Below are 69593 nucleotides of genomic sequence, written 5' to 3' on the forward strand. Positions count from 1 at the left end.
GAAAGATAATGGGAAAATTGTGAAACAGTGGTTACAACATTCTGTCCCCGTGCTTGTGTGGGTTCTCTTCACTACTCCATGCATGTTAGTTGTCATTGTTGACAAGTCAAAAGCATACCCCTTTCTCCCAGTCAAAGTCAGCTGGGAAAGACTGTCTGGCTCAACCACCTGAGCCCCTAATGAACCACACTAGTCCTGCTAATGAGAAAGGATGGATGATGTGGACATCTTTGTAATTCAGCAGTAGACCAGTGTTGCCACAGTTACCTTGAAAAAGTAACTTAGTTACTTTACTGATTACTTGGTTTTAAAAGTAACTAAATTGCGTTACTGATTACTTGATTTTAAAAGTAACTAAGTTAGATTAAAAGTTACTTTTTTAGTTACTTTCAGCAGCTGCCGATAACACCATCTCAACATAAAAATAATGCAGTAGAAACGGAGTTCCAAATACTTTATTGAAAGTGCATTTTTAACATGAAAATAAAGGTTTTGTTTTTTTATGAAAAACAAAATAGGCAGTCTCTCTTGACTTCTTGTAACGTAAATACTTTTTATAAAACAAAAAATACAAATCTATCCAGGTTGAAAATGAAAATCCCCTAAATTCCTCTATTGTTTGTTTGTTCCGCTATTCCAGTGTGTACACATGTATCAGTTTAAATATTTATTAGTAGTTATTGACAGTTATAATTGTTTTTTGGTTTGTTTGTTTTTTCTCTTCAAAATAAGGATCAGGAAAACAAAAGGTTGATAATTTAATGTTAAATATATATATTTAACCTTTAGACAGACACCAACACAATTAAACAGAATATTTGCACATTGTGAAGTATTTCAGAAACATAAATTTAAGACATGAAATAAACCTACCGTCCAGCCAAAAGAAATATGAAGCCACCTTATGGAACAATAAATCTATCAAACACATTTTAACCACTTAATATATGCAAAAATATTTCCAAAAGTTCATTTCCCTTTTTAATCAACAATTTTTGTATTTAACAATTGTTTTTTCTTTTGTCATCACTTTCATTTTTGGTTAATGTATGACATCTTTTTTTGTTTTTTTAATCTGAGACACGATGATGACCACAGAATCCATCCATCCATCCATTTTCTTGACCGCTTATTCCTCACAAGGGTCGCGGGGGCTGCTGGCGCCTATCTCAGCTGGCTCTGGGCAGTAGGCGGGGGACACCCTGGACTGGTTGCCAACCAATCGCAGGGCACACGGAGACGAACAACCATCCACACTCACACGCACACCTAGGGACAATTCGGAGCGCCCAATTAACCTGCCATGCATGTCTTTGGAATGTGGGAGGAGACCGGAGTACCCGGAGAAGACCCACGCGGGCACGGGGAGAACATGCAAACTCCACCCAGGAAGGTCCGAGCCTGGACTCGAACCGGAGACCTCAGAACTGGGAAGCGGACGTGCTAACCACTCGACTACCGTGCCGCCGACCACAGAATCACTACTGTTTATATTTTGTTTTTTGGGCTGTCGTAATCGCGGGCACGTCTCAGTTCTCCTATCTGCTGCTCATGCTAGTTGTAGACATTGACAGGGAGCCACAAACTGAGAAATGAGATACTTGCAGTGTGCTTTTAGCTTAGCTGGTGTGTTGGCTGTGGGACATACCTGTGTCGTTTGAATCCATGCATTGGATCGTCACGGGAGTTATTCTTTTTGGCTCGCGCGCAGTACCAACGCCGGCCCGGGACATACAAGTGCACCGAGAGGACTCGATAGCCATGGGAAATACCGAGATGTACGGCACCGGCTTCTGCTAACTGTCTCCATTTGTATGTTGTCATCCGTTGCGCGCGCGCGCGCGCGCGCGCCGTGTCGCGAGCACGGAAACACGGAAGTAGCTTGAATGGTGATGCTACTGAAATGTAAACAAAACAAGTAGAGCACGGCGCAGAACTCTTGCTATTGTTATGAAAACCACAAAGCCTCACTCGCAACCGATACGGTCGTTTAGCTCCCCTTGACGAACGATGGTTCGGTCGAATCGTTTTTTTGTTCCACCCCTACTGAAAACGTAACTTGTCTGACGTCACTCCCCCTGGCGAGAGGGCGGAGACGACCTCATCCCATAATGCTTCACGGACCAGTTGAGGATGGAAATAAATTATTTTTTTTACCACTTTTATGGTCCATAATGCACACATTTTTTGTTGTGTTGTGTGCCTGTTGGTTAATAAAACTAGTAGTAAAAGTATCATCACTTTTGTTTTGAATGTGCAAACCATTCATGACCAGACCATGGCTGAATTCAGTGTGGTGATCAATGACTTCTGCCTCATCTTCGTAGTTAGCAGTAGTTGTTTGTGACTGTTACAACAGTGAGATAGTTTGCCTTCTTCATGAAAATGTGGAGTAACGCATTGATTCTCTGGACAGTAACTTTAATCAGACTACTTTGTAGAATAAAGTAACGCGTTAGACTATTAGTTACTTTAGAAAGCAACTTTTTTGAGTAACGCGTTACTAACGCGTTACCGGCAACACTGCAGTAGACAGCATTCACCCCCACCCCCCCCACCCCCCCAAAAAACAAAAACAAAATAGACATCAATTCCTAGTATTTATTTGCAAAATGTACACGCACAAAAAGAAACTTTAGACACAAGGCAGACTCATAAGAGTGAAAAATTCATCAAATGATTCAGCTGATTACTTCGTATTGCGAATATTTAACTGTATCCGCATACACTGCACCCTCAGTTGTCAGGGCTTTAAAAGGAGGGAAAGAAAACTTGTGCACTCAAATCATTCAATTCCAGATGTATGCCTTAATAATAAGGCACTCGTTGAAATTGAAAATGTCAACCATTACGTACAAGATTGATTTGCTTGTTCATGATTCTATTTCATGATACATGAACAGTAATATATTTGTTCACTGACTGGATGGAAGAAAATTTAATGGGGTTAATGCTAAATAAACAGTGTTAAATCAAACATCTTCCACGTTCTCCTGCCGCCATTCAACTTGCTGCACATGATCTGTTTGGAGTTTCATTAGCGGATCAGTTGTCCTTAAAACTGGCTTTTCTCTTCTCCACAAATGCAGTCATGCCCTCCTTGCGATCGTCCTAAAAATCAAGAGCACAAACATAAGGTAATGGAAAGCAAGTCTCCATGAATATGTGGATCTTGCAGGTGTGCCGGATTACCGTAGCAAACGTTGCGTGGAACAGGCGCTTTTCCAAACGATTCCCCTCAGCCAAAGTCAGCTCGAAGGCTGAAACGGCACGAGGAGGAAAATGACATGAATTTCAACTTGATTTGATTACGTGTGCTGCGAGTCTCCCTCAATGTGGCCTAACCTGCATTAACTGCCTCTTTGGCCATGGCGGACACCAGCTTGGAATTGGCAGCAATTTTCTCACCACATTTCACCGCTTCGGACACCACCTGGTCCACAGGACAAATTTTACTCACCAAACCTGCACACAGAAAACAATATCTTGAATTGTGGTTGTGAAAATATGTGTCTTGACACATTTTTTAGGTCTGAGGTTTGTAGAAATGTTTCTGTTTTAAACAGTATTAATTTAAAGTTGTGCAATGTTTTCGTACCTGACTGTTTGGCTTCTTGTGCAGTAATTTTATCACCCGTCAGCACCATCTCCATGGCCAATGACTTGCCCACCGCACGGGTCAGACGCTGGGTGCCGCCCGACCCTGCAGGGAGACATCAATGGTAAATGTGGCTCCAGTGGGTTTTATAAAAACTGAAACCGAGAAACATGTACAAGACCCCACAGTCATACCAGGTATGGTGCCCAGCAGGATCTCTGGTTGGCCAAACTGCGCCTTCTCTCCAGCGTAGACGATGTCACACATCAATGCCAACTCGCAGCCTCCTCCCAACTGAAAGCATCAACAAATATTAGGAGACACTGCAGACCAACATTAGATTTGAGTTATATTAGGCTTACAAAACAGAGACACTCACTGCAAAACCATTGACAGCAGCAATCACAGGCTTCTTCACAGTCGACACTCTGTTCCAGTGAGCCAGAAAGTTCCCACCATAACATTCCTGGAAAGTTCGATTCTGCATTTCTTTTATGTCCGCACCAGCTAAACAAGTGAGAAAAAAAATGAGTGAATGATGAGTCTTAATATTTGGGAACAACATTACATTTTCTTAATGTTCCCCTCACCTGCAAATGCTCTGTCACTGCCGGTGATGACGATGGCGCCCACGTCTCCGTCGCTCTCGAAGGTGTCCAAGGCTTGGCTCACCTCCTTCATCAAGTCGTCGCACAGCGCGTTGAGAGCTTTAGGTCGATTCAACTGGATGAAACCCACATTCTTCTGCTCTCCTCGCTTCTCTACCATAATATACTCATAGCGGACACCTGCAGAGCGCAAACGTTTATTTGTAAATCAAATTGTCTATCTATGCCAGTGGAATAAGGTAAAAGTTAATACATTCTTCCACTAGATGGCAGAATATACAATTAACCTGTACATCCACCTGTTGCCTTTCATAGTTCATACTACAGAATAGCTTTGCGCTAAACTAAAACAACATGCCCAGATTTCATACGGAACAAGTACATTTGTGAGTGAATTGAGACGAGATCATCATTAGTTGAATATACGTATACAATATTTGTTGTGACTTTTTGTTAGGTGTGCGTGCCTGTTGCCTCAAAAAGGTTTCAGAAACCTTAGATTATGCAAATGTTTTACATGTTTTATACTGTAGGGCCAGTGATGACACGACTCTATCTTCCAGATGCACAAATATAGAATAATAACAATAATGTTGCTAAATTATCATTCGTTAACGTACAATGACGGATTGTAACCTGTGCACTAATAACAACATTGTACTTCATAGCAGAGTGCAACGGAGAGAAGTTCGCAGAACTTGTGACGTAGCTTTACTTGGCATTGAAGAGCACGCGTGTCTTTTAAAACACTCACCCGAACTGCACATGCGAGAGGCGGCCGAGACCAAGGCGGGTGCTGCGCGGCTCGATTTCAGCAGTGCGCCAGCTTTTCTACAGACAAACGCCATGATCACTATTTTGGTTGTCAACTTGTGACGAGAACCAGACCTGCACAGTGCTTCCTGGTATGTTTCTTCTTCTTCGCCTAACAGCGGTTTACGTTCAAACGTAGCTTAGCTTTACCGCCAACTAGCGTAGTTACTACTCTTATTAGCTACGCAGCGAGCATGTGAAATCGCTTGACAGACGGTTTAACCAATTCGTTGTAGTTATCAACCTAGTGAGTTATGAGACATGTAGATATCTAGTGGATGATGTGATAAGCTATTCGAGACTACCATAGACTTCAATTCTGATACTGTGTTGTCAGGAAATCGTACGTCAACCTCGCTGCCATCTTGGAGTTGGCAAAATGGAGCAATGACTGAAGATGCCTCATTCAATCAAGCTTGGAGCTGTACCGGTAACAAGCGTTTTGCACTCAAGAAGCTTGAATTTGTGTAGCTTCGTTGTACTTGTGCAGTGATAATAAAGTCATTCTATTCTATTTATCATTACCTATCGTCACACATTTCTCTGGCTATATTGTTTGGGACACACATAAGGACAAACATTGATATAATCTAATAACTATAAATATTGTTTCCATGCGGAAAGGATATTACAGACGGTAAGCACAAAAAAAAAAAAAAAAAAAAAAACAGGCAATATTCTTAATATTTACGTGAGTCTTTACAGCTACTAATGCAAAAAGTTACTATAAAGCATATGACACATCCAATATGACGGACGCGTTGACATATCTCAGCAACGTGCTCAATGCAAATTGTAATCTATGATCGATTGTGGTACCACAGCTATCCGAACGCTTGAGCGCGCTGCTCGTTCCCGCGGCGCCATCCTCGTGAACGCGCACTAGCATCCTCCGTGACCATCTTGACCATCTTTCTTCTTCTTATGTGTTGAAGATAAACAAGGATCAAGGTACGCAGCAACCAGAGAGAGGCTCTGATTATTATGAGATGGGAACAGCTGTATTACTCTTTCAATCCATTTCATGAAGGCAATGAGCTAGTGGGCTAATTAGCACGGCTGGTTGCAGATGCAATATAAAATGGTTCATTTGAACATACGGCGTGCGTATTGTCCAATTCACCAAGCTTATATTGATTGCCATAGTTATGTGCAGTAATTCCAAACCTCTTCAGCTGTATTTTTGTATCTTTTGTAAACACCCCTGGCATATTTGTAATAATTTCTCAAGCATGCTTATTTGAAGGGAAAAAAGATAAATGCACAGTCAGTGAAGCTGTTTTCAACAGCATCAACATATTTGAAGAATGAGTCATTTTTTTTGTCTAACCACCTGTCATTTCCAAAATAACGCACTTGTTTTGTTTACATGTGAGGCAACAGCCAGAAAAGCAGTGATGTTGCAAGAATAAGAATTATGAATTAAAGTGGCAGCCCTTCATTTAAAAAAAAAACATTTTTTTCCACGTTTGCCCTCCTGCACAGATGAACCAGGTGCTGGCAACCTGCTGGATGTTCCTCCTGCTCTCCGCCTTCCTGTGTGAGCCTGCTCTGTGCAAAGGGGGCCGCGGGGGGTCCCGGGGCTCATCCAGAGGCTCCCCCGCCCGCAGCTCCACGGCGGGCTCGTACCGCGGGGCAGGTGGCTACGGCGGCCCGCGCTCCCGCTTCAGGGCGGCGGGCCGGACGTCCCCGGTGCGGGTGGCCGCCGCTGCGGCCGCGGGGGCTGCGGTGGCCCTGACGGCGGATAAATGGTACGCGTCCGCTTACCGCCGCAGCAACGCCGACTCCGATGAGGAGCTGGATTATTACAACAGGACCGGTTACTTTGACGCTCATATGTCTGGCTCCACAGCGGGAGCATCCTTCGGCCAAATGTTCACTATCACCATGGCAACGCTGTCCTCCAAATATACACTCTTGTGGGACTCCATGTTGTAATGAGCTTTTCAGGGGAAATGCGCTGGATCTGACTAAATCAGGATGGGTTGGAAGCAACCGGAAAGACTGATGGGAAGACATAATGACCACAAAGAAAACACTGCACTGTTACCTTCAATTTAAAATGCACCAACGAGTGCACTCCTCAAACACCAGCTTGTGTTATGTTGTTGTGGACCAAACAGGTCAAAAAAGTGCAAGATGGAATTATGCACAAAGCCAAAATGCACGTTAGTGACCAGTTTATTTACTCAACTGCAGATGGGAGAGGCATCTAAGATCATCTTTTAATATAATGCCCAGGGAAATCATTTTTTAAATTATGCAGGTGCTGCTCTTAACTGAATTCTGACCCATTTTCCTGATGGCTTTGTGTTTTGTGTTTGACCAATTGGGTCATGGTGTCATATTAGAAGATAGCCACTATTTGAGGAATATTTATGAGTCAGGTGAAAAAAAAATATGGTGCTGCTCAAACAGGTTGTGATGTATCCCCAGAGCTTCTTCCTTTTGTTTATCTATAGAGCACTTGTGTACTGTACATAAATTCCTTTGCTATCTGTCTCAATGCAAATAAACACAAGTTGGAATTGACCTCCAGAACAGCTGTTTTTTTTTCACTTGAAAAGCAAGAAACATTCAAATCACATCTTCTTGAATAGTTTTACTTACAATGTATAAAAATACAGATGCATCCATGAAAAAATGTGTCCTAGTCCAGAATCACTTGGCCCAGCTCTCCTTTCCTAAAAGCTCGAATGAAATCATACGCTGCTGCTGGGTAGTTGGGAACGATGATGTTAATATTGCCTAAAGGAGAGTAAACATTGTTATTATCCAGTGGATTATCTTAATATGTTAATGACACACATCTGCACTGTAAATAGCCTGCAACACTACAGTAGAGGTGAATAAAGCACCCACAAAGGCACGTTATCATGGTTTGTTTTGATTAGTTCAGTAATAATATTTAAGTGGTAAACTTCTATTTACCCCTGCACGACACTTGCAAATGTTTGAATGTTTATTAACATCTGCTTAAAATGTCTTGGTCTCATTACAATTGTTTTATGATAAACTGTACATCCTAAGAAAAGCCATTTGGCTAAATAAGGAAAATGGCAAACTATTCATTTATTCACTTAAACATTTGTTTTTCTTGTTTGCCAATACTTGCGTGTATTTGTATGCTGCATTCTCTCTCTTACCCACTCCAGTGAGGGCTTTGACGCACTGAGTCTTCCTGATCTTCACAGCGATGCGCTTGAGGACATGTTGGATGTCGTCGCTGGGCTCTTTCAGGTTGTACTTTTCAACGTAACTGCACACAAATGCAACGGACCAAAAGAAACGTAAAATGGCAACACTGATTACATAACATCGGATCACGCATAAAACTACTACCTGAACTTTTCAAGTCGGTTCAGAGAATAGAGCAAGTAGTCTGCGATGATATCCTCACCCACTAAATGGTCCAGAATAGTTCCTGGAGTGAGATGAGTGAAAAGTTTTCCCAACACATTTCAGTTAAAGCGCTGATTTAGCACTGTTTACAAACCTGTATTGAGGCTGATCATTTTATTTTAGAAAAATCTCAGAGTGCATGGAAGTGAAAATTTGAATTGCGTTGCCGAGCATTATTTGTAGTAAATACATAAACATTTTTGGGAAAATGAAATGGGAATAAAGTGATTGGATAATTTCCATTGGGAATCCCTACATTAGCTTGTTAAGCCTACTCACCACATAACGCCAACTTCATGCCAGTCTCGACACTCTCTATCTTCGGAGGCAAGACTCCTGGTGTGTCCAACAGGTGCATCAAGGGGCGTTCACACACCTGAGAATACATAATAAACAACAACAAAAATAAATAAATATTAAAAAAACAAAAAAAAACAAAAAAAAAAACAGATACTGACCTGAATCCTCGTGAGGACGGCTCGAGTGATACCAGGCTCTCCACCTACTGGAGACGCACGGCCTGAACGAGACATTTCATCCAACGTGTTACAAAAAAATAATAGCAGAGTTAAGTATCTACTTTACGGTACCTTTTTTCAAATGTGTTCTTCTTATGGAGTTGATAAGTGATGATTTTCCCACATTGGGCACTCCAATTACCATCAGACAATAATTATGAATCTGAAACAAATGTACATTTACACGTGATCATCAAAATAAGCGTCAAGGCGTGAATGTGCATCACAAAAAAATGTGAAACTTCATAATAGCATCCACATTGTGATGAAATTTTTAGCATCTCTTGCTGTTTGAACTCTACCTCTTCTCTTTGAAAGCGGCACACGTTTGCTATCATCTCCAGCACTGACGGCACCAACTGCAGAAAAATTAAAAAATATTAATGAAGGGAGGTAATCGAATTTATTGGCTATTCAGGGACAACAATGCATACCTTGGTGACGCTGTCGTCACTTTGCTTTAGACAGTTCGTGAACAAAACATTCTTCACGCCACTCCTATCAAGTTCCTTCAGGATCCTCTGCAGAAGAAAAATGACAAATGATATTTTAGGTCACAAGTTAAATTAAAACGTAAAAGTTATACACACTCATTAAAAACACAGAAACATATGTCTTGTCTTGGAAGGTCAATTTCCTACCCAAGTAGCCTGTTAAAGAATATTTATTATTTTCTAATGTCATAGTCAAATGTAGTGAGACGGTGAATTTGGGATTTCGTCTGTAAGATATACTCAACAAAATTATAACATAATAAAATCGCGACATAGTTCTCTGATGTGAATCCCTATAACATGAATTTTACTATGCTGTACTGCATACACTTATTTATACTTTTTTTTTTTTTAAAGCTTCCATGAAGGAAAACAGCACCTGTTTGTTAGCCAGGTCCACTTTGTTAATCTCCAAGGGCATTTCATTATACAACAGCAGATGGAATAAGGTGAGGGTGACTAAGATCATCTTCATAATAATTTACAACAAGTTGTAAGAGTCTACACTTTAATTCAAATTGTAAACTATTGTCCAGCACCTGTTTGTTTGATAGGTCAGCCAGGTCCATTTTATTAAGAACAAGCAAATGTGGTTTGACGTCCAAAGTCTCCTGAAACACAGGGTTTCTTCCAGAGAAGGGGATGTACTTCATGTTAAAGATGTTCTATAAGAGTAGTATGAGCACAAGCAAACCAGCAGCTTCATTAGGAAGGATATTCTAGCATCGTGTACTTCTATGACGCAGTCCACACTCTTCAGATTGGCTCTCATCTGCTTCAGCCCTGTCCAGTCAAAAAACAAACCAGCTCACTACAAATCCGTATTTAGGGATTTGTCATTTAATAGCAATAATTACTGTTGCAGTCACCTTTAGCCATGTGTCCAGGGAACCAGTGAGCCACTTCCCGTCCTCCAAAGTCGAACGTACTTCGAAATTTGGCGACATCGCAAAGTGACCTGTACAATTTCATGACCTTGATAAATATAAATGTGACTTTAATGTCACATCTGCAGTCAGTATTTGTATCACTCACGATTTAAATAAACTACCAAATTGACGTCCTGCACACTTCTATTTACACGCCGACTCAGAACTATAAACGTAACATTGGTTCCGCTTTTTTTTTTAAATTTATTTAAATTTGCTCGTTTGAACCGCGTCGTGTGTGCGACTATACTGTACGACAAATGAATTACATTTACAACTACTGTATTTTATTTAATTGAACATATATACTTTGGTCTGGTATAAATTAAATGATTATAATGGTAAAACTGAAGTCAAACAAACAAATAAACAAGCAAACAAACACAAACAAAAAGGCCCACTAACGTAGGCCTACTGAACAAAAATATAAACATAACACATTTGTTTTTGCGCTAATTTTCATATATGAACTGAATACAGTAAAAATAGGAATATATAAGAATATCGAAATGGGCCTTGTGTAAATAGAAAGTCTTTTGATTTTAGCTAATGAAAATGAGTGGGGAAACATTTATTTATTTATTTTTGTTGAGTGTATGTTTTAATACTTATGGGTTTGTTTATACAGCAGGATTTAAATGTTAGGGCTGCTGAAGTGAAGCTCATTTAAAATAGCTTAATGCAAACGAAAATATCCAGCTCTTTTGGTACAGCTGTGCTGCAGCTTGTTGAGGCAGTCAGTTGAAGCGAATATGCTAACCATTTGTACATCGTGCTGCTGCTGCTGAAGTTTTTATTTATTTAAGTGGAATAGTAACATGTGAAAAGGCTCAACACTCAACAAAACCCTGACAACAAAATAAAACATGACAGTTTTATTGGATTATAATACATTTATTACAGTAGTCAGAAATGTCATCGGAGATATTGCACATTATGGAAACAAGACTTCAAATACCATTTCAAGAGCTTATAGTGAGACTTGTATGAAATGCATAACAGTGTTTAGTGTTAATTTGATGAGTGGAGTGGGCAGGTATAAACATTTTTTTCCCCCATTTCCCATCCCTTTAACAGGTAATGTTTGTTGCGCTCCAAAACAACAACAATACCAATATCTTATAAAGTCAGACAAATCATAATCTGCTTTTAATTTTATGGTGCTTCTTAACATGGATAAAAGCTTTAATAAAGATTAAGAGCAAGTTACAGTTACACCTTTTAAAGCTTTGACTTGGTTGGCTGTGCAGGACGAACGGCGGCGTAGTGAGCAAGGAGCCTGTCTGCTTCCCTCCAGCCAGTGAGAAGAGCTCCGTGGACGGTGGAGAAGTAGCAAGGATGAGTCGCCTCTCCAGCAAACAACACCTGCAGCGGCTGAAAAGGACACCCCCAGATAGTTTGTGATTTGTCAGTTTGATACAAACATTTTTTTCAAATGTCTAAAATGTTATTACTTGCGTCGACGATCGGTTAGGTGGCAGAGGCTCCATCAAGTTCTCCAAGTCTTGCAATGAGCAGCCCCTTGCAGGGTAACTGTACGATCCGCATGTCCAGGGGTCGTGAAACCACTGAGACCTCAGGACTCTCCGTGGAGTGATTATAGGATTACCTACACACACACATGCAGATTTTTTTTCTAGGCTTTTTCAGTAAAGCCACAAAAGACTGTTACTCATTAACCTGTAAATCTGCGGACGAGTTGTGTGATGGCGTGCAGGACTTTCTGCTCAGACAAAGTCTCCATATAAATTGACTCATGTCCAGCGATCCAGCCACACAAAACATGGCCAAACCTGAGGGTTGAAAGAATGTTTTGTTTTGTTTTTTTAATTAATGATTTAAATAATTATTACTACACTGCAGTCATTTGATATATCCATCAGAAAGAAAAAATCATAATCATATGCCATTGTGTTGAAACATATACTCTTTTGAGCATTATCCAAAGTAGATATGCAGAAGTAACCTTTCCGTGGGTTTCAACACAGTGAAGCCGAACAATTTCTTTATCCAGGATCCTGGAAGGTCCTGCACCTGGTCCACCATGGTGTCCTGAACAACGTGACGACAAATAACAGGTTAAGTTTTAGGTTGTAAAGGTTAATCATCAAAGACACAGAGAAGCTACAAGATAAGCAAACAGTACACAATCACAATTCTGCCTTGACAAAGAGAATAACGTTCCCATTTGACACTGTCAAGAGACATTTCAACTGTACTAGAACAGGCTGAAGAAATAGTAAATCTCCAACTTCATTCATTCACTCACCTCATCTTCCCACACCAAGTAGATGACCTCACAGTCTTCATCCCACCAGGGCGAATCGAATTCCACAAATATTTTATTGTTGGTGCCAAAGCCTAATCTCTGGATGGAGTGAAGTTTGTGCAGAGGAAGAGGAGGGCAGAACAGAGACGTATGGTGCCTTTTTAAGTAGCCTGACCCAACACAAGCAAGAACAGTTTGATACAGTATTTACTTCAGGAGACGCAACTGAATGAAGTGCTAAAGTGTAATTATACCTAAAGGAACTGTGACAATTACGTGATCAGCAGCCACTATTTTACCGTCGTCGCACTCGACTTTCACGTGTGCGTCCCTCTTGTCGGAGATGTTCCAGTGGATACAGCGAATGGGCTGGTTGTAGCTCACCACACCAGCAGGCAACTCTGACATCAGGTTCCTTACTAGACCTTCATAACCTCTGAAATCAGACACAGATATGCAATATTGATAATTAATATTGTTACTTTCATTTCCTATACTTTTATTATTATTATTATTATTTAATACAGCTCTTGTATTTAATCCCATTATTGTCAGGACTGTATAGGTATGCCTAAAGAAGTGTTATTTTATACTGTAAATAGAGCTGCTTGATTATGAAGAAAATATTAATATACTGTAATTAATTTGGTAATAATTGAAATCACGATCACAATCTGCGATTGGCTGGCAACCGGTCCAGGGTGAACCCTGCCTACTGCCCAAATCCATTTGAGATAGGCTCCAGCACCCCCCGCGAACCTTGTGAGGAATAAGCGGTCAAGAAAATGGATGGCTGGATGGATTGTAAGAATTGAAATTGTAATTTAATTTTGCATAATTGCACAGCCCAAACTGTAAGTGCCATAAACAGGAATTGAGAGCTCTTGATCATTTCTCATGTATACTTATGTTGGAGTACAAACCCGGGGAAGGTGCAGTCAAGTCCCAGTGTTGTTTTATAGAGGCCATTAGCACCCAAGCCAAGGTCATCCAAGCTGGGAGGGCCACTAACGCAACACTCCACCTTCAACATGGTGGTGATCATGCACCGCTTCAAAGATCTTGCATTGTTTGCTTTCCACTTGTCTGCTGATCTTTGTAGCACCTATAGTACCGCCAAACATGACAAAATGTTACTGTCAATTTCTGCTTGAACAGGGATATGATGGTCATACCTCTGCACGTATGAACTGACCCACGCTTGGCCAGGGTTCTCCTCCCTTCTTCTCAAATTCTGTACTCTCATCCAGAAGGTCTTTGAACATCTCCACAGCGGGATACACATCCTCAAGGCTCACCTTGCGACCTTTTAATTAACAAGAGAGAGAGAAAAAAAAACAAAAAAAACAGCACATGAGTTCATCACGCCCTCTTCGGTTGAAAAAGAGGGTTGATGTTTTTTCAAGCGTGACCGGAGCTGGTGAAGACATTGGGGATCCAGGGAGGATGTCCTCCAATATCCATTGCCTGGTTCTCCGGGGTGAGGGCGTCTGCACTTAACAGGCCGTACTGCCGAGCCAAACAAAACACCGGGTTCTCCTCGGATGGCCCATGGATCCAGTTGGCTCCAATCTCTATTATGTTATCACCTATACATAAAAGGCATAAGAATAATAGTGGGTGATGGGGTATTGTGAACTTCTGCTTCCTCACACATTCCAAAAATACGCTCAACTCAGGTTAGGTTAGGGCGACCAAACATCCTCTTTAGCCCAGACATGTCCACGTTTTATTTTTACATCCTGTCGGGGTGGTTTTTATAAGTTCATGAAAATGTCTAGTGTTGCACAACAAATTGGAGGGAAAGTGACCGCGGACTGCTTGCGAGAGATGTAATGTATGTGTAATGACTGTGAAACCATACAAATATTTAAAACACCTCCTCATATTATTTACAAGCACAGTCCACAATAAATTGATGATAACTACTTTTGAAATCAGAAGTCAATAATAATACTCCGTTCAACTATTGTTCAAGTTACTGTAATGCTGGGTTTGGTAAGAAAATGCTTGCAATATCTCAACATTATTATGTATATTGTTTATTAGTGCATATAACATTTCAGAATTATGGTACAGATTTTAACAAACATCATGGAAGCTGACCTGCTTGATTTGCTTTTGCGGGCCACATAAAATGTTGCCAATTGTAAATTATTACTTACTTATTACTTACTTATTATTACTTATATTGCCACTGATAACCATGCCTGCAAAACTCACATACGATTCCGATCGTGGCTGTTCGGTAACTTGCAGCGGCAACACTTGCCGAAAATTTTTACCGTCGTACTTACTGTTTTTCAATCGAGTTTTAAACATATGAATAGCCTTTACTAGTGTGGAATAGTTTAGCGGCTTAGAAACTGGAGTTACGTTGCTATGGTAGGAACTGAACTCCGTCGTAAACTAAGAAGCCAATGTAAGTAGTTTCGTGTTTGTAGGAATGTAAAGAAATTACACAACAATAAAGAACTAGAGTCGGAGTTAAGGTGGATGGGATCCCTGTTTTACTTTACTCACCAAATTTGCCCGTTTTTATCCTCCCGCCGCTTCTTCCGGTCGCTTCGAGTATCCGCACATGATTAAATCCTGCTTTAACGAGTCGGTGTGCCGCTACTATTCCCGATATACCGCATCCGATGATGACTATTCTAGCGTCAACACCCGTTGACATCATGACAGACTGGTCCAGTTACACACCACCGGGCTATAAAATAAACGGTGTTTGCCAGAGACACAAGCTCCGTCATCTTGACTGGTTTGCTTCCGGGTGCAAGTGAGGTGGTGAGTTTCAAAATAAAGGAAGAGGAACGTTGTATTTTTAGTAGAAAAGTCCATATTAAATTTTGTTTTACTAATACTTAATTTTTGTTTCGCTTCATACAATTTAGATTTTCTAAAACTCCCCCACTTGATTGCAGGTACACTTGCACATCTAATTAAAACCAAAATCCTGCATAAAAAACCCCAAAAACTATTAGCACAAATTTTATTCTATCGTTAGATAAAATGTACCACTAATAAAAAAATAAAATAAAATAATTTAAAAAAAATCTCAATACCTATAGGTATTGAGACTTTTTTTTAATTATTATTAAAGATTATTAATTTAGTTTTAGCTTGAGGAAAATGAATGATAGAGAATACATTTAAAATATATATATAAAAAAAATCAACCATTATTTGCTGAAAAAAATATATATATTACAAAAAACTCTATCTCTTATTTATTTATCCATCCATCCATTTTCTTGACCGCTTATTCCTCACAAGGGTCGCGGGGGGCGCTGGAGCCTATCTCAGCTGGCTCTGGGCAGTAGGCGGGGTACACCCTGGACTGGTTGCCAGCCAATCGCAGTATTTATTTATTTATTTATTTATTTATTTATTTATTTATTTATTTAAGAAAATGAGAATTAAGTCATAATTTTTGAAGCAAAAATATGTAGGACGTCCTCGGCCACAGGAAGTCACGCTCCTCCGTATTAATGCTGCAATTCTAAATGTGGTCTAGAGTCTAGATCATGTTGCGATCAATAACATTTTGTTTCAAAATGAAATCTATATGTATTTCGGGAGAGTCGTTGTATATCTTCTTCTTCTACTACTTCTTCTACTTTGTTTACATTTGACGAAAATACTGTCCAAACTATAAAGTGTGCATATTTAAACGGAAAGAAGAAGCAAATGTTTGGCCAGCAAGTGGTAGTATAGGAAAAGCCTACAGAGGCTTTGCACAGTTGCACTCTTGCCCTATCCTGCAAAGTTTAAATGTGTCAGAAAGCAGTTTGGTTGTGAGTGTTGGTAAGATTTTTGTGTCAGTATTTTATAAAAGGTAATTTCTTTCGAGCAGATTATTTTAGAAAGTGTATTGAAGTACTACTGAAGTACTGCTGGAGTGTGGATGTAAGTATGTTAAAGGAAGGCATAAGGGGAACTTTCTTTTTTTTTTTCTAAGTGGGGTAACCCATTTAGAATATTCCCCCAATATACTACTGAAATTAGAACTGATATTAATGGAGACATGCCATTATTTTTCCCCCCACCAATGAAGAGTTCCCATATGTCTTTCATCAAAATGCCCCCAAGACAAAAGATGAATGCATACTTACCCGATTTCTTGTCTTACTAAATTCACCTTCCATTTTCTGAACCGCTTGTTCCTCACAAGGGTCACGGGGGGTGCTGGAGCCTAACCCAGCTGGCTATGGGCAGTATGTGGGGTACACCCTGAACTGGTTGCCAGCCATTTGCAGGGCACACGGAGACAAACAACCATCCACATTCACAAGCACAGCTAGGGACAATTTGGAGCGCCCAATTAACCTGCCATGCATGTCTTTGGAATGTGGGAGGAGACCGGAAAAGACCCACGCAGGCACGGGGAGAACATGCAAACTCCACCCAGGAAGGCCGGAGCCTGGACTCGAACCCGAGTCCTCAGTACTGGGAGGCGGACGTGCTAACCAGTCAACCACCATGCCGCCCCATACTAAAACCAACCTGTTTTAATTAAGGGGCAGATCTATCCCTTGCAAAAGCCAGCTTTGCCTGACTTCAATTACCATGACAACTGGGACAGGACCCTTCATTTTGAGAGGTAGAGGAGGCTGCTTGCGGAAGCTGAGCCCAGAGTGTGGAGGGAACAAAAATTGAAGAAAAAAAAAAAAACATGGTCTATGGGCATCACTTGAAAGTGGCTCTGGATCTTCACCTAGCCTTTTAGAGCTACTCGGTATGGTTGGGCTTACTTTCACAGTTGATAGGTGGGCAGGAACTCCAGAGACCCAACTGTTTTTATACAAACAATTTAAAAGTTCATTTTAAATCATATGACCCCTTTAAGGTCAGAAATAATGAGATTTGATTCACTTTTTATTTTTGGTTTGTGGGATTGCATTCGACGACAACACTTATATTCCTACTGGAGTTGCGACTGAAGGGAAGGGGATGTGGTTAAAGATATGGTAATAACATTAATCAATGAATTATACTAGCAGACTGAATGAAGGTCAAGGCTGGCCCTGCAAAATGACAACAGTCAACAATTCTGTCTGTTAGCCAAAGTGTGGGAAACAAGGAACGGCCCTTCTATCTCAGGATACACCATTGTGTAACACACATACACAAACAGTGCATGGGAACTAGTTGGCAGAACGGGTCACTCTGAAGAACAATGCTAACACACTTATCAGTTACTGTGGCAGAACAGGAAATGATAAGTCGCTTTTTTTTCTCAATGACACGTTTGTTTTGAAGACAAATGCAACAACTTTCAGTCGATTTATTACATAAGTCATAGAAAACATTACAATCAAGTTACAAAAATGCATGTACAAATCGAAAGCAGTAAAAATGTGTCGTACAAATTGTGAATATATAAATAGCGTTATGCACACGCTCACAGGCGCCCTCACAAACAGACTCATACTGGATCACAGGAGTGAGTTTTGCCCTCCAGCTGATGGACAATCCTTGACCTCAATGCGATGTACCTGCAAGCAAACATACATTTAAAAATTAGAGGTGAATGATACAACTACTGCTACTAATAAATTGGGTTTAATTGGCACCTTTCAGGACATAAAAGAACACTATACCGATTCTGTACTTGCAGATAGATATTAGACATGGTAGTTAAAGGATCACATTGATTTGTCTTCTGATGTAGGAATGTCACTCATGACTGCAACCGTTAAACTAGAATCCATTGACAGGCAAGTTTGTTTTGCTTTCATAATGTGCAGGAGATATGGACATTGGCTTCACATAACGAGATTGGACATGTTCAATGTGGAGGGGTTTTGTATTACGTACACTCAAGACTCTTCACATACTTTTTTGTCAGTTTGTTTATCTCACGCTCCTCTTCCTCTTTTAGCTTCTCCACAAAGCTGTCCAAAACTGGAATCTCAAACTTGATGTACTGGGCAACCTGGCAAGGGGAAAACATGCACAAACAAACAAACAAACAAACAAACAAACAAACAAACAAACAAACAAACAAACAAACAAACAAACAAACAAACAAACAAACAAGCAAGCAAACAAACAAACAAACAAACAAACAAACAAACAAACAAACAAACAAACAAAAACAAATGCAGATGTGATTGACGTGTAGACGTTCAGCTTTTGAAGTTTAGCACTGCAATATGAGATTTACCATTTAACAATTGTAGAATATGTCAATATTCAGGTGCTCAAAAGTATTCGTCCAAGTGACATAATCGTAAATAAAAGCATTCATCCATTTTTTTATATAGTGTTGAGGATGAGTTAGAGTTGATCAACTGATTTATTAGTCAGATTAGTGTTTGGGCATAATCTGCACTTGCCCTCACCTCAGCCAATCACAGGGCAATTATTTTTCTGAATATTCTTTTCCTGTTTTTTTGAATACATATAACTATGTTTAAATTCCTAAAAAATATAGTAAACCATTTACTCCACCTTATCTTAGTTTTAAAAGTTTGATTGTTGATGATTGTAATATATCACATGTACAAAACCCTCATCACGCGAAATGAATTTCTTGTTCTCATCATGAGGAAGGCAACCATGGAAACATATTTGCGGCTTACATACCTCGGGTCAAAAGTTTATAACGGAGATGAAGCACTGCTTTTGCATCGTATAAAAACTCTACACACCCCTTTTCAAATGCCAACTTTTGTCGCATAATTAATTTCATGCAATTTTAAAGAAAATGCTACAGGGTATATGTGTAGGTTTTTTGTTTTTGTTTTTTGTTTTATCTGTCATTGTAATTTTCTTTGGTAAAATTTTATGTATTAAAAGTACTTGTATTGTGACTACTCAAAAGTTGAATACTTGTACTATTATGGGGCTGAAAAAAAAGTGGTATTGAAAATCTCTCAAAAAAATTTGGGGTTAAGAGGGAGTCCTTGAAAAAATGTATCCCCAGTAAAGGGGATATGACCCGAAAAGAGAAGCACTGCTCATGGAGGTCACAAAATGTGGAGTTTCCTCCCTGGATGTGCTTTGCTGAGCCTTCACTTCCTGCTTGTACATATGTGGGCCTTGCTGTCTTCACTTACTCCTTTCAGTAGGTGAAAAGCAAGAACTGTGCTGAATGTACACAGGATGTGACTTGGGACTTGGAGTGCTGCCGGTGGGGAAACAAAGAGGATTTCTGCTACAAACAGCTGAAAGCTACTTTACTGTTGAATAGTTCAACTGTGCTCTGACATTGAACGCGAGGCGAGAAACACGCATTTCGCTTGAACTAACAGCAGCCAGTTTTATGTATTTATTTAGTCTTTTTATTGCATAACTTGACTGATTTGTTTGTTTTCATCCGACATCAACTTGAGCATTCCACCATCGGGGATCTGGTTTCCCCTCAGTGCAGTCGCAACATGGCCGCCTATTGTCAGACGAGTCCCAAAGCCCTTCCTCAGCGTGCTAAATTTAACCCAACATAATTAGTCCATTGTGTGTCTCATGTCTATGCTCATTTGATAGAGGTCACCCGTGGACAACGAGATGAAAATGAAACAAACTCACATCGTAGGTGACTTCCTCTCCCAGGTCGGCCTCCATGATGAAGATTTTGGAGATCATCTCACAAGGTCCGTGAAGCACACGCGTCACCAGCGGGTATTCACTATCCCTCAGTTGTGTCCGCTCTAAATCCAGCAAAAAATATAATTGTAATCTTCAAGAAATTATGAATCCCTACTCTGTTTTCATGGAATAATTTCTTATGAAAATGATAACCTACCACCAGACTCGTGGACCATATAAAGAACAAATTCCTCTGATTTATTTTCCACCTTAAAAGATACAAATATTTTAAAACATGATCAATGCATAATAATAATAATAATAATAATAATAATAATAATAATAATAATAATAATAATAATAATAATAATAATAATATATTGCTGCATATTCATTTCCAATATAATAATAATAATCATAATCATCATCATCATCATCATCATCATGAATCATGACAATGATAAAATGACGATAAAAATAATAAATCTAAATATAGCACTTTTCAGGACACACAAAGGCACTTTGCAGGTTATGTTTGGTGTCACTATGATGTTGTGACTGAACATTCGCTAACAAGGTTTTCAATAAATAACAGTTGACTACATCAACAAGTTTTTGATATTATATAACTTCATATGCAGTTTTGTTTTGTTTTTTCCCCAGGAATTGTAAGTTGTGGCTCCATTTGGGAAGTTTCTGTTATGAAAGTTAATCTTGGAAATCCTAATTTTGGTCACTTATATGAATTGTCGGTACAAATTTTGACAAAGTGACATGGGGGAAAAAATTTGTAGATATGTTTCTCATTAGGATAAGAAACTTTTTCATCCTAACGAGAAACTTTTCTCGAAATTGTCTCAAATTTTTCTGGTCCTAAGGAGAAACTTTCTCATTATAATGAGAAACTTGAGAAATTTTCTCAGAATTTTCTCCAAATTTTCTCATCTTAACAAGAATTTTTTTTTAATTGCTCTGTACATTAGTGGTTTTTGAAGTGTAAATTTATTTTTAGGTGATAACAGTTATGTATATATTGAGCTAAAGCTGAGATCGCAATTCAAAATATTTATAAAATAAATATTAAATATGTATACAATATTTACAAAATGTTTGTGTATTTGCTGTATGTCATACAATTATTCATTCAGTCATTGGTTGTATATTGTAAAGAAAAAAAGTCATTATTTACAGTTGGTATACCGGTAAGTCGAGAGTGGGCAAACTCCTGTCGGTTTTACAGGTTTCCCTCCGTCCAACACAGCTGATTCCAATTACAGGACCGTTATCAGGCTTATGCAGAGCTAGATGATGAGCTGATCATATAAATCAGCCCTGTTGAAGAAAGGAAACATGCAAAACCTGCAGGACACCGGCCCTCGAGGACTGAGTTTGCCTAGTAATGTAACAAATATTATTACATGTACAGTTGCCTTACCCGGAACTTTTGTAGCAGCATGTTGAGAACCTGTACCGTCGTCATGGCACTGTTTACCCGCACGTTCGTGACTGAACCAAAGGCCGGCGTGAACACGGATGTCTGTGAGGAGGATGACACAAATGCAAATCCATTACAGAAACATGTGGAAAATCTATGATCATTTGGAACTTTTTATGTTCAGTTCGCATCATTTTCCCACGTAGAAGCTTTGAACATTTTGTACAGGAAGTCCAAAGCAGCTGCACAATGTTGGACGACAAACACACACGACAGTCAAAGAGGAACTGATAAAGTGCTCCTAATAGGGCTCATTAGTGAAATCCGCACATGGCCAACCTATTGTAAAATGTGAACAGTGCAAGTTCATGAACATCCTTCCAGGAAAGACCCTCCCCTCTGCATCTGCACCTGTGTGTGTGGACATGTTACCGCATGTGTGTGTGTGTTTGTACCTTGTGGTTGTAGAAGTGTCCGTTGATGGAGAACCTGTGTGTGCGTAAACGCTGCAGGTCTCTGGCGGTGTTTGTCCTTGACCTCCTCTGGACGTGCATGAAGGAAGCGTCGCTTCTGGTCCTCAGCAGCTGTGGAGACTCCTCGTCCTCCTGCACGCCCTCCACGCCTACCAATAAATTAGCAAAATAAATTACTTGTACTTTTCGAATGGCCAGACAAGCCCTCCATCCATCTGTTGATGTTCTCCAGGTACATTCCAAACACATTCACAAAGGCTTGAATTTTCACAATTTTAAGGCCTCATTTTAGGTCCTGTTTTAATTATTCACATTTGTAAACAAGACTTTTCTATGCAGTCTTTAAAGATTCTACATATAAAACCACACGGCTAAACTTGTTGCCATTCAATCCAGTAATCTGGATTGCAGTGTCCCGGAAGTCTCGAGGGGATCAAATTGAACTCTGAAGAATAACAAACGTACGGAAGCGTAGAGCTGCCAATGTAAATTGCACATATTGAAGCAGGACCACATCAAAGCCGTTAATCAGTTTTCGTCTCTTTACACGTGATCTGAATTGATCGGCTTCTCATGATCAGATTACTTCAGCACGTGAGTTGTGGAATTATGCTGAGTGAAGTGGGGATGCAATCTGTTCCTCAACGTGTAATCTGTAATCAGCAGGTGTGTGCGTGCAGGATTAAAGGGCACGTGTGGTACTCACCTGCTGGTCCGTTTTCTCTGCTCAGTGAATTATTGTTCGACTCTGTTGATCGTGGCTTTGCAATTATAGACAGGTTGTTCCTGTAGAAGCAAACATCAAACTGGCATTATTTTCAATAATACAAATTGATGTCCAAGTAGATTCAACAATTTAGGGGAAGTACTGTATTTCCATGTCTTATATACAGTTTCAAACTTGATGCTTGATGTCAGATGATAATCTTTTTTTGTTTCCTTTTTTAAAAATATTTTTTTTCCTTTTTAATTTTTTTTTGTCATTAAAAAAATTCTGAAAAACAAACAAACAAAAAAATCAGGAAAAATGGGGGAAATTATTCAGAAAAAAACTCTGAAAATTAATAGACAGAAAAAAAAATCTTCTATATATATTTTTTCTTTTTTTCTGAGTATATTTGTTTACTATTTTTTTTATAATTGCTGTTCTGCATTATATAATAGTTTTTTCTGTTTTTTGAAGATATATATTTTAAATATTCAAGACAAAAAATATTCAGAAAAACAATTATTCAATAAAACAGATTTAAAATAAAATAAAATAATAATAACTAAAAAAAAAAAAAAAAAAAAAAAAAGCACCGGAAAAAAATAATCAGAAAAAAATGAGATTTTTTCCCAAGTGAATGCAACTTCCGTATAATAATGAATGACATCTGAAATAATCTCAGTTGTACGATTTGTCTTTATTATTGAAAGACCTTATCATATTTCCTTTTTTCCAAGTTTATGTCCAGCAATTTTTTAAAATATAACCCTGGATTACTAGCACCTCAATTGTATTCTTAATTGTGCAAACTAATATTACAGATATGTAATAAATATTTTCAAATAATTAGTATTTACACACATTACAATCCAAAACTACTTCAACACACTTGGAAGCTAAATGTATAAATGTAAGACTTTTCTAAATACAACAATTCATTAATAATAGGTAAGAATCTTTGCCTAACCAGTCCAGGTTGCACCCCATTCTGACCTCATAACGTGAGGTTTATGCGAGAGAAATATAGTCACCTCATTTTGTAGATGAGTTGATCACAAAAGTAGGCCATGTGCTAGTAAGTGTTTGCTGGGTGACACAATGCGGGGCAGGAAAGTGCAGTGTAGTTGGACTCAAGTGCAGATGAATGCGCACGTGTCGTTTGTATGTTCATCGTGTGTGTGTGTGTGTGTGTGTGTGTGGGGGGGGGGGGGGGGTGTACTAGTCGTACCGGTTGGGACGCAGTCTTTCGTTGTCGTCGTACATTTGAAGTCTGATTGGTCGATGCAGCCCCCAGTGGATGTTCAGCAAACCCTCCAGGATGAGCCCCTCCTCCTCCTATACAAACACACACACATCGCTCAGAGAGGAAATCCTGCCACAAAGGCTGAACAGCAGGTGTACGTGCAGGGTGAAGCTTCTCATTTAGGAGAAATGGCTTCAGGAGCGCCCCGCCCTTTTAGTAGAGTGATGTCATGTCTGTGAAGTGGGCCTGCTTTGGGTCACGGACTGTCACACTTTATCACAAAACATTTTATTTAACCAATTTGAACACAACCTTTGCAAAAGAAAGACTTTGTTGCTAGACGTTCAAGGCTCGTCATGACTGTTTTTAATGGTAGGTACAAGAACAACCAAATGGCTTTAATGGTTTTTCCTATAAGTGAACACTATCGAGTTAAACGGAAATTGGAGAGAAAACTTCAAGTGTCATATTGGTCATTTTCGCTAATAGTTAGTAAACTACTTTGTGGTTCATGGACAATGACGCAAGATGTTGGGAATTACAGAAGTACGGTAGCCCAGAAGCATCAATAAAATGACACAAACTGAAAACTATACCCTTAAAATGTTAAAATACCTCATTTTTGGCACAAGGGGTCTCACTTCCTGCACTTCCTGCACACTTCAGGGGAGTCAGCACCCAAATGTTCTTTTCAATAATATGTTACATATGCCCCACTAGTCTAAACACAGCATTCTGATTAATATTGCATTTGTGGAATATGCGTTAAGCAACAAAATCCAGCCGTTTTTGTCCATCTCAAGGGGCGGCCATTTTGCCACTTGCTGTTGACTGAAAAAGACATCACGGTTGCGCTAGGCTCAGGTCACAGCCAATCATTTCAGCTTCAGAAAAAAAGGTGAGCTGTGATTGGTCGTTGCCTGAGCCTGCGTAACTGTGATGTCATTTTCAGTCGACCGCAAGTGACAAAATGGCCGCTCCCTGAGTTGGACAAAAACGAGTGGATTTTGTCGTGTAGCTCATATTCCACAAACACGTTATTAATCAGAATTCCATTTTTGGACGAGTGAGGTCACATATAACATATTATGGTAAAAAAATAAAGAAATAACAAAAAAATGGGTTGACTTCCTCTTTAAAATTGAATATGCAGTGTCATTTTGTTTTGTAAATAAATATTGTTTTACCAAATGTAGATAAGTTTCAGACTAAGTAAAAAGTAAAAATGTTTCACAACAATACCAGTTTTGTAATTTGCTTCAATATTGTGTACCACTATTGACGAGTTTTCAACAATCTTATGAAATCTTATCTGTCAATAAGAATACAATCATTGGAGAAAAAAATAATTTGGTTTATTTGTAGTACATTTTTACATGTTTTTGTGTATAAAAATCGTTTTACATATCTGCAGTTATGCAACTACATTTTTGGTGTTTACAAGCTGTTAAAGTGCATGACAAATCAGGAGCGTGTGTGTCCTTGTAATGAGTGAGTTGGTCCACAGACTCAATGTGCAGAGTTGTTTTTTTTAATGTCTAGAGAAGCAGCTGAGCATGTTTTATTTTATTTTCTCAGTTTTTCATGGCCAGCGGGAAGGCCAAATTTCTCCCACGGTTTCACTGTTTCTGCAACATAAACACTGCACGAGGCCAAGCCTGCAAACACACTGTTCCAAGGTTTCCGCAACAGGCATGAACACACCCTCTACTCTCTCTCATGCACACGCGCACTCACACCCACACACACATTAAGGTCAGCAGAGTTATATTTAGCAGTCACGCCTAATCACCGTGGTGCAGGCTGCCTCTATAAAGCTGCGATCCAAACGCCACCAGTCAGACATTTGACTGAGGCCACCTCACTTCATCACAACTACAAGCGCATCAACAAAGGTGAGCAAACTTCTTCTTCTTCTTGCTTCATACACGAATAGTAATGCAGGGATGTTGGACTCAAAAGATATAACGCCAAATTTGCAATTTACTCACAATTGTAGTACTTAGTATGTGCATGCTATGACATCTTCTGCTTTATGAATAGCAAAATGTGGATAAACAACTTTATTCTGCCGTCTGTGATCAAATGTAACATTTATCTGTTCTGATGGCCACTATATGTATGGTATTTTTAAAATATTTTTTAAATTAACAAAATAATAATTATGTGTTTGTTTGTTTTTTTATAATTATATACCAGAAGAAAAAAATTATATATAGCTATTAAACAACATATTTAACATGTATTTTTTTTTTTTTTTTTTTTTTTATAGAATTAACTTGGCCCTGTTTTTACAATTTTAACAGCAACTCAACAGAGAGACGAACATACAATATTCAGATTTGATTTTTGCTGTTTCAGACATGAAACACAGCTTGCTGCAATCCCTGCCTCTCTTGCCCACTATCATGGAGACGCTGGAGGACTCTCCTCTGCATCCCGCCGCCTGCCAAGCCACCCAAACCTCCCAGTCCCTGGACGACTACATGAGCAGCATCCAGGCCCTCGCTCGTCCCGAGGGGGCCCCGGGCCCGGGCCCCTTCAGGCTTCAGAGATCCCCCAGGCTGAGGCAGTTGTCCAAGGCTCAGATGAAACACTCTGTATCGGCCTCGCTTCCACGCGGCTCGCCGCACGCCCACAGGACTTGTCGACCGTCTTGCACGGGTGCGAGCGGCACAGAGGATTGTTTTCTCAGGAGGCAACAAGACAGTCGGGGTAAGGACCCCGTGGACTGGCTCTTTGCTCAAATGAGGACTTGAGGGTGCGCTTTAGGGGTCATATATTTATTTGAGGTCAGAATTGTGATATTTGAGAATGATGCACAAGGAACGAATGGTTATTTATTTTCATGCAATGTGACGGCACGCTCTCTTGTTTACACTTCTCATGTTTCTATTAAAATGTTCAATTCATATTGTGTATGAAGATGTTTTAACCTTCATAAACATTTGCAGGTAGCTTTAGACGAGATATGGGGGACACCCTTCACTGGTCACCAGTCATTCATGATGATGCACATGTTGACAAACCATTCACACTCAGAAATCACACTGGACAAAACGGAGAGAACATGGAAGAAATCCAGAAAAAAAAAAGGTCTGGTCTGGCAATTGTATGCAAGAAATATAATGATGATATTATTTTTTTTAAAAGGCACATCCAAGGAAAGTATTGCTCAAAAAGAAACTCAATTTCAACCACATCTATTGTGATGTCTTTTTTTTCCTTTTTTTTCTTTTAATTTCTAGGATGTATTTTGCCTCTCTCCCAAAAAATCTGCTGTGATAGTTAACTTCCGGGAGACACTACTTACTTATATACAGTACAGTATTCACATTTTAACATGGAGACAAGAAAAAAAAAAAAAAAAAAAAACATTTAAAAAGAAATGTGCAGCGCAACACTACCACCTAATGGTAAAAGGTGGTGCAACAACTCTTGCGTCTTAAATTAAAATAACATGATAAACACTAGAGGGCGCTATTACACCGATTGGTGGAAAAGTGTGTTACAATATTGTACTTCATTCCAACCTTTCGTGCACATTTTATTCAGAAGTAAAACAGGAAATGTATGCCTAACTACAGTATGGTGGCCCCTACTGTTTCATTTGCGAATTTTATTACTTACACAATGCAATTCAAATACCTAATATAAACATTATTGACTGATTTTTCCTTTAATAATCAATGCCATAACTGAGGGTTGATCACCCATTCAAGTAATTACCAGTCCGCGATTAACTTTTTTTTTTTTTTTCTTTTAAAATTACACTAGACATTTGGCTGCAATTGTATGTGTTGTATAAGTAATTATTTTCGTTATGGCTTTAGCTCACCCACAATCTTATTGTTGAAAAGTGATATAGAATATGAATGAACATTAAATGTTGCACAAACATTTACATATACACTATTATTTTTTTAGGAGAATCGCGGAAATTATATACACATAATCATGTGCAACATTTACTTATTTTTTTTTAGTGAAGCAGAAAATTGATTGTTTTTTGCAGTAATAAAAATTATTACCAAAACATACAATCAATCAATTAAAAAAATACAGTAAATTGATCTTGAGCAAGGTTTATCTTCAGTCATTATAACCTCCTCTTCCTCCTCCTAATCATCCCCATTCAGGTTACTGTTCCATACTTACCCTGTAAACATGTCAGGGCATATTCTCAACGTCGGGGAAAAAAAACACATCAGTGTTCATTTTCCCAAACTTACAAGTCACCGCACCTGCCTCGTTCTACCACAACCTGACTCACACATCACCTGACTACACACACCCAGCGTGATCGTGATGTCATTGCAAAAACAAGATGAATGGATTGTTATTCACATTACAATATTGACCTCTTTTCCCAAAAGGACATTCATCACCATTCAGGGCCTTCATCTGCTTCCCTTGTACAAGAAGTTTGCTCACAGTATAGCTTTGACTCTCTATTGAAAGAAACTATGACGACTACACTTTTCTGATGTTTGTACGATTAGATAAAACTCCAAACAAACTTTTATGGCTTTTCTGATATCCACCAGCCAAAATTATCTTTATGATCTGTGTTTGTGCTCGTTAGGTTGTATTTAGTTTTGTTTCATGTTGTCTTGTTTTCCACATTCATACTCGTTAGGTGTTCATTTCCACCTGTTCTCGACTTATGTCTACAAATCAGCTCCTTCAGCCACTCGAGTCTTGTCAGTTTGCTCGTATTTGGTCATTCCACATGTATAGATTGCCTATTTTGAAAATAAAATCTCGTCTTTGCCTTGGAACAACTTGGCACTTTATGTGTGTATGAGGAAGTCACTACAGTACTTTATTGGTCTTTGCCTCCATGTTTCCCTACGCTTGGTTCCACTTTTTGCCATCATCGTCAAAAGCACCTCACACTTTATCTGTATGAGGAAGTCACTGCGGTACTTTATCGGTCAATTGTATCGTTTTTGGTGTTTGGTTAAACAAGATTTCTCGCAGCCAATCAGCAAAGAACACATACTGGTTAATCATTTCTATGAATCTAATTTGGTCACTGACTGTGCCTGACATCCGTGCAGTGTGAGTTCTGTTTCCACTCAAGTGATGGTGTGAATATGAGTTTGAATATTATGTTTTTGTTTTTTCAATAAACTAGTTCCTTGTTTATCGGAGGGCCTCCACCATCCACAAAATGCCAAGCACATTTAAAGCTTCATGCATGTCAAAATACACGCAGGCTACAATCCTCATGGATTATAGTACTGTAGTATCTGTGCCTATCAGTGACTGAATGCGCTTGATGATTATTATTTTTTTCTTCTATTAGCCACTCTGCTTGCTGAGTGACTCAGCGTCAGTTATAACCGGCACGTTGTGTGTGAATATGTGCTAAGTGTTTATTTTGTCACCTTTGTTTAATAAAGTGAAAGTGTAGCGTCAGCTGTCTTTTATTGTCCACAGGTAAATAGTTTACAATTTGATTAAACTAGTTGTGGTAGGCAACGTAGCCATTAGCTAACAATGTTTACCATAAAAATGTAGTTGTGTATCTTCAGGCACATTGTACTTGAGCTTCTTTTGTCAAGTGTGAAATGATCCCAAACTTTGGACACTCTTTTATGTTTCTCTACAGTAACATTGATTTAAGTAAGTAAAGAAAGAAAGAAAGAAAGAAAGAAAGAAAGAAAGAAAGAAAGAAAGAAAAATCCTGCAAATAATCGGCTATATAATTGACTTATGGAGGTATATTTTTACGGATGATTTTAGTTGAACTCCAAATTGTGCAACTTCTTCGGCAACAAACTTGCAGAAGATACTTTCAACAGTTGCACCACTACAATATACACAATATATGTACAGCATACAGTCTATGTAATTTCACTTATGGCGAACATGTGTAGGTCGCCTTCAGATGGAATGTGAGGGACTTTCCCAGAATGAGACAAAGTCCTGAGTCTGGCTGGTGGGGGACAAATATGAGGGACACATCATGACCACGGTTGGCTGCCCACACCCACACGCACGCGCGCACACTCACGCACTCACACATGCACACGCGCGCACACCCACACATATGCAGTCGACCACTCAGCAACCTGCTGGTGCACACAAGGGGAAACTCCTGGCCGTAAATGCCACAGAACAATTATCAAACAAATAACCGCACTCTTGCAAACTTTTTTTTTACACACATAACAGCGAAAGGTTAAGTTGGCGAGTGGTTTGTTTGTGTGTATGACTACATATCTGAGAGGCCCACTTTCTTATTCCATATTAAATGGAGGGAAATGGGGATTTTTGGTGCTCGGCAAACAGGGGCCCATACCGGACACTTGGCAGCCTGCTTTAATCCTATTTGTTTGCCAGCAAGCACTGGTTGAACTGGTTTCATTTTTGCTATGAGTTTACGGACCGCTGCTTTTTCTCATGCAGCCAAGAATAAACAAACGGTATCGTCAAAACGTCTTTCCTGCTTACTGTAATAGGTGATTCTTACCTCACGAGCCCTCAGCTGGAAGTTCTTGCCTTCATGGTAGCAGTTGTAGGTGCGGAGCAGCAACATGATGTCAGACCTGACAAAAGAACAAGAGCTTGCGTTTACGCTATTCAGCGCAATCACGATTGTGCAGGTAAAATGCACTCACTTGGGTATTTGTTTGTCTGCACTGAGCTTCACGTAAGTTTGATGCTCTCCCATTCTGACTGGAGTCCAGCTGTGGACAAAAAAAAGATTAGCATTAGCGTTAGCATCACTTCTGTATTTTTTCATCCTCGTTGGTCACTATGCAAATAGTTTTAAAGAACTGCGTTCCAGATCATATTAGAATGATTTATCAACTTGTAAAACTGACTTGCCACAATATTAGTTACAACGCCACATTTATTTCTGGAAGACATTTCAAAACAACACAGTTCACCAAAAATCTGTACAATTCATTTAAAACACATGAGCTTTAAATCGTACAGAAGATAAATAACACAACAAAATAGAAATCAAACACACTAAATAACCATAATAATTAGACAAATCTGCATGTAAATCTGCATTATTATTTGCAGTAACTATATGAGGCTAAAATATTAGACAGCTCTTTATAGAATCATTTGCATTCTACCACTAAAATAATAAACATACTGCACTAGAATGTATATCGACATTTTTTTTTTTTTTTTTCAGAAATTCCAGTATCATTGCCATCTATTAATTTGATTATTTTTCTGTTTGGGAAAAAATGTTTTTGACATTATAAAAAACTTTGAAAGAAGGATGCTTTTCTTTGAACAGTAACAATATATGTATATAACAATAACAGTAAAGTAAAACAACAATAAAGTAACAATATAATGTATATGAAACACTAATAAGCGACAGTGTAAAGAGTTCATAATTATAAAATGATGTAGATGATTAGTAAGTCTGTAACTGAGTGTTCTATTGCGTTGTATGACGACACATTCTTAAACACTGCACAAACTCTTTGCCGTTAACCTTGAAATATTGCAAGTCAATATCGCGGATCCTGCAGTTGCTCTGCGTCAGCCTTTGCCAAAAGTTTTAAGCTGCACACCTCCTCTAACATCCCATTAGTTGGCACAACCGCTCTCTTATATAGGAACTCTATAAAACGCTGCTTATATTCATCCTTTTTATTTTCCCTTAGGGGAAAACAACCTGAAAATCTGGATGATAGACGGACGGACGGATGGACGGACGGCTGAACAGATAGATAGATAGATAGATAGATAGATAGATAGATAGATAGATAGATAGATAGATAGATAGATAGATAGATAGATAGATAGATAGATAGATAGATAGATAGATAGATAGATAGATAGATAGATAGATAGATAGATAGATAGATAGGTAATGTATGTAAAGTGTTGCTTCTAGCTGTGACAAGAGTGAAAACAGGAGAGAGGCACTTAGGATAAATCACATGGCGTTGTTGACACAGAGCCAGCAGACTGAATGTGAGGCAACAGACTGTAACCATTACTGGCAAAGCCTAAAACTTGACCTGTGTCATAACCAGGTGACGCTTGCACACCCTTCTCTATACTTTCTCTTGTTGGAGGTGGATGATCAGTTTAAATATCATCACAATTACTGGAAATAGAAAGTGAACATACTCCTGATGATGCAATCCAAGTGCGAATTATTAACCCGTATCAATCAATTGTAGAGTTTCACAATAGACTCCAAATGTGCCATAGATGTGAAGCTCGTCTTCAGCATTCTTCAGATATCAGTTGAGTTTAAGTCTGGGTTTATTCTATCCCTGACAACATTTAATACTTAACATCGTCATGCTGAATGGTGGAATTCCTCTTGAGCGTCATCTTTTTGGCGGACATGTGGAAACCAAAAAGTGGCCCCATTTCCAGTTGGAAAAAAACAACCACAAAACATGACTCTTCACCATGAGTTTTGTGTTCTTCTGGTGATGCACAGTGTGGTTTTTGCATTGAAACATCCTTTCGGAAGACATTTTTTTTCCTTATTTTTTTAGACACCATCTTTAATTGTACTGTAGAATTGGTAGGAAACAGGTCACATGATAGTGAGTGTTGCCTTATATGGAGCAAAAAATGTAAGTTGGACTTTCTCCATCTTGTGTTAGAATGGGAAAACTGTCCTTGAAGGTGTCGGGTTAGCAGAGTAATGGTGTCCAGGTTCTCAACAGCATCCATAGAAGGAAAGTGCTTTAGGGAATTTCCGGGTGTGGAAAGCACAGCTCTTGAATGTGCGGGGGAGGAGTGCGAGTGTATAAAAGAGCCGGCGTGCGCTTCAAGAGATCAGTGTCAAGGCTCAGTCATCGTCAAACATGAAGCTCAACCCTCAGTCAGTGTGCAAGCTCATCTTGGTCGCTGCTTGCTGTGTGCTGAATACAGGTGAGAACATCCCCTGCTCGTGTTTGTTTACTGTCTCCACTCTTGCAGATTTGTTTGTCTCGACACCAAGTGACCCCGCCGCTTAATCCTGTTACTTGCGTTTGTTCAGACAGCTCGTTTGTTCCGGGAAGATGTTTGTGTCCCGAGACACAAGCCGGCGTGCGAGGTAAACTGCGGGAGCTCACCGTGTACCCAAAGAACCCCAACTGTGATAAAATCACTCTTATGTGAGTTGCGCATGCGGCATGCACACATGCACGTGCATATTCAAGTGACTGAACATTGCACGTGTGTGTTTTACAGAGTGACGCTGAAGAGCAGCAATGAGCCTGTGTGTCTGAGTCCAGATGCTCCAATGGGGAAACAGCTGATTCGATGCTGGAATAGGTAAGATGGAGTTTTTGTTTTGATATAAAGTACATTTGTATTTGTCGAGTTGCTGGAAATTACATTAGAAAGGTAACGAAAGATTGTAAAATTTTCCCAGTTGATTATTTTTATTTTTTCAAATGTTTTTTTTTTTGGACAAAAATGTGAAGAACTTTTTTTTTTTTTTTTTTTAAACACTATTTTATGTCAATTTAATGGATTGCTCGGCCACCAAATGTTCCATTGTGTGTTGTATATTGTTCTCTTGTTATTGATTAAGTTTCAAAGATTTTTTTGGAGCGATGTAAATTTGCAGTTACTCAAAATTGTTTTCATAAGATCATAAATATAAATACATAAAAAAAAAGTGATTTTCAAAAATGTAAAACAACTTTTATTTTCATTTTTTTTACATATATTTTTATTTTTATTGTAACAAATTTTACTTATTTTTATTTACTTATTTAATTTTACACTTGTTTTCATTTCCGTCTGAAACCATGGATTCCCAAATTGTGGGGGTGTGCAACATTGAAGTGTAACTCAGCTAAAAGTCATTCAACAATTAAAAAAAACTTAATTTCATTCCAAATTTGTGCATATGAATAATAAATGTCTTCCTCCACACATTATGCACATATAGTTCATGTTGCAGAAAACAGCCTTTGTGATGCTTTTGTACACTTCTGCTCACCCAACCCCCATGTAATCCTTCAATTTAGGTTAAAAATGGACGTTGACCTCAAAACATAATAGCACTGTGCATTACTCATATAGCATGAGGTCATAGGTCACAGACATTGAATGTTATTTTGTTTGCCAAACCTGCCAATGCAGCAGAAATACACTACATGCCTACTTTGATTGTCAACTTTTAAGACTATACATAAACACAAAATTAAATGTGAAAATGTTGGTTTGTTTTCTAGAGCGAAGTCTCTAGGTCGCAACGTGAAGTTGTGTCTGAGGAGGAGGAGGAGGAGAGGTCAGCGCCAGCGTTCACGACACCGGGGGAGAGCCTCAAATAAACGCCTCTAATGGAAACAGCATGCAACTAGCTACTGTACAAGAGCGGAGTGTGTGTACTGTACATTGCATTACATTGCAATACAAACTGATATCAGGGCGCTTCAACAACAGCAGAACACTGTGTCATTTTTCCATCAAGTGTCAGAACAGCTCAGATTCTGTCAGATTCTGTTCTGCTTGAAATGAGATTGTCTTTTACACGTTAGCAGTACGAGACTTTATTTATCTGTGCAGATATCATGTTCACTAAAAAGCCCTGGAGGCTAATTGTTAATTAACATCTACAGCTTTAAACAGTCAATATTGTTTTATGTGTTATTTATTTTTTATATCAACATTTTAGATGTTGTTTTGTAAATAAACCACTTAAACGGTGTGCAGTGTGTCATTTATGATCAAAGAGAGGATGGCATGGGAGCATTTCTTCCACAGCAGGATGTGAGATGTCACATGACCTTGGCTTTAGTTAATAAACCACAGGATGTGAGTCAGTCAAAGGAAGACTTCTCGGCCCAAACATCAAAAACTGGCATAGATTCCATTGACAGAAAGCTTTCCGTGGGCATATCTCATTATGTCCCCGCCCCCTCACTTTTATACATACATGTGACAAGATAAGGAACAATGAAAGTGAGTTGTTTATGGTGTCTATTAAATCACCCACTCACATTTTTGTATGGGCACACAGTTAATCCCTTAGCATACAAGAATCGATGCTCGTGTCATAACCTGCCTGGTTTTCCATCACACTGATCTCTGTGATTGTTGCGAAATGACTGCAGACAGGGCTTGGTGGTAAATGGAAAGCAAAAGTGGGCTGCTTTTGTCATAACCGGGTCGGTATTTTAGGGGACTTTTAATATTTGAATAATGACACTAGTCATTCTGTGATACACTTTTTTTTCTTCCTCCATACAATGGAAACTCCAAAAACAAAACCCGCGATTAAAAAAAATAAAAATGTGTTGTGCCATTGTGTGGTGGTTGTGTTTTGGGGGACATTCCTTTATTAATTATCAAAACTTGGGAGTTCAAACCATCATATGTGATGTCTCTCTCAATGTTTTGCTTATTCTTATGCTTTTTGTGTGCATTATTATTATTACTATTATTAGTATTTTTTTGCACCACAGAAGGTTATCAAATATGACGACAAAAAAGGACAAGTGTGATGACAACCGTACAATCAGAAAAGTTCCATTCAACATGAACAGAAAAGTGTATGATATTTGGCTAAATGGTGCGAAGGTAATTTTGGAATTTGCAGTCTTCATTTCACTTAGTGGAAAAGAAGTCGCTTTACATACAAAAAATGGCAACGTGAAAAGCAAAAAAGAAAAAAAAATATCTATATATATATTTGTGGTTTAACATTCATGAATATTTGCATATTTTATTTTATTTTTTAACTTATTCTTCGTTGTTTACTGGACTTCTCGCTATATCACTGCTTTTGTGCTCAGGCCAAAACAATGAAAGTATTGCTTATATTAGTACTTTGGTGCCATCTGCCGGAATTTCTGTGTTTTTGTTAGGTTTAAATTGATTGATAGTGTTTCTTCTCATTTTGTTGGCATGCTGTTCTTTTTTGTTTGTGCTGACGCATGTCAGAATGTGAGTTTAACTGTTTTACTGTTTGTGTAAAATGTTAGTGTTGCATTAGTAAGCTAGCTAATACTATTGATGGCTCTCGTGATTCGTTTGTGCTAAATAATAATAATTTAAAAAACTGAATACATTTTAATTTACGTAACAAGGGTTCATTATTGTGTACATGAGGCATAGCATCAAGACCCTCGCCGTTTTAAGTGCTCTGTCGCCCACTTGTGGCATCTACATGCAATTACAAACTCCTTATGTTGAGACTTGGGTGGCACTGATTATTGTCTGACTTTCGCTATTTGTGGCACTGCTGAGCTTTTATTCACCACATAAGAGAGGGTCACTGTTCTTTATGAAACACAAAAGGTCTCAAGATTGTCTCTTGCACCTGACGGGGTAAAAGCAATTAAGACAATCAATTATCGAAATCCCCAAGAGAGTAAATGATGAAGTGACATCTGTCATGTTCCCCAACTCCGGCTCATTCAAAAGTTCTTAGCGGTTGATGGTACAATGCTGCCACCCAATGTTTATTGACAGGAGTATGAAAAGTGCCTCAAGTTGCGATTCATTTCCATGCCATATGGATCACGTGGATCATCATTCACTTGTAATGTCACATGTGACACCAGAAAACTGGGTCATTGTTTTATACTTCATTACTGCTGCTTGTTGGGCTTTTGAAATTTAATTGAGCCCATCCAGAATATTAAATTCCTTAAAAAAAAAATAATGTTCATCAATTTTATTTTTTATTTTATGTGAATGTTATGCATCCAAGTTTGATTGTTTAATGTGTCTTATCAAGTGACATGAACTACGTCAACAAAATACATGTGTTTTTGACATAGTTGGCCAATAAGACTACAAAAGTATCTTAATAAATCATATTGCCATACAACAAAACATACAGAAATGCTTGGTTATACAATATATGGCTATTATGTAGTGAGGCTACCATACATTAGCTTGTACTCAGCTAAAACCAGTCAATTAAAAAAAAATAATAAATGTCAATACAAAACTAGCTTTTGGTGCAAATTTATCAAACAACGAATGAAGAAATATTCTAATTGTGGTCCAAAACCTCCTAAAATACAAATTCTGCATAATCTAATTACTTCATAGAAACTGTGGAAATAAGGTTAATAACATTTCTTCCAAATCTGTCCATAAAAGGGTGGTCAGTCTGTCCCTCATGCATATTTACACATTTAAATGCATTCCTAGTCTGTCACTATTATTATGAATAATTTAGGTAACATTCACAATAGCGGAGAAAGGTTGGAATTGAGAAAAGGTGCATGGCTTGTCTTATCTCTCCTTTCTTTCTGCTCCATATGTGGACAAAGAAGCATCGCGAGAGGTGCACCCAATTATCGCACCTACACCGGCAACAGAACCCAAACATCATCACATCCATCCATCATCCATCCATATGCATAAAAATACGCACAAACATTAACATGTTGATGTCCTCAACTATTTAAATAAGAATTGTGAGTAAAAAACCAACCACCTCCTGTCACCAACTAGGCCAGTTCTTAAATTAAATTCTGTCATTCACAGTTGAATTTAAGATTATAGGCTACAGGTTAATTTGTTGTAAACTCCAAAAGCTTCTTACCATAGCAGTTGAGGTCTCCGTGTTCCTTCGTGTTGCTGCTGCTTATCTCTGAGCAGCCTTCTTTCTATCGGAAAGCCGCACAAACAAACTGACACCAAGATGGGCCAATAGGCGACCGCGATTTAAAATCTGACCAATCGGTGTTGGGCATAGGCGGGCCTTGTTGTATTAGCTTTGCATTCCGCTCTTCAGCATAATCAAGGTCCTGCAGTTTATCCAACCACATTTGTTGTTTTTCAGGGAAATAATTTAAATTTATAGATTAAGTTCACTCACTGGCTGGCTACTAAAACGTAGTCAGATTGGATTTCTCCCTCTCCACATTGTATAATGTCTAACAAAGAGATTCAAAGAACTTTTCTTCATCTTCCTTATAAATGAAGTCCCTCAAGAGATCACAATGGTAGAACGCATATCCTGTTTTGCTCCCATTCTCCGAGTAAAGGAAGAAGCCACTATGGCCGTGTCCGAGACTTATTCCTCCCATCCTGTTTTTGATCCCGGATCTTCCATCTGAGCCATTGTAGCGGGGGAACAAAAACTATAGGAAGTCTCTCCCTCACACTCCCTAATGGGGATTTACAATTTAAAGGGAGTGACATATTCATTGTTGAGTCAATTCCCTGGAAATAAGATGGAAATTTATTTGGCACCACCAGTCATATCATTACAAGGTAGCAAGTGTGTTCACTTGTTAAACCTGCAGTACTTGAAATGTGTCAATTGTTGTCCATAGAGTCTACTTGTAAATGGTCTGCTTGCTACAGACAGGAAACAAAAAACTGGAGTGTATACACGTTGAAGTGTGATTGTTTCAGCAGACAGTATTGATTTTACGGCCTGAACAAAAGAACAACCTCAGCCTGGAAACTGACTGACAAAAGAGGCAAATGAATTTTTTTATTTTTTTTAAATTACTGTCTATATTTGACGTTAAATATGTTTAACAAATGGCAGTCAACAGTGCATAAACATGTTGGACACATTAACTCAATTTTCTCATTGGTCTGGAGTGTCTGGTCTTACCTCCCAGACTAGCCTGGTTGCCATGGTTACCACACACACACTTGATAAATACAACAATGAGGCATCTTGAATATGACTGTGACACCTGCGCAGGCTTTAATTCCGGCTTTTCCCTGTCACATTTGTGCATATTTCCACTAGTGCCGTTGAATGAGTGAAACACTTAATCTACTTTATTACCTAATGAATAATACATGAAACATTAACTAGATTGGATTGCCTTGCATTAGTGTCACTGCCCCGGCCCATTCAGGCTCTGCAAATATGGACTAAATCAGACTAAAAGGCACCATGTGTGTCATAAATTGGCTCAAATTGCTCATCATAAAAAAAGCATACACATGATTACAAACCAGACACAGCTCTAAAATTGCAAAATTCAGAATTTGACCTAAAATGTTGGGAAATTTTATGCTTCTGAACCTGAAGTCACACAAAAATTATATTAGAAGGATTAACTCTTTGCACGTTTTGTTATTTCTTTTCTTTTTTTCACACAGAGAATGCACACCCAGCGTTCACAATCCAAATGGTATTATGCTAGCGTTGCATTGTATATTGCATTACATTGAATGCATTGTAAACGAGTTGATGTTAGCATCTGCTGCTGCGTTTGTACGCACTTAATAATCACTTAATTTAAAGTTAAAACTTAAAGTTTGTACTATCACTTAATAATAAGTGAGTGTTACGGTAACACTCATTTTCAATTGGATAAAATTGGGTACATTTATAACAGATGAGAGTGAAGACAGACAAGTAAACAAAGGAATAAAATATGACCGTTAAAAATGGTAAAAGGCAACGATAATTTATAAACCTTCAGTGGGTATCCTGGAATGAATTGTATTCATCTTTAGAGATTTTGCTGCACTTAGTTTTATAATCATACTGTATAAATGTTATCCCCATTCTTCAAAAATAACATTTTGTTCATCTCTAGTTTATCTCAAGTACCGTTTTAGCACCAACATGAACTCAACATTTGAGTAAAAGGAATGCAGAGAGCATCAGTCAGTGATCATAGGTGCCGTGTCTGAGGTGGTTTCTGCCTCTAAATCCCCCAAATCTCTCATCTCCTCCATCTCTCGCTCCACCGCCTCATTCCGCCCTCTCATCCACGTGGGTTTCCTCTCCTTCTTCTTCCTCTCTTTTGGAGTGTGCTCCAGCTCCAGCATGGCCTGGAAGCTGTCTCTTCCACTTTCAGCCAGGCTGTGGCACTCGTCCCTGGTTGCTAGGGCAACTCTTTTTCCCGTCACCGTGTGGAGGAAGGAGAGCTTGTCGTCCGAGGCGACCCCTTCTGTCACACACACTGTGGTGGGGCCTTGGCCGCTGTAATTCTCCTGCGGCCTTTTAGGCGACTGGGTCTTTGTTTTCTTGCTGAGTATGAAGTTGAACAAGGCAGTCACTAGAAGCATTGTCCCTAAAAAGGTAGAAATGTATCTAAATGTACTAAATGCCATTTATGCACTCAAGGTTTAAGGTTATAAAATATCCTTTACGGACAGCTTAATTTACCTGGAATAATTGCATGCCACACCAGCACAGGATGCAGGAAGCAGACAATGGACATTATGGAATAATAGAGGAACTTCTGAAAGCCTCCAACTTGTGCCATCTTCCCCCATAATATAAAGAGCCAACAGTCTGGGGGACAGCTGCAAAGATGGCAGAGAACTCATCGTCAACATCTGTGTAAAGCTGAATTTACTGTCTGACCCATAACTCTCAAACAATGTTTGCAGATTGTATTGCTGTGTTTTTGCACATGAGCACTGGCCTGAGATTTTTATTATTATTAAATTTTTCCTTCAATTTGAACGACTGACATCAAATTAGGCTAATCGGTGAACATGATGTTGCCTCAATTACAGTAGAATAGACAGAGCTGCAAATTATTCTACATGTCTTATTCCAGCTGGTGAGTTTCTGAATTACAAAGGATATTTCTTCCAAAACAACAACAAAAAACAAGTTCATTCATGTTCACTGTCTTTTATAATAATGCTGAAATGATCCTCTCAGACATAATGTCTATATCAAGTGTGTGTTTTTTACCATTGTATTTACTACAACTACAATTGCAATAGCCTACTTTAAATTTGATTTTATTTTGAAATCTTGTAACCTCTGCAATTGGCTGGAAACCAGTTCAGGGTGTGCCCCGCCTACTGCCCAAAGCCAGCTGGGATAGGCTCCAGCAACCCCCCACCCCTGCGACCCTTTTGCGGAGCAAGTTGTTCAGAAAATGGATGGATGGAATCTTGTAACCTTACTTTTGACAAAATTGCAGACACCTGTGTCAAATTTAATATTTCCACCCCTTCTAATAGTAAGCATATGTACAATTATTGGATTTCTATCTATACAAGATTACCCTGACCCATTATCTTGTTGTGTGGGGGGTATGAAAAGGGATTTGCTTCCCAGAACTGCTGTGAAAACAGTTGGGACTGATAAGTGTAAATATAACCTTGAATATTTCCCATCACAAATGTGGTCAAAATGGAGATTGTCACAAGCACAGACTTTGTGACTGTGACATGAAACTGAATGATAGCCAATTAAGAAGCAACCTGAAGCTTGCGCCTTGCGCGGTTGTTGGACACAAATGGAGGAGCAACTGGTTGTATTCAGTGGTTGTATAATGTGTCATTCACAGTAAAAACGACAAGGAGCGGAGTTTACGAACACAATGTCGTTTGCAGATAAGCTAGCAGTTAGCCTAGCGTGTTGTATTTCTTCTTCTACTACTCTTTCTTCATTTACATATCCCAGCAGTCTGGATGCAGGTTTGCGCTGCCCTCACAGGCAATCTAGTTTGGGGGGGAGAAGACGGCCGATTGTGGAGATATCACTGTATGTGTGTGTTGTCCCGTGTCATCTAGAGTTCACCCACGCTGCAAAAGAAATTAGCCCACACTTGCCATTTTTTTTTGCACTTGTCACATTTGGAGTCTCCTACATTTAAAAAAAACAAAAAAAAAACAGTTATGTGATAAATCGGTGTCTATGTTTGTTTTTAATTTGTCATGAGAACTGTACTACAATCTTCAAGCTTGTTATGACTGAAAATGTTCAAGACATATCGCTGGCATTATACCTAAAAGAAAAAAGTCATCACTTTTCAGTTGTCCAAAAATAACCCCGTGATATTTGTTCAAACATTAACATCTCATGGTCAAAGAGAGCAAGCTATGTATTGCATTTTTAGATTGGTCAATAATTTATCAAATTTAGCAAGACACGTGTGGACTGACAAATAGTATGTAGACTTGTGAAAAATGCATAATTTACCAAATGTTGACATAGGAGGTTTCACCCAGGTGTCAACAATAGGCAGGATGATAAATGAATCATAGAGTGTACCATATGCCACTTGAAGTTATTGTTATGAGTCTCTATAGATCAGTGGTGTCCAAACTGAGGCCCGGAGGCCATTTGTGGCCCACCATCCATTTTGAAGCAGCCTGTGGCATATACTAAAAGTTACATCTGCTACTCATAAATTTGTTTTATATTCTGTAAAGCTTTTCTAAATATGCAAAGGAACAATTTACAATTTAACAATTAACATTTCTATTCACAATATTGAGGTGAATAAAGATAAGGAATTTTCGCAAGAAAAAAACGGTCTCCTCCACATTGCTTGGTTGACTGATTTTGGTGTGATTGATAAATCAAAGAAAAAAAACAAATACAATTTTTCTAAAATGTTTGTATTCCGTCAATGCTGTGGATTTTCACCAGCCACACTTCACCTGGTCGTTCACCAGCCACACTTAGCAACAATAGAAGCAAGTTTATTGTATTTTTGTTTCAAATTAAAAGTGAAACATCTTGAACAAACAAAAAGAGTCCAATTGCCTCATTTCAACCTTTGCTGATTATAATGGTGTGTTGTTAATGCAAACAATCAAGCTGTGTACTCACGGCAGGCACATGAGCAAAATTGCATCCAGGAAATAGGCCAATTCAAATATCACAATGCCAATAGACGACACTCTGTTGAGGGAAAAAAAATCATTTGCATTCATTCACCATCGAGAACAGACTGAACATGTCAACTTGTGTGTGAATTCAGATTTTTCTCAAAATAAAGGGCTGGTAATTAGCCCCTTTAATAGCCAGATTACCCATTTAACAATATTCCAACAAGTTCTTACAGCAGGTAGATGCCGAGGCTGTTGAAGTCTCCCTGTTGGAGCGTCTCCACTCCAACAGCACACAACACTGAAAAAGAGAATGCATCTGATTTCACTTTGGAGGCTAGCAAGTTGTGTCCACCAGGTGTCACACTTGGTTCACTATTTCTCAGGTAGCATGTTTTTCTGCAAGGGTGGTCTTTCCAAAGATTATTATTTTTTTGCCTACATTCCCTGTGAATGTAAAATAAACAACCGTAATGTAGATTTAAGAAAGCCTTTTATTTCCCAATAACAGTAAATCTGACTATAAATGCATTTTTCTCCTAACATATTTTATTTAAATGTAGGTCGTTTTCACCATTTCACATTGCAAATTGTAATTTGTTGACCCACTTTGGGTCCTTAGAATAAGTTGGTGAACTGGATCGACATCTGATGACAGGAAGGGAACTTTGACTTCATTGAACTTATCTTCCAGAAACCAATTTGATGGTATTGCATTATCCTGCTGGATGATGAGGTTATGATGATGGGACACATGGTGGCATAAATGTCATGGTTTGGACGCTTGAAGTAAAACAAAACAAAACAAAACAAAACAAAACAAAACAAAACAAAACAAAACAAAACAAAACAAAACAAAACAAAACAAAACAAAACAAAACAAAACAAAACAAAACAAAACAAAACAAAACAAAACAAAACAAAACAAAACAAAACAAAACAAAACAAAACAAAACAAAACAAAACAAAACAAAACAAAACAAAACAAAACAAAACAAAACAAAACAAAACAAAACAAAACAAAACAAAACAAAACACAGTCACTCACAATTCCAACAATCCACCTCGGCCGAAATGGATTGTTGGAATTGTGTATTGTTTCTTGTGTGTGACGATAGAAGATTAAATTAATCAAACCTGAAGTAAACAATTTGTAGTGCACGTTCCAAGAGTCAAAAGTAATGTCATGGTCACTGAATTGTGCTCATGGTTTACTTGTTTTCCTAATTCCGATTTGTGCCCCGTTAGTAACTTGATATAACTACATTTGTTCTTATCTCACATCCTGACTTCATGAATGATCAATGGTACTGTTCTATATGATATATTTGTTTAATTTGAATGAAAGTATTCTTCGGAAGACCATCTAGAAACAAGCGATGCTTGGCCCAGACTTGAATTGAAAGCGAGGAGCCGAGCCAAGTCCAGCTGGCTGCATCCTCAGACCAAACAGTCAAACAGAAAAGGTCAAGTTAAGCAGATTCCTAGGTCAGAACTGACAGTAAATGCAACACTCGCTGTTGGTACATGCAACAGCGACATCTGCTGCCTTGGGTGCTTATAATCTTAAGGTGTGTTAGTTTTGCGCTCCTGTAACCTAGTGTGGTGTAAGTACAGTTGTGATTTCAAAACAAGAAATAGGATTCACTCTGAAGTTGCCTTGGAAGTTTGGGTGAGGCAAGCATGGCTAAAGCGCCTTACGGACTACACATGGAAGCATCTTTATGGGTGGCTTAGCAGAAATGCAGCGATAGAATCACAATCAGCACCAGAGGGAGATCAGGAGAATGCTGCTAGAAGCTTGCTGCTCATTTATAGGGTGTGAGGGGTATAAACACTGCATACAGACCAGTTGAAAATCAACATAAAAGTACACCCTATGTGATTGTTTGCCTATAGAAGACACACCGAAGCAGACAGACGCATAAAGGTACACACACAACAGCAAACGTGTGGTAAGCTCATGAGTGTATAAAACCATGTGAGCTCAAATAAGGCCAGTAAAACCTGCTGGATGCAGAGACATTTGCTGTGTAAATGAGCAGTGTTGGCAACTTTTTTAATTGTAGAGGCTAACGACTATTGTAAAGTAGGGGGGCGGGACATCGTAGCATAAAAAAAGTTACTGTATATGACATTTTTGAGTAAACTTTGAGTATCATTTTGAGGCTGGGCTGAGTGTCCTCTTTTTTTGGATATCAAAATATGGTCACCCGAGTTCAGGTGTCTTTTGAATCCAAAAATTTAGTTGGTATTTTTGGTTATTTTCTTTGTCAAGAGTTTACGGAATAACAGCAATTGTTGAAAGAAAGCAGCAATCGTATTATTTTCTCAGAGCTACGGTAACGTTTGAATTAGTATTTGTATGGATGAGTGCTGTTCCCGCACAGATTCAGCATCAGATAACAGCATATTGCAACACTCCTTGCCTCATGAAATTCAGACTCAGCTAAAGAATCAACCCAAGAGCAACAGAACACATCTCAGTAAGGTTCTGTCGTCTGTCTTGTTTCATCAGAAATAATCAGTCACCGTATATCCTACCTGTGGCTGTAGAGATGCCAAGAATCCGACAGGCAATCTCCACCATAATCCAACAGATGCTCCCTGTTTCGCCCATCACAGCTGGGAATCTTACTCTGCCGAAGGAAAAAAACACAAAAAAAAAACCTTCTCTCTCTCTTTTATGCTACCTAAAATAGTAGATCAGAAAGTTGCTAGAGCGACATTCTAGAAACATAGCTGACCCTTAGCTCAATGGAGACCTGCATTGAAAGCTGCATGGGATGTGATGCTTGAAGCCTCTTAGCCTAGTTCGCTTCAACTCCAGTGAGGTTTGTGATTCAATAATGACCCAGTTGTTAATCTCACTCTCTCACAGTCACACACATACATATGTACTTTTACACCGTATTCCGAATTATTATGCAAACTGTTTTATTTTTGTTTTGTTTTTTATAAATACAGTCATTTATGCAAACGGCATAATTTTCAAATCATCAACTGTTAGGGAATAATTTAAATGTTTAAAATATCCTAACTGTACTGTGATGATGAACTGTTCCAAATTATTATGCACAGCAGTGTTTCAAGACATTTCGTAGGTTGTAAAGAACTGTCATTTGTGAGTCATTTGTTCAATTTGCAGCATTAGAAGCGTGTATTTGCTATAATCTAAAGCTGTTTCAATGAAAAATATCAAAACAGGTCAAGTTACATTTTAACGTAGGACCTCTAATTGGATCGCAGCTTTGCCAGTCTTGTATTCTTTGAAGTTGTGAGTTTTTGCAAATACTCTGCTTAAATATATTTGCAGGAAATACAAATAGATTCCTGAAGCTGCTGTTTGGACGTGAACTCTAACACATTGCAATTTAATGGCATTCGCATTCATTTCAATGGAGAAACACGATTTAAAGATTTAAAAAAAAAATTATTTACAATAATAATTTCTATATAGCCCCACTAGTCTAAACACAGTATTCTGAGTAATATTGTGTTTGTTGAATATGAAGAGAGCAGCAAAATGCACCTCTTTTTATCCATCTCAGGGGGCGGCCATTTTGCTTCTTGTATACATAGCTGATGAAAATGACATCACAATTGTTCAGGTCACCACCAATCACGGTGCACTTGTTTTCTGAAGCTGAGCCATGATTGGCCATTACTTGAGCCCTGATTAACTGTGATGTCATTTTCAGTTGACAGCAAGTAGCTACATGGCTGCCCCTAACTTTTTATCAAACTTTTTAATTAATTAATATAAACTCATATCTCAAGGCACCACTGTAATTAATACACAGACAGTAGACACGGTTTAGTATTATTATCATCATCAGTCACCTTTAAACTCCAGAAAGCGAGGACTCTTACACTTGTCCTCCTCCCCGGAAACATTTTTTCTCATTTTCTCTACAATTTGGTTGCTTCAGTGGAATCAGGAAACACTTCATATTTTTCTCCCAAGTCTGCAGTAATGCACACAGTCTGTCCTCTCCCGTCCAAGTTTCACTTTGAGTGCAGCCCCCACTCGAACAGGAGTAAACAGCACTCTGCATTATGAGCTGACACAGGCTTGGCTGCGGACTGCTGTACGTTTGTTCAGACACAGCGGAGGCGTTTTGGAATGAGCTGTGAGCCCCTCACACACAAACACGCACGCGCACATACACGCTGCATCTCCTAGTAAGGCCCAAGGTAATCTATGTAAATCTGCTTAAAGTCTCAAACAAAGACATTTTTGTGTTTAGGTACCCGTTTCTTTTGTTTCTGGGTTAATATCCAGGTTATTTGTGGCATTTATGGTATTGAGTCTCTACAAGTGTGTCAGAGTAGTTGAACACTTCCAGCCGATCTAAAATGAGTGCATGGTGCGTTTTAGTTAGTCCTGAAATGTCCTCTAGCGCCATCTCCAGTTTGGCTTTTATGGTCACTAAAAGTTCAATTGGTTCCACTTGCACAGACATTCTCAAACAATGAGTCTCAATCACCCTGGTAATGCCTTGATATGTTCTCTGGCAACACACCAGCATTTCGTTTTACGCATCAAGACAAATCTGGTTGTGTTCTAAAGGAGAACACAATTTATTTCAGGATGCTGACTGTCTTAAATTAACATTCCCCCCCACGAGCTTTTGAATCAATTCTAGAGTCCAAACTATTATCATAAACTATAGAACATTTTCAAAGTGTCACCAAACTCTGAAAAGTACCTCGGTAAAAGGTGGAAATAACTCGCAAATTTACATTCACATTTTTTTTTAGGAACCTATCCTCCGTTATTTGCTGAAAATCACATTTATTCGCAGTTTTTTGTGCTTGTGCCAAAGCCACAAAAGTTTTGTTACATCCGTTTGTGCTCACGTATTATATTCTATTACGCTATAGCTAATGTTATTCATGAGCATCATGTGAAAGTAGTTTCTTTGTGTTAAATAATATTACAAATGAATACCTCGTGTATGTACCATGATTGTTTTCATGCTGTGAATGGTGCTTTGCAGCCGTGTAGCAGCATCTATACGCAGTTACAAAACACTTGTATGGGAAATTAGCAATTATATGGGGATTTATGTTATTCGTGGCTGTGCTTGGTCCCTATCCCTTGTGAATACAGAAGCCCAATGTGTTTTTAAGCTCTCTGTGGAGGAAGAGCAGGTACTACCTGTACTTGAGTTGTGACTGTTTTGCCTCCTAACCAATATCAGTGTGTCCTTTAGCAAAATATCCACCCCGCAACTGCTCTATGGGAATCCCCTCAATGTCTCCTCCTGTTGTGCATATGTGTATACAACTGACCTATGTAATTGCAGCATGTAAACCAGAGTTTAAAGTTGAATTACCACTACATGGGGTAATAAAGATGGTTATTTGTCAAGACGTTTTATATATTATAACTTCAAGTGCCATATTGCACTTAAACCACACGTACACATGTGAACTGTACCCTATTTACTAACCAACTGTGTGTTTATTCATCATGTAAGACCCCAATGATGACAGAAAAACAGCCCACTAAAAACACAGTTTACAATATTAGGGCAGTGTGCGTTGTAAAGAAGCCACCAAGTGAGTTATGTAGCAGTTAACTACAAGCCAGGGGGTGGTAATTGTGATTTATAGACATATACCAATTTCCACAATCCAATGCTGGTGCAACTTCGATTTGGTATGTGTCAAAATGACGCTTCAACCTAACATGTGAACTCACACATGCTTTCACGACGTCCTCCTCCACCTTCACACACCTCTGCCACTTAGCTGCTTGCAAAGAATGCCCGTGGACTCCCTCCTTCACATCTTCCCGACAAAGTGCCTGTCAGTCCAACGTAGGTATCTGGTGTCTGTCAGAACCAGTTAAAAAAAAAAAAATCCAGTTTTTATTACAGTGTGTATGTACAACCCATTATCAGACTGAGATAATGTAGCTGACTTGATTTGCATGGGGGCCACCTAGTGGTTGGAAGAAATACTTGTGATGCAACGCTGCACGCTAGTGGTCATAATCCAGTTGATTTGTTGAACCAGAAGTGACATTTATATGGTGACACTGACAAAGAAGAAGTTTTTGTTTCTCAGTCCTGTTTGTATCAATACAAGGAGGTCAGGAAAATCCCCCGAGGAGATAAAGCACAAACGTGTGAAAATATGTGTGCAGGAACACGGCCACATTTTTACTCACTCCATCTTTTGCAGAAAAAATGTCAAAGAGGTGATTCCTTCAAACACGCACACATACACTGTCATCAAGTTTTGCACAATAAACAAAGAACAAGTGAGCTTGGCCTTGGCACTGATAGATTCACATTTTTGTTCAGCTTGAAAAATTCATTCTGTCCTCCAAGCCGTTCTCAAGTGGTGTGAGTGCAAAGTCTGTCAAGTATTCACTCAGTAACTGAAGCACAAACCCAAGCCTCATTGTTCCTTCAAGATTCATGGCAACCTCCCATGAGCCACGCTTGGCCCATGTTGCTACATATCTTCTTCAGAAATTGAAATCTAAGAGAAGGAAGTACATCTAAAAATAATTTCAAAGATTCTGCGGAATTTCGATAAATGTGTGCATCTTGGTATTCTTTAAATCACGCTCCAAGTCACACAAACATGCGCCTCATTTCTTCAGTGAAAGAAAAGCTTTCATAGTAACCTGGCCTGGCTGTAAAGTTTATCTGCAGTTGCCCTCCTGGGGAAGCGGCGATTTTAGAAGATCCCTATGAGCATGGCGGGGGTTCTTAGAGGACGAGGAAACGCTGTTGTATATCACGCTGTAGTGTGGGTATGGAGGCTGATGGATCAGTCCCGCTGTAACCTTTCATCACTCCGACTGACATTGAGGGTCTGTTTGGGATTAGGAGGAAAATCCTTTTACTGTACGGTCCGTTTGGGGAGCAGTAAAACATAGTCATGGCTGACATATAAAGCCACATTTGGTGGATATAACTTCAGGTTTAACAGATAACAGGATTGAAGTGGCTGGCATAGCACACACACATTGAGTATGAAACACATTATCCTTTCAACACTATTATTTACTGACACTCTTTAGGGTATATAAAGCATGCAACTTGAAAGCACATTAAATGTCTGATCCATCTTTTATATTTCTATGTGTGTAATAAAGAAAATATGTTTTGGCGTTTACCTGCATTGCTTCTTATGGTGATGAGATGTTTTCTAATACTTTGATCTTAGGACTTATTTTGCTGCATGACTGTGGCTAAATATGACAAACATCTCTCAATATGAGGCAAAATATCTGATCGAACAGGTGTGCTTAATGTTGTGGCCATTTCCCCTTTGTTTTTAGTCAATTAACACAACACAAATATTGCATACTGAAAGAATACCCACTGGCAGGAAATATTAAAAAGGATTCAGTCTTACTAGATTTAATTGAAATAATTAACTTTGAAGCATTTTCTTCACAGTTTATGATGATGAGTCACAATTAGTGAGCCTGAGCGTATCACCAAAAATTAAAAATAAATTCTATGTGCAACTCAAGGAAAACTTAGAATTGACCTCAATTTCGCATTTCTTTCTTTCTTTCTTTCTTTCTTTCTTTCTTTCTTTCTTTCTTTATTTATTTATTTATTTATTTATTTATTTATTTATTTAAATTAATTACTGTTTTTTATTCAAAATTTCATATTTGATTTTTGTTTTGTAAAATTTGAAAAATAAATAAAACACTGACAAAAAATTAAAAAAGAAATTACGGCCATGGTAAAATGCATCCATCCGCCATCTATCCATTTTTATACCGCTCATCCTAACTAGGGTTAAAGGTGTGCTGGAGCCGATCCTTGATGACTTTGGGCGAGAGGCGGCGTACATCCTGGCCTGGTTGCCCACTGTTTCATACAGTTATGATGAGACGAATTATACAAAAATACAGTAAAGTTGAGAAGGAAACCATTGACTGCCTTGACGTCTGCTATAAATACACTTTCCTCAAATCTCTTATAAACTCCCATTTAGTTGCGTGACACCGGTATGTCATCCGCTTAAGACAATCAAATACCTCGCTATTTCGTCAGGGGAACAAAAAACTAAAATCTAGTTACCGTATTTTTCGGATTATAAATCGCAGTTTTTTTTCATAGTTTGGCCGGGGATGCGACTTATACTCTGGTGCGATTTATGTGTGAAATTAACACATTATTATATTATTTCACATGTTATTTTCACACTAAACCACAAGAGGGCGCTCTAGGCCTGTGTTGATAAGTTCAACATTGCCGGTAGAAGAGCATCGTCTACCTCCCGAGTTGGGGGAGTTATTTAAAAGTGACACCGAGGATGACGATTTCATTGGATTTAGTGATTTGGAGTGAAACTGATGGTTCGGTAAACTTGTTAACATGTTCTTTATGCTAGAGTTATATGAATAACTTGTCGTGATGGGAACATAATTTACCCACGGAACGTTGGGACGAAGGGAGAGTTCCGGGTGGGAAGGTTTTGTTATGTGGAAAAGAGGAGTTAGCCTGTTAGCTTCTAGCTGAGTGGGGAGTTGCTGTTAAGACCTCTGAAGCTGATGTCAATAAAACGCCAGCCTTTGGCTCCGTGCTTCAACACTCAGCCTCCGACTCCCGTCACTGCTCGTTACAAACTCTTAATATGTTACGTCGTTACTGACATTACCAGGCATATCAGTCATGTAACGTTAGTCTACCGTACACTTATTCAGCCTGTTGTTTTCTCTTTTATTTTTATTTTAAATTGCCTTTCAAGATGACATGTATGTTTTTGGTGTTGGATTTTACCAAATAAATTTCCCCAAAAAAATGCAACTTATACTCCAGTGCGACTTATATATGTTTTTTCCTTCTTAATTATGCATTTTTTGGCTGGTTCGATTTATAATCCGGAGCAACGTATAATCCGTAAAATATGGTAAGTACCAATACTATTTAAACTCTGTTGCAAACCAAAACAGTAGAATGATGACTTTCATTACTATTCAGATATTCGTCATTAACCCAATTGTGCCTTTGTCCAGTCAATACCTGCACAGCTCATGCTTACTTCTTTCTTTCTTTTTTCCTCAATGTTATTACATTGTTATTACATATAGCATCTCACTAAAGAGAGCATAATCATGTCTTACTTTACGACCCGTCATGAACACAGGTATTGGTCACGCCTGCTTTCAGTGAAGTCATTATCCACCCAAATCCTTTACACATGCTTGCGTTTTAGGAGTGGCCAGGGTGAGGGCCGTGCTTCAGCCTCTTTAAGCGTTTCCATGCTGCAGCCTAGCTGTACCCGCTGTGCCAATGACAAAACAGCGCGATCAAGGTCAAGCTACTAGAAGATCTTGTCAGCTGATAGTGTACAGCGTACTAGCGCTCAAGATGTGGAAGCAGTCATGCTTTTAAGCTTTTTAGGGAAATGTATGTTTAGGCACGCTCAATGTAATTATTGTTCAACAACAATTGGCTATCTCTAAAACATAATACAAAAATGCAGTCTGCTTGTATGGGAAAGACATTTTTTGTAGTGTGCATGTTTGTGAATCTAAAGTGATTCATGACAACAGCATTTATAGTCAACATTATTGGAAGAGGCGGATTCGATGACGGAAATGCCTCAATGGTTTATTCTGGCTTTTACAAACGTGTTGGTGTGATGAGAATGAAGCAAACTTTCACATTGGTAAAACTGGTGACCTTGATTCCATGACGATAACAGCTCCGGCATGCCTCGGGCGCGCATTTATTTGTGCGAGCACCTGTCACACGCACAAATCACTTTGGGCTCTCAGGAGGACACACAGGAAGAATTCTCCCAACTCGCATTTTCCATATTGGAATGTGCTAACACGCTATGAGTGACAACAGATGGAGGAGTGAAATAACATCATGCTTTAAGATCGAAATAACAAATGAGCCAAACATCGTATATCTCTCAAAAGGCAGTCATTTTCTTTTGAAATTACGTCAGATGAAATGAAACAGAATTTGCTTCAAAGATGTTTGCTGGGATTTGAAGTGATGGAACTTTTATGCTCAGTCCAAAAAGAGAAAATAAAGCAGATGGTGGGGACAAGATGGATGCAAGTGATATCTTTGGATAGATGTGTTGTGTGTATGTTGGTGGGGAGCTGTCATTTCGGCCTGACCTTCCACTCTTCTTCTTCTCTGATCTGGTGACCCCCGCTTGACCACACAAGTGCTCCATCAGCAGGGTCACGGGTGCACTTTGACCCCTTCTCATGAACCAGCTTTAGTGCTGTAGGACATGTGTAAGCGTGAGGATGTTTTTAAACACCCTGCTTGTGCCCCTGTCGAAGGCCAGCCTCTCGTATAGCCTCGTTGCTATGGAAACGGGACTTAGTAAAAGGAAGCGATGATTTACATGGCACGTGTATTGTCTAAAGTTGAGGATGAATGAAATGATTTAAGAAAGAACTTTTAAGTGATTGGTTGAAGGTTAATGTTAAGGTCAATCGGATTTCATAAACCTGAGTGCTTTGCACATTGTGGAAAGCTAAATCACTTCTACATATTAAGAGAAATGGGGACTGTGAGGTGCAACATCCCTGGGGGGCTTTTTCAGTCAGGGTCATTAATCTAAATAGAAGTCATACGGTAATATGGATGAAAAGTATCGTCCACACACCAGCTAAATACAGATTGGGGGCACTTGTGGGTTGTCAATAAAAGAGAGGGCAAAAAAAAAAAAAATGGTTTCAGCTCAAGAGAATATTCAGATCAGCAAAGGGTGAATAGATTGCATCTTTCCATAGTTGCATTGCTGTTGTGTCAGGTTCTGATTAAGAAACTCTTCTGGTTCTCCTCCAGAAAATGTCTTGTGATTTAAATTACTGTAATTATAAATGTCAACAGCTCTGGAATCCATCTAAAAACTAAAAAAGACAAAAAAAACTGATGAGTTGATAATTTTTCACTCTTGCCAATATTGGGTCAGTGATTGGTGGACGATATAACAAAGGTTTTTAACCTTATTCTGCTTCAACGCATTTAAACACAAATAAATAAATAAATAAATAAATAAATAAATAAATAAATAAAACTTGTCAATAGAAATAGAATGGATTGAATATATATTTTATGTTAATTAACCACATAAGCATGGCAATACTGCTTCGTGAAAAAGGGTCTTGAGAGCAAGGCTGTCAGCACGTGCGTTGACTAGTTTGGCTTCTTTAAATAGTAACCGCATCTCACCAAGCAGTGTCATAAATTTCGTCACAGTGTGTCTGCCTCCCGCTGCCGCTACAATCGCTGACAGCAAATCAAGTAAAAGTGAAGACAGCGAGAAATGGCGTGAATATTGACGCCAAAATTGGTGCCAAATAAGAGATGGAGGAATTAGGTACAGTTCTTGCCACGTATACAAAGCTGAAGAGGAGGCTGCAATGAACCATCCACCCACACGGAATAAGTCAAGGATCTTTGCTCTAACACAAACCTACACACCACAACTAATCACCATTAATCTTCAGTGTGAACCCCTCCATTGAAAGTTGACAGCACATGATGGAAGCAATGTTGCAAAAATGATCTTACGATCTTGGGTTAGGTCATCAAAGAAGCAACAGCCACATCAAAGTGCAATCAGGTTGACGCGTTAACAAAAAACAGGAAAGTTAAGACTTATGCCACCATTGGGACTGTCGTGATTTTCAACACAAGCGCAAACTTCACTAACCAGGCGCAGGTAGCAGTCCTCAGCTCGTTCAGTGACATCATGCCAGACCTTACACACAGGCTAATTAGACATGAGCATCATACCATTTGTCACCTTGGAGAAATAAAAGTGTAAAAAAAGTTTTCCATTGTGTGGTTTCTGGTCACAGAAATATTAAACTCGTGCATGATTAAAGGTTGATTTTACTGCCACCTACCCCCAAAACAAAACAAAACAAAACAAAACAAAACAAAACAAAACAAAACAAAACAAAACAAAACAAAACAAAACAAAACAAAACAAAACAAAACAAAACAAAGCAAAACAATCATTATGACCTGACAGTAATACTGCACATTATTAAAGTGATTCGTTCAAAGACAGATGGCGAGACTGATGAGGTGTCAATCATTTCTCACGCACTTACAGGCACACTTATAAAGAACATTCCCAAAAAACAACATCAAACCGCTAACATTTAGTGTTTAGTAACACTCCATTTAGATTAAGTCATGCGATCAACTGGTAATTGGCCATTGCGACAGTTCTGCTTGAACCTTACAAGGGGAAACTTCTGATGTGAAAAAAAGAAGAGACAATTCTTTTGACCTACTTTATTACGTTAATAGCCTTTTTTCCTTCTTTCTTTTTTTTTTTCTCTAGCAAATTGCAAAATAAGCGGGATATCGACAGGTTGATCGGTGCAGCTTCCTGAGTGATGCAGACTCTGTATCGGTCAATGGTGGTGAAGAAAGAGCTGAGCCAAAAGACGAAGCTCTTAATTTACCAGTCAATCTACGTTCCAACCCTCACCTATGGTCACGAGCTGTGGGTCGTGACCGAAAGAACAAGATCTCGGATACAAGCGGCCGCAATGAGTTTCCTCCGCAGGGTGTCCGGAATCTCCCTTAGAGATAGGGTGAGAAGCTCGGTCATCCGGCAGGGACTCAGAGTCGAGCCGCTGCTCCTCCGTGTTGAGAGGAGCCAGCTGAGGTTGCTTGGGCATCTGGTTCGGATGCATCCTGGACGCCTCCCTGGAGAGGTGTTCTGGGCATGTCCCACTGGCGGGAGGCCCCGGGGACGACCCAGGACACGCTGGAGAGACTATGTCTCTCGGCTGGCCTGGGAACACCTTGGGATACCGCCGGAGGAGCTGTTTGAAGTGGCTGGGGAGCGGGAAGTCTGGGCTTCCCTGCTAAAGCTGCTGCCCCCGCGACCCGACCTCGGATAAGCGGTAGTAAATGGATGGATGGATAGATGGATAATTGCAAAATAGCTAATCCTGCCTTCACGTGCTATGGGAAAGATGAACCTTATCACTTGGAAACTCCTATAGTTATTAGTGTTGTTCTGATGCCGTTTTTTGGCCCCCGATACCGATTCCGATACCCAGCTTTGCAGTCTCGGTATCAATTTTTCTGTTTGTGGTGTTTTGAAGAAAAAGTTCGGACATCCCTGGTCTAGGAGGTCAAGCTTTGTTTCTTTACAAAGTTATAATACCAACTTTTTCATTTTTACCAACCTTTTGTTGCTTGCATATAATCTACCTATAAATGGTTGGTGCCCCATATGTGTATTTGAAAAAAGACACCGATGAGCTCATTTAATGAGCTTAAAGTGGCTTGGCTTAGAAGTATCATATATCTATGACTTCATACTATTAGTAAAGAAGGTTTCTAGCAAAATTAGGCAAAATGATGGCTCAAAGAGTGAACTATATGTAAGCTTAGCACTAATAACTAAATGATGATGATGATCCAGCGGATCTTATTAAACATTATAGTTACAAGCCATGAGCTTGTGCGCTGACGTTGCACCATCATCCGCACTTGGCCGAGAGCAAACCCACAGAGAAGAAAACGATTCACTTTCAGGTGAGAAACAGCAGATATGTTTCACAGTGTTTGAGATGTTTCCCTGAGGGAGCAGTGAGACATCTGTGCAAACACAAACACAATATTTCCAGTCAAATTTGATTTATTTATAGAACACACACACATGAAAAAAACACCCATCGCTAACCACAAAGATTTACAGAGAGATTAAACTGGCATTAATTTATTGGTAATTGCATTCCGCCCACAGCAGCAGAGTCATCAAAAATAAGCCCCGATGTAAACAAAAGGATATACATGGATTTGTGTATGCACAGGAAATCTGAATGAAAACATCACTGAAAAAACAACAAAGACCGCAATTTAATAGAAACTCACCAGTTGCAGTAGGACAGTCAGTGAGACAGTTAGAAAGTTCAAGAACACAGAATGGACCATTAAATGAGTTTTAAATGCACCATTAGAGAGGTCAGGGAACAAACTGTCTGGACAAGCAATATAAATAAGGTTTGGAGAATAACATGTTGTATTTCGTTGTATATTGCCCAACCAATCAAAGTGAAAAAACAGGGTGGGTGCTGACCTTTCTATAACTGTCACTCGGTGCTGCAAAGACATGAATGCTGTATTTGACTTTTTCCTTCATGTCAGCACAAAATCGCTTCAGGCTGTCTTTACAAGTAATAACTGCCCAAGTGGGGCACACGTCTTCTTTGGTGTGGGTGGGAGGAAACACGGCTAATCCATCAGGATCAACCCATTAATCTCCACACAGATTCGATTAAAGAAAAAAATAATTACACCTGCCAAAACAATAAAGCAAAGCAAAAAACAATACCACCTTGGATGTGTAACCACTCAAAGCTGACACGTGAGAAAATATTTGAAGAGGGGGCGCACAAAGTGGCGTTCCGTCATTGTTTTCCCGCCCACGTTTCCATGTGAAGAACATGCGGCGAGGTGCTGCGTGGCGATTGGGATTTCATGGATGAACCTGCGAGGTTGGTCACTTCAACAGAAAGCAAACGCACCTCGCTGGGCTTGTTAAGCGTTGAAAATGTCTTCCTCAACCTGAACCGAAGCAGAATGTTAATAGGTTTCAAATTAACATTGTTTAGTTGTCCAAATACTTCTAAGCCTTTCCATGCAGCCGCCCCAGCTGTGCAAATATGAACAATTTACCCACAGGGAGTATAATTTTCATTTCATACGAGAACCCCGTGGCAGACGTAGACAGACAAGCAGATAGAATTCAGACCTTGGAAATAAAATATGTAGGTTGGGGGTGCACCTAATCTGTCAGTTTTTGAACTGGCAAGTTGATCCCAAACCACATACATGCACACGGAAGAGGGGAAGCGCTCTAATGTTTTCCAGAGGTAGCCTTCAAATATAATCACAATATATATTTACGCTTATTTTGGAATGGAATGAGAAGGATATGGGCTGATTTTATTCTATTAAAAAAGATTGTGGATTTAAAATGCTTCAGGCAGGGTGTCCACATATAAAGTATTTTCCTTAATTATCCGTTAAAGTTCCAAAATGGTGTCCAATTGTGTCACAATTGGTGACAAGAAAATAAAACTGTATAGTTATGAAACTAAAGTAAGTTTAGTATAGATAAGGTCGAATGTAAGGCTGGGTATCGATTCTAATTTCCTCAGTAGATTCGATTTTGATTCACATAAGTTCAGTTCGATTCAATTTTTTTTCTGATTCAATTTGATACACTCCCATTCAATGCCACATTGATTAATTATGGCACATCAAATATGTTTAAATATGAAGGACATGATTTAAAAACTCCACAAAAATTAAATTCTAAATTAAATTTGGGAATTTAATTTTAGTTTAATTCGAATTGCTTATGAATTTATGGGGGGAAAGAGATATTAAAGTAATCGATTCGTGGTTTTATGAATCAATCTTTTTTCGTTTTTCTTTTTTTTTTTTAAACCCAACCATAGTAGAATGATTTTTTTTTCCATTTTGTTTAACAAAAGTATTATCTCAACATTTCATCAAAGTGGCCTGAAGAAGAGGCGATACAGTGGATTATTGGTGGGCAATGTGTGCGTCACTGTTTTGAATTTCAGGGTACAAATCTTGGCTTGACTTTGTGTAGCTTTTTATTTTTGGTGAACAGGTACACGTGTTTGGTGTAAAAATGAGCACATCTTCATTTTCATGCAAGTCTACCATGTTTGGGAGTTTGGCGGTGATGTCTTACATGGACTGAGGGCGTTTTGCATTATGTTCCTCCTTGACAAGTTGGTGATGGAAAGTACAGTAGACAAGACCTTAGACCTGGTTTCAAGTTGTGGCACAGGTGGTATAACGTGATTTTGTTGGATTTGATCCAGGCGTGGTGGATCATATTTCAGGCTCTCTTTGACTCTTTGAGGAAATACAGTATAATTTGCTATCTCTCTCTCCTGAGTTATCAGCTATTCCTCCTCCCAGGGCCCCCATGGGGGCCTGTCAGGCCGACGGTGGCAGGGTCACATGGTGCTGTCTTTACCCTGGTCCTGGGAACAAGACTTCCCTTATCAAAATCACAGAGCGACACAGACCTGCTAATCGAGCTCACCTGATAACAGCGATTTGGAGTGAAGGAAGAGTGACAAGGATAGTAAAATATGGAAAGGAAGGGATGAAACAAAGTCGAAGATAAACACAAAGGAGTTTGGGTAATAAAGTGATCAGTTCCAGGTGTGAGCAAAGTGAGTAACAGTTATCAAACGGAACATATCCTGCTCAAAAATCAATACACCCCAATCCATATTTTATGGCCTTTGTCACTCGCTGAAGAGTTTTTTTCCTCCCACTTTTGTTAACACTCTGGCCTTAGCTCAGGCCTTCATTTTGAATAAACATTCTTATCATCTTTGTACAGATCTTTTTTTTTATACAGATCTTGTGCTTGAAGAGTTGGAAAGACAAGCAAAGGTTGCTCTCATTACTTTAATTGTCGATGCCCCATTTAATAGGATTCAAGTGAAAGCCGCAGTGGTTGAATAACGACCATACAGACGGACATACAGTTAGTTGTTGGCAACGCCAGTTCACATTTCAACGGTCGCTCACCATCCCAACTGCAGATTATCACAGCTTTTTGACCATTATACACTTCCTGAATGGTCTTGATTCCCTGTTCATGGCGGTCATACTTTTGTAAAGCAAGGAAGTGAAAGACACGGTTGCAAAAGACTAAAAAAAAAAAAAAAAAAAAAAAGGAGAGGCTTATTTTACATTCACCTCCGGAAACCTTTTCACTGCACATACAGCTCTCACACACAACGTGTCTTTTGTGTGGAGAGTATGGGGTTAACAGACACTTGTTAGGGGCAATGCTTGAATTCAATTCCCATGCCCTCACACAAACACAAACGATACAAATACTGTCTACATGAAATAAGATATGGGCTAAATCACGCTGTCCTCTTTTGTAACAAAATCAAAAGTTATTATGCAGTTTTTTGGGCTGTATTTTACAATGTATACGAGGTAAGTGGGTTTGATTGAATCACAAGGGTTCGGCGAAGGTCAAGCCGCACACCCGACTCATTTGATTCGTGTTGACATCATTAGCTGCAGGTGCTTGGACTATCTGGCTAATTTGGTGCACTCAGTAGTCGACTTGGGACTGTTGTGATGGTACATCGTGTGATTTCTTTATTATTGTAATCACTTCATACTAACTTTCTTGAGAAAAAAATGTGATTGGTCGAATGTGCACAATATGAATTCACATGAGCTATAATCGTCAATGCGTAGTGGTAAAGTCAATGTGTCTATTAGTCACCTAGTCACTCTCCTTCTCTGCAACTCTTCACCCTCTAACTGACTGATTTGCTGCAACAATAATAAAATAATCAATAAAATACCAGTCTATGATCTTTTCACACATTATGGCTTGTCAGAAAGTGTGCTTGTATGCATGTGTTCCATTTGACGAGGTGGTTTATGACCATTCAAATCTGAAAAGTTTGAACTGATCAACTGACCAGAACTTGAGGGGGAAAGTTAAAAGACTCAACGCTAATGAAGCAGCTTGAAAGACCACCCATTATTGGCCTGAGTGAGCGTGTGCCCGGGCAACCAGAATTTTTAACTCACATTTGACTATGGATGTTTTCAATCACACTATCTCAGCATCATAATAGTTCATTATATGATTTTTTTTTTTAATGTATAACTTTTATTGAAGGTGTATACGAATTATTGCACATTGTGCCCTGTGATTAAAAAATACTTCTGATGCACCCCGCATGCATAAAGAAGGAAGTTTATCTGCTTCACATATATGATTGGGAACAACACATTTTGAGTTTGTGTTTGTGAGAAGAGGTCAAACACTGACTTGGGTCTTTCTGAGGTCTGGCAGATCCCAAGCATGATCACAGACAGGTGACAAATTGAAGGAAACTCTGAATAAATGAGTGCAGGAACCCCTGCAGGGGATCGAGTGGCTGTGTTATGTTGTGGAGGTCCACTTGTTCTTTTGGAGCGAGAGGTCACAGCAAATCAATATTGTTCAGAGTGATCGCTTTCATCCGTGTAGTGGAACATCTCTACCCTGAGGGGATTGCTCGCCTATCCGGAAGGTATGAGGGGGTCACTGAATAGTTAGATGTTTGTTAAAATGGTCTCACACTGAAATCTTATGTCAACTCAGCTTTAGTAGTAACAATGAAAGCAACAGCATGTGTTGTCCTTCAATAGTTGTCTTGTCACATCCTATAAATGGAGATAAGTGTTGGAGCTATTTGACATAATTGATTTATTTAGTGTTAAACAAGCTCTGCGTTGTTCATCAAAGTAAGCTCCGCCCACTTGATTAGAACTGCTCTGCCACAAAGACTTCTGAGGTTGTCAGATTTATTGTGGGAATGCTTCAGCATTCCCACATATGTTATTGTGTTTTTTATTCTCCACACTTTTTTTGTAGTGTAACAATTCCCACACAATACTTCCGATTTACACTGTTCAAATTTCAACTTGCTTCAAAAATTCACGCCTCCTGGGGTATATATCGTCTGATTCCACTTCCACATTAATTACAATATTCACACAATTTAATGTTAAATATCAACTTTTTCCCATTCATTTTCAATGGGACAGACAGTGAACTATTTCTAAGTATCACTTTCCATGCCCACTTCCATACATATAACTTATCATCATTACCAGGAGTCTGATACTGCTCAGTGGCATAGTTGGTAAAGTGAGTAAAGTGTCCAGTGACCAGGAGGTCATAATTTCATAATTTATCTCTCAATTTACTTAATAAGCATTCCACAATCCACATGCATTCAATTCTTAGCATTCACCAATTAGAATTCAGCTTTCAGCATTCCCACACAATCTCTCCAGAAATTGCACTTAGCTTATTTATTAATTTATTATTATTATTATTATTATTATTATTATTATTATTATTATTATTATTATTATTATTATTTTATTTATTTTACATTTTTGATTGTCTTAAGTGCCTATTTTAATACATATTCAGGAAACTATTAACTTATAGAGTGCTACAAGCCTAAAAATCATTTGGTTGGAGTCCATGAGTTATGATTCCTAAACATTGTGCTGAGTGTGCCGTGGCAAATTAGTGTAGTACATAGACACACCTACAAGTTGTTTATTGTTTAAAATGGGATTCCCAATTACTTTTCACCATGGTAAAAACTCTTCTTCCTGAATGGGGTCCCTTGCAGAAACTAAAAATAAAATAGTATTCTTTACTAAATCAGAATCACCATAATCAACATCATTGATTTAAACATTCCAAAGTGCATATATAAAATAAAAATAAACAGAAACAGAAAGGAGTCTGCAGCTAACATCCTAGAATCACACTGTCCTACCAATTTTCACATTTCATCACATAATTCATTTTAATACAAAGTTAGATAACGTCATTCATAATTTCTTTTCCAATTATTGTTTTTTTTTTTTTTTTAATTTATTTGCTTTTAAAACTTAGCGATTTAACCATAATACTAATGTATTATTGTTCAGTGAAGCCGTTGAACAATTACATACAGGTAAAAATAATAAAATAAAAGTACATTTCCTGTGTATACACCTGTTGCCATTCATATAACATAACTCATGGCTTCCTTCAAGTACTTCAGTTTTGTGTACAACTCTACTGTAGTGAATATAACCCATTATATTATACCCGCCCCCCCAATGGTGCCATAAATTGGATGACATCTTTTTGACGTGTTAAGACATACAGTAGACGTAGAATAAGGACATCACCTAAGTATTAGGAAAACTTTCCATCATACAGGAAGAGAAAATGGAAAATGTGAGTGAATTGTTCCACCTCAGCTGAGAAGACTTTTGACAAGATGTTGGAGTGTGTCAATTCATTGATTAACCCTTAGGCATTATTGTGACCGGTTTTCGGCTTTTTGATGGTTCTGACCAAGTCATTTCAAAATAAGATGCTGCCCAGTTAAACATGTCAAGATGTCCACATAATGTATGGTCATAAATTGCTGATGGATTAAAGGACTATAAGGAAAAGTCTCCTAATGGTCCACCATGTTTTCATGAGTGGCACCCTCTCTGGTGGCTTCACCTCCACTGTGTGGTGCGTTAATGAGGAACAGAGCATGGTTGCAGCCTCTAATCAAAGACAGCTCCGTAAACAGACCTTTAGCAGGCCCATCATTTCTCTCACTCCTTTGACTTTGTCTTCTTTATCATCTGTACCTTTCTCTTCTCTGATTTCCCAACCTGTCACAGACTCCAGCTTGCATTTTTTTTCTCATCCCGTCATTTGTTGTGCTTTTCCAAGAACTCTGATGATGTTCATGTGCTGCTGATAAAGAGCCTACAGGAAGGCCACCGGGATCACAAACCCCTTTAAGGATACCAGAAGTAGCACAGGCAACCCTCGGTCACTTTGTAGACATGTTGTGTGTTATTGATTCATCTTTGCCATTTTACAATAACGCAGGTTAAGTTGTTCTAGGTGTCTATGCACCACCATGTGTAATGATTCAAAAGGTATCTGCACCATGAAAAATCTTACATTTCCTGACTGGGAGACCTCAAAAGAAGTCTATCAGGATTAATAGCATCTCGTCTTTGTCATTTCCTCCTTCTGATTAATTAGAATTTGATTGCAGCTACAGACGAGCACCCCCCTAAAACAGTCTTTATTTGCTTGCTAGCGTCTTTCATGTTAAACCTTTCTGTCATTTTGATTGACAGCTGTAGCTTCAACTCTCGCTTTAAATGCCCCTTCCAGTGTTTTATGTTGTGACCTGGTCATGGAAAAGTTGTAAAGAGACAGCAGCTGTTTTGTTACGGCTCAGCAGCAGAGGACTGAGAATAGAAAGACCGCGGGCGGGGGTTGTCCCAAAACAAGGGCGACAAAGGGAAGGGGTGGCTAAATTGGGGAGGGAAACGTTTTCTGCACCTTGTAACGACTCCATGATGGACGATCAGTCTAAGATGTATGAAGCATCCGAGCGGCGAGATCCTCTTTGACAGGAATCACACAGAGGATTATCTTAAAAGCAGCCTTTGATGAACTTTGAATATGAATTCCAGAATGCAAGCTGATCTTTCAGGCAATTGGACGCATGCAGCAAACATGCATGCTACTCATTTTCTATTATTGTTTACATTGATACACATTTAGTGATGGTTTCTTGAGCCAGAAATAAGAGCCAAGATACTTTTTCATTGTTCAAGGTGTGACGAACTGATGCCTTATGGGTTCCTCTATAAGACAAAGATAAATAGCTCCCGCACTGCATATTTTTACATTGATTGATAAGATAATAACTCATTAGATAGACATTAGGCTGCTTCCAATGAATGTTATTCCTGTTGTGTGTGTTTATTTACCTAACTAGCAAAGACTATGAAGTGATTTATGTCTTTGGGGCTTTCAGCTGTTTCTGGCACTGCTTCACCTGTTTGAGTATCTCGCCTGAACTTGGCCACATATCAGCTTGATGACAAAGCGGGATCAATGGCTCTGACAGCACATGCTACGCATCACTGACACAAAGCAATAAATGAACGCTAAAATATTAACAAGGTCCACATGTTGCTGCACAAGTTTAATTCCACGAATGTAGCAGGGCTGATGGAACGGCTAGAAAATCTAAACGTTTTGCATACGCAATGAACTAAAGTGGAGCCAAAAGACTTCACACTGAAAGACAGCAACCCAATTGTGTGCCAGTGCCCTTTTTAAGATTTAAATGATGAATGAATTAAACATTATGTTTGTGTTATTACTATGTTTTGTTTGGGTCACAGGGTCACCGTGTTGTTGTGGTCTTGATGGGAATGTGTTTGTCACTCTTATTATGTCTACTCAATCTTATTTTGTACAGTAGTTGCTATGCAGTTACTATGTCCTTTATAATGATGAAGTTGTCAGTTATGTTCCTTGTGATTGTGACATTGTCAGCTGCTATGCAAGTTGCTATGATCTTGTAATAGTCACTTTTTTGTCTAGTCTCTCTTAGTTTGTAGTTGCTATGCAATTGCTATCTCCCTTATGATGATTAAGTTGTCAATTGCTGTGCAAGCTCCTATGTTCCTTGGGATGATGAAGTTGTCAGTTGCTATGCAGTTGCTATGGCCCTGTAGTCACTCATCTCGTCTGGTCGCTCTTATTTTGTAGTTCCTATGTACAGTTGCTATATCCCTTATGTTGATGACGTTGTCACTTGCTATGCAGTTACTATGTTCCTTGTCATGATGAGTTTCTCTGTCAAGTGTTTTCTTCAAGGCCGTCTGAATCCAGCATTTGGGTCCAAACTTTGCACCTTACGTGACAGTCTGTATCAATTTCACCTTTGGACGTGTTAAATGCAGTTGTAGCACCTTTGTAAATGCTGTAAGAATGTATGGCCCATCCTGTGTGAACCATTGCAAAACCTGCTGCAATAGAATGGCAAACTCAAGAAGATATACTGTACAGCTAAAGCATTCCTTGCAGTTTGAAAGTCTGCATGCCAACCATATATCACAAAACGTGACTTCAAATAAAGTCCATCCAAACCGCCAAACTTGAGATGTCTCAGGGATTTTCTTGATGGTCGACCTGGAGTATGTGCTTTGCATAATAAAGCCTTCCTTGCTGCATTTTGGTTATCTGTAAAGCTATTATCTGAGTCATTGTTCCTCTTTTGTTTCAACATCAATTGCTAACGAGTGAGTGGATAGGCCATTGAGGTGGTCCATATGGTGACGTGAAGGTGGAAGGCTCGTGACTTTCTGGAGAATGTAGAGGAAACCAGACAAAGGCTCAGCCAGCAGGCCCTCGGCCTCCAAAGCCTCAATGGAGGACTGGCTGACCCCCCATTGAGACTGGTTGCCTGTTTGATTTGTGGAAACTGGCCACTCTGCCATAATACGTCCAGCCATCCATAGAGCCGCCCCGTACTCGTCCGCTCTCTCTTTAAAAAGAGAAGTTAAAAAAAAAAAAGTGTTCAGAAGTTTATTCACATTGCAGTATGGCAAATGGCAGATGGATTATTCATAGACTGTAAAATAACTAAAAACTGATTACATTTAACTTACAAAGGATGTCGTTTTGGCTGTTTATTTACATGACAACAGCATTTTGGAGCGTTTGAAGTTTTTCAAAAAGGCACCGTCACCTTGAAAGTGGTTCAAACAGTTATCTTGTTTGCAGTCTGGGTGTGTTTTTGTGTGCGCATCACAGCCAAAACAAACATGGTCGGCCACAGAGATCTTGTAGCTTTTATGATTTAAATGGTTCCGCGGCAAAAAAAACAAACATGTACATTTACTACACTGCTAATGTGTCTAGCGGAGTTACATACTTGCATAAATCAAGTTTTAAATCCATACATATGCAGGCAGCCGTTTCAGAGAAGACCTGGGATGACAATCAGTTGGCGCACATGTTGTTGTTACTTTACTCCTCTTCTGGAATGTATATTATATATTTTTTTAATAAGTTTGTGTAGGTTGATATAAATGAGGGCGATTTTGACAACACTTCCTTTTTTTAAATTCCATCTTTTAGCCACTGTCATGTAAGCATCCCCTATTCATGAAGCCTTGAAATTTTCAGTGGAAACTGTTTAAGAGAACTGGCCGAGATGAACGTTCAATAAAGTCAAGATTTCTCAGGTCCTACAAATACATTCCATGGGACAGCTGCTACTTTGACGGCCAGACAGAAAATCAACATGTGTTTTACACTTGGATTCAGAAGCAGTCTCATGGTGCTGCATCTAAAGTACAAGCAAGACTGCCTGACTGATGCAAAGAACAGGAGATGGACCCCTAGAGTGTGACCTCCCGAAACACACAACCGGATTGGCAACAGAACTTGACACCGACAGACAAATACTACCGTATTAGAGGGGCTGTTCACCATCATGCCATCAAACATCACCAAATACTTCATAATTGAAATTCCTTGAAATCGCTAATGCTAAACGTTATTTTGATTGACAGCTCAATAGTGTAAAAGAAATCAAAGCACTCACCATTATCCAACCTTTTTTGCATCTGTCCCAACAGCTATTGCAAACTCGGCCACCGCATATCTGGTCACTCTATAATACAAAATTCTGAAAATAGTTTTTGTGCCATCTTGAAGTTATACAGTCAGAAATTTAAATCAAATGTTGCCCAAATCCAGTCATAATTGCAAACAAACGATAGAAACTGAGGCAAATACTGTCCTCAGCTGTTTGTGGAACTAATGAAGGACTCACAGTAAGCAAATATGTTGTTACACAACAACATTTGCAGTGCACTTTCACTTTTAAAGAGATTAGCAAACTATTTACACAGAACGCTGGCAGTGGGACAAGACGTGAGTGTTTAATACCGGGAAGACGCCTCAACGTACATCTTATGTAACGGAACACAATCCATTCAACCCGACAATAGAAAGTAAATCTTGCTATGTAGCAAATATTCGGACATCTCGTTCGTCATCTGTCACCGCGTTTTCTCCCATTTGTTTATAGAAAAATACCGCCTGTTGGTTTGTGAGCTCCACGGCGTTCACATTTCTTTGTACATTCTTCTGAAAGGAATAGAAACATTTATGTTAGTGTGTACAGTGAATCCAGTGTGACTGAGAACAAGTCAGCTGATGGATGGCTTTTAAAGTTGAGCATGCTTTTCACTTAATAAAGATAAACTAGCAACGAGTGAAGGTGGTTGCAGTGAAGGCCTGGCAAAGCGGTCATGTGTTTAATCGGTCTTCTTTCTGTCTCATTTTTTTGAATCCGCCTCTTTCACACGTCTGCAGCCTTCTAGCCTGTGAGATAAGTCAACACGTGTCCATTCAACTGTCAGCTGATGCTGCTTGTGTGTTCATCCTCACCATCCCACTGGTCGCCTTGGCTTCTACTGAGTTTGAAATCCAAAATGCAGACAACCTCAAACTGTCCCGCTCAAAGATTTAGTGATTTAGTGTTTGTATTTTTTTTTTTTATATTATTTTATGACAATTATTTTTCCGTGTACATTCCACGTACAGAAGAATGACATGGCTGTTGACACTAATAGAACACTTGAACAACTTGCATGCACGTAATGTAAATAATCCAAATAGTTTAATTTACTTGGACTGACTCGTTAATCTAAATGAGGATAAACTCATGACATTTCTCCACATTTCTCCACTGGCCGCAATCAGCAATCAGCTTATTTGTCTGATTTTGCTGTAGTGTAAGCTTACAGTGGATGTTTGTGTTGTTGGCCAGATCCGGTTTTAAAAAGATCTCCAATCTGTGTATTTTGATGACGTCAAACTCGCATTAATATCTGATATGTACGTCGATGCTGCACACGAATTGGCACATATCCAATACATATTTGATTTGTACATACAAATTGAGATTCTGATCTGAAGAAATCCAATTCCATGCGTCTTTTTTCTATTTACACTGCCGTCATCCAAATTCAAATTGTACCACTTGAGCCAGAAATCCGACTTGTTTCACTTGAGCGATGCAGTGTTAGATTGACATCGCAAACCGCCATGTGGCTACGTGATTTGCGTTGTGTGCTCCAGTTTTGGCAGCATTGGACTCCTCAATGTGAAACGAACTCAAAAGCAAAAACTCATTTATATTTTGATCCCAGATCTCTCCATTAGGAATAAACTCTCCACACACATTGTATTACCGTAATCCACAAGCCCACATGTACAGTATACTCTGGAGTGTTTGCTCTGAAGATGAAAGTCAAATGTCTGGAAACAGTCTTCGCATCTGCAACCTGTTAAACACTCTAATGATACTGGCAGCCGCAACATGCACACACACACACACACACACACACACACACACACGCGCAGACAGACTTTTTCATCTGAAGTGTTCAGCAGGCTGTGTCAAAGAAATTGTTTAGAGATTCCCTCAAACAGAGAGTAGCCGTGCTCCCTTATGCATACAATCTGGGGGTTCGTGTTTGCGTTGCAGCGCGGGTGTTTTTTCTTCATCCCTCTTGTCTATTTTTCGAGACAGTTGCTCAATGTAACCGAACACTTCACCTTCATGTGAATCGGCTCCAGTTACACGCTTAACTTTAAATTAATTTGGCCTAATGAAGACCCCGAGACAAGACAAACTATGACTAAAAACAAACTTGCGCGTCAAAATGTCTCCTGTTTTTTTCTCAATATACACGTTGGAAATAAACATGTTGCATTCACGTTTCAGCCTAAAAGGAGTAGGCTTTGTATTTAGCAGAATGCATATCAGTGTTGATGACTTTTATATCATATTTAACTCATTCTCATACAATTTTCCGCAATAAATTATGGTTTCATGTCATCACTTTTAGTATTTCATTTTTTTTCTTAATAAATCAGGATTTTATTATTTGTAGCCAATTACAGTTTGTTCCTCAGAAATTACTTTTTGCCCTCTAATCGTATGACTGGACTCAGTTTGTCAAGTTCTGACATAGTTCTCGTGATAGGACTTTATCATTATAATAGCAATACAGGACATCATTCTTGTAAGGATGTTATTCTCTTTAAAATTACAGTTTTATTTTCTAAAATGTTTTTACTTTTCCCCCCTAAAATTATAACTTTTGTAATGGATCATCCAGCTTTTTTTCTGGGATGCTTGTCATCAGGACTGACAGAGTGAGCGAGCCGGAACCCACCCTGGCTGACTTTGGGTGAGAAACAGGGGCACACCATGGACTGACAACTGTCCCAAAATACGTCAATTGTGTAAAGTTAGCGTGTGTATCACATTCCTCCTTATTTCAGCTATACCGGAAATATCCTTATCTGCCACCAAAATAAGATCGCCTCCACAAAAAAAGAGTAACCAATTGCCATGCCTGTAAACATGTTTGTTGTTGTTATGTATTTCTTTTAAAAAATTCTGTTTTACACTTCCTCACTAAAATGGATTTCACTGCCAAGTAACACCTTGAGTGGCTTAAGTTCGATTTTATTTAGACGACTTGACCGGAAATGCATTTTCTTTCTCTCTGGAAGCGAAACTCCAGACTGATGCGCAATTTAACTGCACGCAGCTGCCGCCTGGTCCTTCACAACTCCTCTGGATTTACTCTGAGCAGGACCAAGTGACATTAATCCAC

General features: G+C 39.0%; 9 protein-coding genes across 13 annotated transcripts in view; 4 read left to right on the top strand and 5 right to left on the bottom strand.

The window, feature by feature from the left end:
• Positions 1-2587: 2587 nt before the first annotated feature.
• echs1 (enoyl CoA hydratase, short chain, 1, mitochondrial) lies at positions 2588-5296 on the bottom strand. Its single transcript, XM_077495811.1, has 8 exons — positions 4961-5296; positions 4189-4386; positions 3978-4105; positions 3793-3892; positions 3599-3703; positions 3346-3465; positions 3193-3260; positions 2588-3111 (listed from the first exon to the last, which is right to left on the bottom strand). Exons 1-8 carry the CDS (start codon positions 5052-5054, stop codon positions 3046-3048), a joined length of 879 nt encoding a protein of 292 aa, XP_077351937.1. The 5' UTR covers positions 5055-5296; the 3' UTR covers positions 2588-3045.
• Positions 4903-7551, top strand: sprn (shadow of prion protein). 4 transcript variants are annotated; one of them, XM_077495814.1, is made up of 4 exons: positions 4913-5111; positions 5357-5449; positions 5844-5970; positions 6505-7551. In XM_077495814.1, the coding sequence occupies exon 4, from the start codon at positions 6505-6507 to the stop codon at positions 6955-6957; it is 453 nt and encodes a 150-aa protein (XP_077351940.1). In that variant the 5' UTR covers positions 4913-5111; positions 5357-5449; positions 5844-5970; the 3' UTR covers positions 6958-7551. The 4 variants fall into 4 exon arrangements, with proteins under 4 accessions (XP_077351939.1, XP_077351940.1, XP_077351942.1 ...); XM_077495813.1 differs by lacking the exon at positions 5844-5970 and having other exon boundaries at positions 4903-5111; XM_077495816.1 differs by lacking the exons at positions 4913-5111; positions 5357-5449 and adding an exon at positions 5641-5656.
• Positions 7552-7606: 55 nt separating this feature from the next.
• Positions 7607-10528, bottom strand: mtg1 (mitochondrial ribosome-associated GTPase 1). The gene is made up of 11 exons (XM_077495810.1): positions 10303-10528; positions 10150-10216; positions 9973-10075; positions 9374-9460; positions 9242-9298; positions 9012-9102; positions 8880-8941; positions 8701-8797; positions 8362-8443; positions 8166-8278; positions 7607-7767 (listed from the first exon to the last, which is right to left on the bottom strand). The coding sequence occupies exons 1-11, from the start codon at positions 10403-10405 to the stop codon at positions 7670-7672; spliced, it is 960 nt and encodes a 319-aa protein (XP_077351936.1). The 5' UTR covers positions 10406-10528; the 3' UTR covers positions 7607-7669.
• A 694-nt stretch (positions 10529-11222) lies between these two features.
• paox (polyamine oxidase) lies at positions 11223-15420 on the bottom strand. Of its 2 annotated transcripts, none has more exons than XM_077495164.1 (10): positions 15155-15420; positions 14044-14220; positions 13807-13937; positions 13555-13736; positions 12931-13067; positions 12632-12801; positions 12329-12414; positions 12043-12155; positions 11817-11971; positions 11223-11736 (listed from the first exon to the last, which is right to left on the bottom strand). In XM_077495164.1, exons 1-10 carry the CDS (start codon positions 15309-15311, stop codon positions 11584-11586), a joined length of 1461 nt encoding a protein of 486 aa, XP_077351290.1. In that variant the 5' UTR covers positions 15312-15420; the 3' UTR covers positions 11223-11583. The 2 variants fall into 2 exon arrangements, with proteins under 2 accessions (XP_077351290.1, XP_077351289.1); XM_077495163.1 differs by having other exon boundaries at positions 12886-13067; positions 15155-15419.
• Positions 15421-17904: 2484 nt separating this feature from the next.
• On the bottom strand, positions 17905-37664 carry rassf4a (Ras association domain family member 4a). The gene is made up of 11 exons (XM_077495165.1): positions 37532-37664; positions 30654-30722; positions 30506-30581; positions 24010-24116; positions 22779-22858; positions 22055-22221; positions 21600-21701; positions 20382-20433; positions 20165-20286; positions 18472-18569; positions 17905-18129 (listed from the first exon to the last, which is right to left on the bottom strand). The coding sequence occupies exons 2-11, from the start codon at positions 30704-30706 to the stop codon at positions 18060-18062; spliced, it is 927 nt and encodes a 308-aa protein (XP_077351291.1). The 5' UTR covers positions 30707-30722; positions 37532-37664; the 3' UTR covers positions 17905-18059.
• LOC144001126 (uncharacterized) lies at positions 25813-26936 on the top strand. Its single transcript, XM_077495166.1, has 2 exons — positions 25813-25919; positions 26386-26936. Exon 2 carries the CDS (start codon positions 26388-26390, stop codon positions 26781-26783), a length of 396 nt encoding a protein of 131 aa, XP_077351292.1. The 5' UTR covers positions 25813-25919; positions 26386-26387; the 3' UTR covers positions 26784-26936.
• On the top strand, positions 30542-34678 carry LOC144001127 (C-X-C motif chemokine 11-like). The gene is made up of 5 exons (XM_077495167.1): positions 30542-30638; positions 31671-32904; positions 33014-33131; positions 33208-33291; positions 34203-34678. Exons 2-5 carry the CDS (start codon positions 32838-32840, stop codon positions 34309-34311), a joined length of 378 nt encoding a protein of 125 aa, XP_077351293.1. The 5' UTR covers positions 30542-30638; positions 31671-32837; the 3' UTR covers positions 34312-34678.
• An 868-nt stretch (positions 37665-38532) lies between the features above and the next one.
• Positions 38533-45297, bottom strand: tmem72 (transmembrane protein 72). Its single transcript, XM_077495819.1, has 5 exons — positions 45034-45297; positions 42724-42790; positions 42491-42562; positions 40076-40215; positions 38533-39980 (listed from the first exon to the last, which is right to left on the bottom strand). The coding sequence occupies exons 1-5, from the start codon at positions 45107-45109 to the stop codon at positions 39568-39570; spliced, it is 768 nt and encodes a 255-aa protein (XP_077351945.1). The 5' UTR covers positions 45110-45297; the 3' UTR covers positions 38533-39567.
• Positions 45298-69492: 24195 nt separating this feature from the next.
• Positions 69493-69593, top strand: part of cxcl12a (chemokine (C-X-C motif) ligand 12a (stromal cell-derived factor 1)) — a 6636-nt gene continuing 6535 nt past the window's right edge. The window contains exon 1 of the mRNA XM_077495162.1: positions 69493-69593. This exon is cut by the window's right edge and continues 68 nt beyond it. The gene's annotated coding sequence lies outside the window, so the exon portion shown is untranslated.

The sequence above is a fragment of the Festucalex cinctus genome, chromosome 14, assembly GCF_051991245.1.
Source record: "Festucalex cinctus isolate MCC-2025b chromosome 14, RoL_Fcin_1.0, whole genome shotgun sequence".
NCBI lineage: Eukaryota > Metazoa > Chordata > Actinopteri > Syngnathiformes > Syngnathidae > Festucalex > Festucalex cinctus.

Excerpts from the sequence above, each read along its gene's own strand:
- LOC144001127 (XM_077495167.1), top strand. The coding sequence starts at position 32,838 with ATGAAGCTCAACCCTCAGTCAGTGTGCAAGCTCATCTTGGTCGCTGCT. Across the intron at positions 33,132-33,207 it reads TGTGATAAAATCACTCTTAT|AGTGACGCTGAAGAGCAGCA; the intron begins GTGAGTTGCGCA and ends TGTGTTTTACAG. Across the intron at positions 33,292-34,202 it reads CTGATTCGATGCTGGAATAG|AGCGAAGTCTCTAGGTCGCA; the intron begins GTAAGATGGAGT and ends TTTGTTTTCTAG.
- mtg1 (XM_077495810.1), bottom strand. The coding sequence starts at position 10,405 with ATGAAATTGTACAGGTCACTTTGCGATGTCGCCAAATTTCGAAGTACG. Across the intron at positions 10,076-10,149 it reads GAAGTACACGATGCTAGAAT|CCCCTTCTCTGGAAGAAACC; the intron begins ATCCTTCCTAAT and ends CATGAAGTACAT. Across the intron at positions 8,942-9,011 it reads AAGAACACATTTGAAAAAAG|GCCGTGCGTCTCCAGTAGGT; the intron begins GTACCGTAAAGT and ends TGTCTCGTTCAG.
- echs1 (XM_077495811.1), bottom strand. The coding sequence starts at position 5,054 with ATGGCGTTTGTCTGTAGAAAAGCTGGCGCACTGCTGAAATCGAGCCGC. Across the intron at positions 4,106-4,188 it reads CAGTGACAGAGCATTTGCAG|CTGGTGCGGACATAAAAGAA; the intron begins GTGAGGGGAACA and ends TCACTTGTTTAG. Across the intron at positions 3,704-3,792 it reads CCTGCTGGGCACCATACCTG|GGTCGGGCGGCACCCAGCGT; the intron begins GTATGACTGTGG and ends GTCTCCCTGCAG.
- sprn (XM_077495813.1), top strand. The coding sequence starts at position 5,417 with ATGCCTCATTCAATCAAGCTTGGAGCTGTACCG. Across the intron at positions 5,450-6,504 it reads TCAAGCTTGGAGCTGTACCG|ATGAACCAGGTGCTGGCAAC; the intron begins GTAACAAGCGTT and ends CCTCCTGCACAG.
- paox (XM_077495163.1), bottom strand. The coding sequence starts at position 15,311 with ATGATGTCAACGGGTGTTGACGCTAGAATAGTCATCATCGGATGCGGT. Across the intron at positions 13,737-13,806 it reads GTCAGTTCATACGTGCAGAG|GTGCTACAAAGATCAGCAGA; the intron begins GTATGACCATCA and ends GCGGTACTATAG. Across the intron at positions 11,737-11,816 it reads CTAACCGATCGTCGACGCAA|CCGCTGCAGGTGTTGTTTGC; the intron begins GTAATAACATTT and ends TGTCCTTTTCAG.
- LOC144001126 (XM_077495166.1), top strand. The coding sequence starts at position 26,388 with ATGAAACACAGCTTGCTGCAATCCCTGCCTCTCTTGCCCACTATCATG.
- tmem72 (XM_077495819.1), bottom strand. The coding sequence starts at position 45,109 with ATGGGCGAAACAGGGAGCATCTGTTGGATTATGGTGGAGATTGCCTGT. Across the intron at positions 42,791-45,033 it reads TGGCATCTCTACAGCCACAG|TGTTGTGTGCTGTTGGAGTG; the intron begins GTAGGATATACG and ends TCTCTTTTTCAG. Across the intron at positions 40,216-42,490 it reads ATTTTGCTCATGTGCCTGCC|CTGTCCCCCAGACTGTTGGC; the intron begins GTGAGTACACAG and ends CCATCTTTGCAG.
- rassf4a (XM_077495165.1), bottom strand. The coding sequence starts at position 30,706 with ATGGGAGAGCATCAAACTTACGTGAAGCTCAGTGCAGACAAACAAATA. Across the intron at positions 24,117-30,505 it reads TCCAGCTGAGGGCTCGTGAG|GAGGAGGAGGGGCTCATCCT; the intron begins GTAAGAATCACC and ends GTGTTTGTATAG. Across the intron at positions 21,702-22,054 it reads GACACTTCTACAACCACAAG|ACATCCGTGTTCACGCCGGC; the intron begins GTACAAACACAC and ends TCCTCCTCACAG.